The sequence below is a fragment of the Strigops habroptila genome, chromosome 7, assembly GCF_004027225.2.
Source record: "Strigops habroptila isolate Jane chromosome 7, bStrHab1.2.pri, whole genome shotgun sequence".
NCBI classification, from domain to species: domain Eukaryota; kingdom Metazoa; phylum Chordata; class Aves; order Psittaciformes; family Psittacidae; genus Strigops; species Strigops habroptila.
Genome location: NC_044283.2, coordinates 66432308 through 66504396, shown reverse-complemented (window position 1 = coordinate 66504396; position 72089 = coordinate 66432308).

Below are 72089 nucleotides of genomic sequence, written 5' to 3'. Positions count from 1 at the left end.
TTGTTTAAAAGTGTGATGTAAGCTAGAGTGTAAGTAGCATTATATCTTGTGGGGTCTTTGTATTCCTTCCCCTCCTCCCTAAGCATATGGTATGTTAAATAAGCAAAACAATTTAGTTTGCCATAGTTATGCCATTTTATGGAAAACTGAGCTAGACAGGTTTTTTTTTTAAAGAGCCTTTTCTGCAAATATTCACAAACTTGAATTAAAATAGCGTGATTATAATCAAAGAAAGTAGAAGGAGAATATAAAAAGTGAGAATGAAACATTAACAGCTGAAAGTCAGCGTTAAAAACTAATGCAACAAAGTAAATCCAATTCTGAAAAATCTTATGTCTGCATGTCACTTTATGAGTGCGTAACTACTATTATGGCTATTCTGAAAAGTATCAAGTTGGTTAGCTACAAATAATAGAGACTGTTAAAAACAGAGTAAATCAAAATTTTAACTTTGAGGTTTGAGGTGTTGGTGTGAGGGGAAAAAGAGTAATCAAATCACATCAGTAATTCTTTATTCAAGAGAGACAGAGGTTTTGACTAAATCTATGTTAGGTTGTTTATTTTGAATATGCTGAACTTCCATTTTATGTGTCTCCCTCCCCCAACAGTGACACTAGTCTTTAATATCTAACACTATCTTGAAAAATGTCTTCATGGAGAGATCAACTCAGGCTTCTAGACTACTTGAAGACGGATGGGAAAAAGAATAGATAGGAAGAAGAATAGATAGGAAGAAAACAAAAGGCTCAAAAGCTCATTCCCTCCTAGGAAAGTAATTAATTTACTGAAGATGATTAAGTAAAATGAAAGTACACTTGGGTCTACAGAAGAGACATTTATATACAAACTTTGTATAAAATCTAGCTGTTGCTAGTTTGGGGTTTATTTTTAACTTTTGGTAGCTTTTGTAACATGAAGAGATCTGTTTGGCTTCTGAAGGTAGTACTCCGAAGTTTATTTAAAAATAAAAATGCATTACACCTCTTAATTTAAAAAAGCTTCCCTTGTTCAACAGGCACTTCGCCAAAAGGGCATCTTATACTCGTTTTCTCCCTGATTAAGCAACATTGATAGCTTCTGTAGAACTACTACTGTTATAAATATTTTGCCAAAAAGTTAATTGTATATCACCATGAAAAAGAAAAAAAATTGCAACCTGACCTTCCCTCAGAATAAAAGGGTCATTCTTCACCTTGGATACCCTAACTCCATGGGTAAAACACTCCTGAAGGGGGCTTGTTAACAGTAGACTGCCAGAAACCTGAAACCAAAAAATGTGCCTTGCAAGCAGTAGAAAGCAGGAGGGAGCAGCATTTCTCCTCCCAGCTACCCTATATAAACTTCTCCGTTTCTGACACGTTTTCAGATGAAAAACTGGTGAAGCTGTGTGTATTCAGTCATGTCCAAAAATTTTCTGAAATATATCTTCAAATGTTTCAGTAGAGAAAATTTTCTTATTCTAGTGTTCTCTATAGAACAACTTTCCTTCTTGAAATAGCCTAGCCCCTATCCAACAGGCTGACAGTATTCTTTTACATCTACCCTCCTATTTTGACAAAACTTATTCTATGTCTTGAATAATGTATCAGAGTTTCTGGAAAAAAAAAAAAAAAAAAAAAATCTACATTCAAGCCATATGTTGTCATATTCCATTTCACAGCTTCTTTCACACATTCTTTTCCTATTGCAATACTACAAACTGAATAGTTTTCCTCTCATTTCCCATTTCCTCTCCTTTTCTCCCTTGCTTGCTCAGAGTTGCCAGCACCCTTTTTGGCAGGGTTCTCATTTTTGTCTCTATTTCCCTTTTTGCTCTCTGCATGACACTTCACATATTAACTTTATTACTGAATCCTAGAAAACTTTCAGTATTGTACCAGTAACGATAATGCTTGAAATAGATTTCTATTCTGCTGCTTTCAAAAACATAGCTATCTGAACAACAGCACTAAAAGCCAGTGAACAGACTATTATTGATGTAATAATTTCAACAAACTGCAGCCACTGCAGGTAACTTCAGTATTAGATTTTATATCGTATGCAGGTATCCTATGTTCTTCCTTAAATATATATGAAAATTTCTGTTTATCTCCAATATTTTGCTGATTCATATGTAATTATCCTTATGACAAGGCAGTACAAGTCAAGATACCTTTGATTTGATAAAAGCCAATGTGGGCTTCAGGCAGCCCAAAGCTTCCACACAAGCTTTACAAAGCAGAGAATTGACCCTCCATAACCAGACAAAACCTCTTCCTCAGCCAGGCCCACCTGGCTACACTCAGAAGCGACTGGTCAGAAGCAGCAGGAGAAAGTACAGATTTAATCTAAATATCTTTGGATGTAGTATTTCCATTGACTTGAAAGATGTTTGTACAAATTTTTCCTTAGAAAGGATGTTGCTGTATAGCTTCGTTTTTTGATATTCTGGGAAGAGTATTTCAAATAAAAACTGCTCAGTTTCTTTTGAGTTTGTCAATTTCCTAGTGAAAATTATTTTTTTATATCTGATTAGTCTGAAAGCCCCTCTACATTACAAACAAAAGATTTTACTATTTTAGGGGCAGAAAAATGGCAGTAATATGGCAGTAATAAGTCTTCCTTTTGCAAATGTTCTTTCTATAGTACATAAATTACATAAAAATAAGTTTATATAGTTTATCCATTTATTATATTTTATAATATATAGTAATAATTTATGTATATGAAAAATTAATCTACTTAATGTATTTTTATTGACGGTTACTACATGATATAAGTTGTTAAGAAAATCCTTAAAATTAAAAAAAAAAAAAATTAGTTTTCAATATATTGTTCATTTATTCCTTTTAAAAAAGGTCTGATTTTTCACTCAAGTCTGTGGATTTAGAGAAGTAAATCTTTTTTAAACAGAAGGGACATATGCAGATGACAGAATTGTGCATAAGCAAAATGAGCAAGAAAGAAGCAGAAAGGAAGCGGGGATTTGTATTAGTCATTTTATATCAAAATCTGACAGCAGATAATTTTTAATATCTGTTTCTTACACGAAACATCATGAAGCGACAACGATTAAAGAGACTTTCTACCTTTAAGAATATCCAAATTAAAACTGTAGGGAAGCATACCATTTTATGAGGGAAAATTCGTGATGAAAGGCCACTCAATGACAAAAGGCCCTTTTGCAATGTACTTACCTGCACACACACAATTCACCACTATGCAAGAAATTCCGTACTGGAAGCAATGATCAAAAAATTCAATTTTCAGAGGATTAACTCTATGTAAGAAAATCTGGAGGCTTAATGCTACAAAACAATGGGAGGAAATATGTGCTTAATTCAATGAATTTGACAGGACAAGAAGCTTATGATTGCTTGAAACATAAAGATAAAGATTAAAAGCAACGTGCATTTTGGAAAACAAAGCTATCAAAATACTCTCCATGACAAAGACGGATTCCGTGTCTACTCTATCCCCTCCCCATTTTCAGAGGGGGAAGAAATCAGCTGACTGGCTCCTCAGGCAGTACTTTGACTTCAGCAGCTGATCTAGACCTTCATTAGTTATTTTCCCTAAAGTAGTTCTCATAATTCCTCCTTAAAGAAAAAAGGTATTGGCTTATTTTACAGTTAACTTCTACTTATTGCACTGGTCATTTCCATAATCATAGTACAGCCTGATCACTGTATTTTGTGACATTGCAATAATGTGGGAGAATTTTAAGGCCACCTTGGGCACCAATCTGGGGATATTAGCATGTATCAGGTGCCCTGGGCTCACCACTTTAGAAGTATGCAGTAATATCAGGTGAAGACAAAGCAATAGGCAGTTATGAGATAACTTGTCCCCAGGGAAAGTTTTATTCCAGCTTTCAATAAAATACTGGTTTGTGCCCTGGAAGAAAAGAATTATATTCCTTCTAAAAATCCATAGATATTGTTTTCTTATAATATATATATTGTGTTATATTTTTTACATATTTATATATTGTTTTCTTTATAGTTTTTGTTTAATACTATAACTTTATGCTTTTGTTATTCAAATAAATGGACGGGTCTGTTGCAAAAAAGCTAAGGTGCTAGTAATAATGAGCTAGTTGAGTGGCTTTCAGATTTATACTATGATAATGTGATGATAGCAGCTAAGTTTCCCTAACCCTTTTTTGGAACTTACTACATTTCATAAGAAAAGATAAGACTACGAGAGTGTCCAGTCATCCTCATTGAAATGCTGAAAACACAAAGCCATAAAATACTGGAAGTCCAATATTCTAATCATTAATTAAATATTAGCACTGCAGAATTACCACAGGTGGTGTTATGACAGCTGAAAGAAACGTATGTGTCACATTCTAATAGATGATAAGATAAATCCCTGAAATATGTAAAGTAGGGAAATAATAGGTACTGTTAATATAGCATTAAGGGTCAGGAAGGTAAAATACATTACTGCATCATTTCAATTGGTTTCATAAATTGCCCTGTAAAAAGTTAATCCTTTAGCTTTCTGAGACTGTGGAGATATAGAAATTCAGACTACAACCCACAAGAAGTATGCAGTTTTATCTCATATTAATTTTATCTTATATTTTGTATTATATTAGTACTACTGGGAAGGGAATAACATCATTAAGAACAGCTCAAAAGTTGGAACTCTATTCACACAATCCAGACTTTATTCTTTCTTTTGCAACTCATACTGTATTTTACTTCAGTACTTCACTGCGGATTTTCCTCTTCTGGCCACTCACTGACACATTTGTATATCTTAACAGTAAAGATATGTGGAATGTAACGTTACATACATATCTCATTTATGACTATAGAAACCAAAGGCAAGGAACAGGACAACTAATAAGTCAGATAGACATACAAATCCCAGAAATAGAAAGGTGATGAAGACTATAACCAAGACTACCACTGATGGCTGCTTGCTGAAGGAACCAGACAGAGCTTTGTAACTGACAGGAAGGTGGGGAGCAAAATTAAATTAGGCATCTCATGGGAATGAACAAACTAATGTTTGAGTAGTTTGTGGAACGATGAGATGTTTTAAGGGAGTTGTGAGAATGTATACAACTTACTATGGGCGTTTAGGAGAAGGGCCAGAGACAGGAAAAGAAGAAATGATGGTGAATGAGTAAGGAACAAGCGTAGGGAAATAGAGAGAAGGAAGATGAAGGAGAAATGTGTACACCTAAAGAAGTGTGTGGTCAGCACAGCTACCTGGCTAAACTCTACACCTGAACAACTCATTCTATGCCAGCAGTTGAGCTTTAATCCTAGCCAATTTCTGCAACAGCTACCTCTGTTCTGTGTGCAGGTGCATGTGAGTCACTTGGACTGGACTAGCCGGGAGACCAGCATCTGAAAAGACCCAAGGTTTAAGCTAGAGACTGGATAAGCAGGGCCAGCATCTGTTTATGGATTCTGGATAACCTGAAGGTCCAAGAAATCACAGGAGAGTGGTTGTCAGGGACGTATGTGTGTGTGCTTGCATATGTGCTCATCTCCTGGTGAGCTTCAGCCCTCATCATCCAGTGAGAAGGAGCAGGATGGGATGTGCTGTTCCTGTGATGTCAGTGTTTTTCTGTGGGTATCAAGAAAAGTTGTGTTGCTTTGTGAAGCCACAATACGTGCTTGTGCTTAGCAGGTATTATACATCCATGGACACAGTCCTGCTCCTGCCTGGACCTGGAGATGACGAAGCACAGCAGGCTGGCTGTGTCAATGAGTAGCACTGACTCCCTAGCAGTCAAAGAAAGCCCACATGATCCAAGTACCATCAAAATTAACTGTTTTCAGTATTCTACATATTTACATACTATTTCCTTCCTTCAGCTCTGACACCTAGATAGTGGAGGCAGTGGCTATCCTTTGTCAGGTGAGAGTGCTATCTTAGTCCCCTCGCAAATACAGTGAGGCAGAGACAACTCTGAGAGGGATCAGGTTTTCCAAGGCATTATTTCTTAACACTGCCATTCAGTGTTTCTCTTGTTGTGAAGGAAGGACCTTTTGGCTATGACTACCAAGGGTAAAAGGAATGTCCTCACAGAAACCAAGCACCCACCTATCATTATTAAAACTACTGGAAGCATAATATTCCAGTCTGATACAGTGCATTAAATTTCTTCTAACATCCATGTTAATCCAATGTTATTCCTTTGGTCTGTTGAATTATGAGAAAAGCTGTATCATATCAAGCTGGAGTATGACAATTATTCAGAATAGATTTTTAAATTATTGTTCAAAAGAACATGCCAAGCAACAAGATCAGTCCTCTAATATCATTGTGATGTTATATACACTGCAGGTGTTAGGGTGGCAATAAAAAACACTGCTGAACCTCCTCTCTTGCACATTAATGTGCATGCGAAAAACCCCAAATGGGTTATTTTATGGCAGTATTTGTGCAAATTATACACTGAAATAATAAAAAAAATTAAAAGCCAAGAACTCTTCTCACACTTTGTTGCATGTAGTGGAAAATACCAAAAATAGAAGTTGTCTTACTTGTGTCTGTCAGTTTACATGTAACTCTGTACATCAATGCATGACTTCTTTAGTAGCCACTGTCTTAGATCTGTTCTAACAACATGTATCAATACACTAAAGAAAAGTGTGGTGTGTTGACCCTGGCTGGACATCAGGTGCCCACCAATGCTGACGGACAGAGAGAAAATATAATGAAAGCTCATGGGTCAAGATGATGACAAGGAGAAATCACACGCTAATTACCATCATGGTCAAAACAGACTCGACTAGTGAAAATTAATTAAATTTGTTACCACTCGAGTCAGAGTACGGTAACGAGAGAATAAAAACTAAATCTTAAAACACCTTCCTCCACTCCTCCTTTCTCTCTAAGCTCAACTTTTCTCCTGAATTCTTTACCTCCTCCCCCACTCACTGGCGCAGGGGGACAGGGATTGGGGATTGTGGTCAAGTCATCACAAGTTTTCTCTGCCACTCCTTCCTCCTCAGGAAAGGACTCTTCACACTCTTCACCTGCTCCAGCATGGGGTCCCTCTCCCACAGGAGACAGTCCTCCATGAATTTCTCCAGTGTGAGTCTTTCCTGAGGTCCTCCATAGACTGCAGGTGGATATCTGCTCCACTGTGGACCTCCATGTGCTGCAGGGGAACAGCGTGCCTCACCATGGTCTGCACCACAGGCTGCAGGGGAATCTCTGCAGGAGGTGCGCCTGGAGCACCTCCTTCGCCTTCCTCACTGACCTTGGTGTCCGCAGGGCTGTTTTTTTCTCATATATTCTCACTTCTCTCCATGGTTGCAGTTGCACAGGTTTTGTTTTTACCATTAACTCTGTTCTTCCAGAGGCACTACCACTATCTATGATGGAGTCAGCAGTCAGCCTTGGCGAGCAGTGGGTCCATCTTGGAGCTAGCTGGAATGGATTCTATTGGACATGGGGTAAGCTTCTATCATCTTCTCACAGAAGCCACCCCTGTGGACCCCCACCAATAAAACGTTGCCACACAAACCGAATACAATAAGCTTAAGTTTCTGAGGATAATATTTGTTGAGGACATCATTTATTTCCTTACCCTCTACAGAAATACTTCCAAAACAAAAAACAAAAAACAAAAAAAAAAAAAAAACCCCAAAAAAACCAAACCAAAACAAAACCTCAGCAAGCATTTTCAACTTTGAATCACTTAACATTTCATGACACTTCCATGCAAGACAATTATTCTCTGGATTGTACAGTACGCACAGCCCTTGGCTGTTCTGTGAGTTTCTTTTACACAAGTAAAATTACTTCAGGGGGATTGAGTACATGGAACTAATTGATGTTTAACATTTAAGAAATGTAACACAATTTTATGCCTGTGTAAAAATGTCAAAAGTAATTCATAGGATTTGAAGAAATTTCACTATTGACAGAATCAATAGCTACACATGGGAAATTATCCTAAATGAGAGTGCCACATCTAATGTAAAACTCTTACTGAAAAAGTAAACTTTGTGGGCGATACTGATACAGCTACCTGGTGACAACCAAGATATAGACAAAAGCCCCTACATTTAAAGAATACATACACATGCCTATTGAGAAGTTAAAATTATTCTTGCTTCTCTTTGTTCTTTTCAGTAGGGAAATCGCTTTGAACATTAGCAGATAAGTATGTAAATAATGCAGGTGTAATGTCAACCCAAGAAGAAACGTGAACTTCAATCAACAAGTTCATTCACGATATGCATCGCAATCTGGAGTTGAAAGTTCATAACACAAAATGGGATATAATTCAGATTCTGTAGTTATTTGCTAATAGTCAGTCCTTATGAACAGCCTTGTAAAATAAAGCAGCACAGATTTTGGTGCTTCTAGGGGAAATAGTCACTGGCTTAAAATTAAGGATAGCACCATGATTATTCCAATACTTGAAACTGTCTTGTAAGACTGGATTCAGAGATCTCAGCAGCTTGCAAAAATCAAACTCAGTGGGGCACAGTGAATAATAGAACATAGATAAAAAATATGGATCTTTTTATCTGCTTTTACTCTAGGCCAAGTTGTGTTTACACAAATAAAAAACTTTGATTTATTATTTGTAAACATAAGAAATCTACATTTACATCAGTTGCTGCTAATTTTGGCTTCAATAGGCAGAAGAACATAGGTAGTGAATGAGACAGGAAACCAGAGTTTCCCAGGCCTATTCACCATGATCTTTGAGACTGCAGCAAATGAGTGAGGGAACTAATCACTCATTAAACTGCGAAAATAAGAATACTGAACAACTGCATCATTAATTGTGTGCAGTTCAATCTGTATGCTAAATGAGACAAAGATCCCATGAAAATCACACCATGTCATGTAACTAATAACTGTATTGTAATGTTCATGCACACGTATTAGAGATAGTATGGCACAGGTGATTCTATCCTTGACTTTTTTTGGTTTAGTTCTACATTCATTTTCAGGAGTGGTCCTATACAGATATCGTAAGAAATAGTACTGAAGGACATAAAGGTATAAAGTTTTTATTAAGATGAGGCTGGGATGAATAAACTGCTTACATTAAGCAACATAATCATATAGGATGAAATAACAAGTAGTTAAAATTTTAACTGTCATGGTAGACTGAAGATAGTTTGAAAAATCATTTCTGAAGTGCTATGATTCTGAAATGGTATGTATATTTTACACCAGTATTATCATGATTAAGTTTCCTCATGAAATGATATCATTCCTAATTACATTTTAAGTAATAGCAAGTATGATGTGTTGTGCACGTACAGATTTTTTTAAGAGCATAGAGATTTATTATGAATTTTATAAATACTTTGAGTGATAAAACCAGGACAATTTAGACATGCAAATGACTAACATTCCTGGGACTTCAAAATATCTGGCCAGTGCTAGTTTGTGACTAATGTTAGCATCATAAGAAAACTTCGTTCTGAAAAAATCAATTTTTATGGTGTCTTGTTTTAAGTGGGACTTATCCATTCCTTCTTGTGTAATTTCGCCAAAACATCCCAGGGATTATTATAATGAGAAAATCACTGATTATTAGAATGCAGTTTTGGTGAATAAATACGTATATGTCCTGAATAAGACTACCATCATCCTGTTCCATGAGAGATATCTCTGCTTCCCTGTCCTGATTACTGACATGGTTACTACAGAATCCATTGCTAAAAAAAAAAAAAAAAAAAAAAAGGAAAAAAAAGAAAGGAAAAAGGAATTACAATTAGATTAAAATCTCTGAACAACACAGCAACGCAAATATGCAGCATATGATTACAGACCTGGTAAAGAATCACTATACAATTCAACACATACTTTGGCTGGTATGGAAGACAAAGACAAAGCCGGTAAGAGAGAACACTGGATTTCAAGAAGGAAAAGTTAAATATAAGCAAAATGGAGTAAGGTAAATGGAAATGAATTACACAGGAGATGGGCAGGACTTTTGGACATGTGAGTCGAAAAAGCTCAAGGTATCTATTACACAGACTTTTCTTCTTCTGCCCTTTATCCAGCTATAGTATTATACGCATATACAAGACTCTACTGTTTTTGAAAATTAATGTATTAACTTCTATGGTTTCTCCAATGGGTAAGTAACACTGAAGTGGCTATGGAAGAACTCTGTCCACTGCAAGACTCCTGGGCCCAGGGGTTGCAATTATTATTGCAGCTGATTTCAGAAGACCTGCAACAATCTGCAAGGAAAAAAAAAAAACCAAACCAAAAAAAACCCCCAAAAAACCCAAACAAACTAACTTGAGGGAATCATGGAAATTGACTTTAGGCATACGTTATATTGAAGAAATATTTTGAATAAGGGTAGAAAGTTTTGTTAGTGTTACTTTCAATTGAAGGCAGCTTTTAGCAGGCTGTTAGCAGCTATATATAAAATCTTGCTTAAATTAGTACCTGTGGGTTTTGCGGTTTTTTTTTGGTTTTTTTTTTCAGTTGTTTGGGGGTTTTGTGGGTTTTACTTTGGGATGGTTTATTTGGGGTTTTTGTTAAGCCTAGCATAGTCTGGAGGGAAAGCTGAAATAAGTCATATGTCTGCAGTTTCAATGTAAAATTAAAAGATTCAAAGAGTGTGTTCACAGAAATATATGTCTTGAGCCGAAATAAGTAATGAAAGTTTTATTGGACAGCTCTGACTACAGATCTCACCTTTATCAGCAGACAATTTCTGAATGTATTTCAAAAAATACATGGACTGTCATGACTTGTTTTTAGGCCCATAAATGATCTCAAGTGATTCATTGGCTAATATCTAGTTATCTCTGCTAATAGTTTCTGAAAGACATATTCAAACATATATTCAGAAAATAAGATCCAGTGATCCTGAATCAACCAGTGTGAACAGTAGTCCAAAAGCAACAGCAGCAGCTTTTCTACTAGTGCCTAGCAGAAAACACCAACATATCTATATCAAAACTAGAAATTCCTTAAAAATCTAACCTTCAGCTCATAAAGCTGTGCAGCTGGGAACTTGTCTTGCTAGAATAGTTGAAATTTTCTCTATGTTGTAATAACACTTTTGAAAATTATTTCAAAAGCAAAGACAGACCCACCAATCCTTACCTTTTCCTCTACACCCTTCTAATTTGTCAGGACTTCAGTATTCCCTTTAATCCCTTTTAACTGAAGACAATTTCTGTCTGAAAGAGCCTGAAAATTGTAAAAGGACTGACAACCTTCCTCTCCTAATTTCCAGTTTTAAAAAGTCCCATGAGGGATGAAGAAATACCACCCATCCTATGCCAGTTTGACAACTTAAAAGAAATGAATTTCATAGATTCATACCTTGTCAACAAGTAGTCACATCATGAAAGTTGTATCATCATAATCAGTATTCAAGCTTAGCAGGCTGCTTAAGGCTTTAAGATGTGGCATAACAGACAGCTTACCTTCAAGTTCCTACAGCAATCAGTCAATATCAGGCTTTATGGATTTCCATAAAAGTCACTAAGAAAGTTCGTACCATTAGTAAGAAACATTACTTTTTCCTGACTGAGCAGGAGTCTGTTTTTTGAAAAATTGACTGCACCCAATTGACAACAATTTCCCCATCTCGCAACATGTTTTGGGACAGTGAAAAAAAATCTTCTGCCATAGCTATTATTGATGTGAAATAAGAGAGAAGTTTCCATCAAAGTAGTGCCAGCTAGCAAATAATACAGACTTGTACCATTGTGAGCTAAAGCCGTTAGCTGTTTAATCTAAAAGTTCTTCCAAGAATAAGCGCAAAGGCACTTAAATATAGAAGAAATGGTAAAATACAAAATGAAAGAAATAGCAAAAACACCAACCCCACCTGAAAAGCTTCATATCCCAAAGTAAAATAGCCTTCAATATTTGTCATATAAATGCTATACTGGCATTTAAATTGACATAAAGTTCAGAGTTCCTCATTTTTGCACTGTAAGAGCATCATTTGTTTTCACAACAAATAAAGGGGTATGGTGTTACAATCTGCTTTTCTAAGAAGGAAATAGCACAAGAATGTGAAGCTATTTTTCAAAGTGCAGGTAGCAGTTTGAAACACTCCGTTGTACAAAAGAAAATGGGAATGAACCCATAATCCATTTTATACCAGGTTATAACAAAATGTCTTTCATTAAAGGCAATGACCTAGCTTCCTTCCCTCATGTATAGCTACAGACTGCAGGTTTTGACAATTGAGTGTGGGAGCTGTTTGTTTTGTTTTTAAGAAAATTTTTTTGACCACAGATTAAAACCAGAGAGCCTAATCACTACTGCCAAGGATAAAACACATTTTTTATATAAGAGCTTGAACCAAAACCTTGCAAGTAAAACCCATCTATAACTGCTAACACTGGGACATAACATTAAGTTCTTACGATATGGGCTTTGCAGAACAATACATCTATCAATGGCAGCAAGCAAAAAAAACTTCTGAAACATCACTGATGGCAAACTTCCTTGCAAAGTGTTTTGTCTGAAGTAGCAGGACCTTTAAGTATGATCGCCACAAAAAATTTCAAGGCAGCCTGATATCTCTGCTCCTTTCCCACTAAGTTTCCAATACATTACACAAAGCAGTAGGAGAAAAAAAAAAAAAAAAAAAAAAAAAAGGAATCTAAAACCATCACCATTTAGGCTGTCATTTTTATGCCAGACCTGGAACTTGTTAACCAAAGAGATTGCAGCAATGTTTATTGACTCGATGAAATAATCAATATCTTCTAAAGCCTCCCTTATGCATCAAGAAAGCTTTATGGTTTTTCTCAAATACTCTGAAGCAGCAAGTGTGTGTTATTTGTCTTGAGCAGCTAACTATATAGCCAAATAACTTTTCCAAAGTAAAATTTAGGGGTAAAGGGGGAAGCACTGCAGTTTTGAGGAGGTTCAGGTGAATTAAAGGAAAATAATAATAAAGTAAAAAAAAAAAAAAAAAAAAAATCACAAAAACTGCAAGCAGCAAAATGAAGAATCTTGTCATGTTTAAGAGAGTAAATCTTCCTACAGGTTTTTGCAGTAACTCTCAGGATCACAAACAAGATGTTTCTCTCATGTTCTAGTCTTCTGTAGCTGAAATTATTGCTAATTTATACTAGTAGTCAAAGGTTTATGTAGGTGAAAGACAAATAAAAAATTGTTTAATAGAACTTGTTAAACAGATTAAGTTGAAAACTTAAGATGTTTAACCCTATGTATGTGGAACCTGCATAGATCAAAAATGTGGATTTCATAAAAATCTTGAAGCAAACCTACTTGAAGAAATTATTGTAGAGATCTAAACCATCAGCCATCACTAACAATCTTTTACCATCATTCAAATCAAGACAAGAGAAACATTGTTAATTCAAGTTAACAATGTCACATTACATGGGAGGCCACAGAAAGTTTTAGGTCTTTTGGGATGCAATTATGTTTTGCAAATAAATGACTAGGATTATTTTGAAGAAAACATATGTAGGATGTATTTTTGACTTGATTTTACAGAATTTTGAGGCTAATTAAGAAGCCACTAATGGGGAAAAAAAAGTTTCTTACATCTTGAAATGCATAACCCACAGGCATAAAAACACTTTGTGTATAAGGTTTTTTATTGTGTTGGGTTTTGGTTTGGGTTGTTGTGGGGTTTCTAGTGCGTTAAATTAGACAGTTTATTTTTTTGTACAAGGTGACATTTGCCAAATTAAAAGCAAACTTTCAAGTCCCTTGGTAACGAAAGAATTGTTAATCATTTCACGCCCAGTCCTGCTAAAACCTTCTACAATAACTTTAAAAATCAAAGAAGAAAAATTTATGGACATTATTACAGACAGCAGTCTAATGCCTGCAGTTCCAGTGAACAAAAAACCAGAAGTATAAACAGAAACAATGTTTAGCAGAAAATAATTAATGGTTTTGACCTTTTAATTATTTTTTTTTTCCTCAACAGAACAGACACAGATTTTATGTTGTTTTCCTCATGAACAACCTCAACATATGAATACATTTCTACACCTGAATTTCCATTACAGGCATGATAATGGAAATAGAGGTAATTTGTGCAGATTATAACACCACCACTGCAGGTCATTTACAGCACCAGCCAGACACTTGTTAGTGCTTGCTAAGCCTGAACGCTTTACCACTTTCCCTTCTTTACTTTTCTTCATTTTTATTGTTTAAGAAGGTTTCATGGAGGGCTTTTTTTTTCCTTAAAAAGAATCGCCGTAATTTATGACCTCAATAAATCTGTGTTTTTTCACCTAAAAATGATTTTCAGTGAAAGTAGCTGATCATTGTACATCTTTTGCATGTCCATAGCATATTACTTGCACTCATCTGTAACAGTACATAACAGAAACTGGAGGGAAGGGGAAGAGGAAGGCATTATAAGATCAATTGAAAAAGCTAATCTAATGTATTTAAGTTAAATCCTATGCAAAAATTGAATTAAAAATGCCATGTTTTACTGCCATTTGACATACATACCATTGCTGCACAAGCAATTGGTTTTATCACTTATCTTATGTTTTGATTAATTTGTGAACACATACTAGACCATGAGCTTTTTTGCTTATAGAAGATATTCAGAAGATATTTTTTAGCTCTTTTACTCCTTGTTTGTGCGCAGTATGAGACTAACTACTTTTAAACAGTTTTAAAAATTGTTGACAAGTATCCAGAATGTATAAAACTAAGCAGAAAGCAATGCTATAAATACATAGGTTTATGGACAATTGGTAGGAGTAAAATATGTTTCCTACTCTAAACTATGTTTATTAGACAAAACAGAATGTGATGCCCAGTATTTAAAAGGAACCTATACTTACAGATATCAGACAGAAATCCTGATACAGACATCAGAATTTGTTTTGCAATTGAAAAGCTATTTCAACACATTTGACTAGAAAATCAGAGGTACATAAATAATTAGATGTATTTGTACAATTAAAATAAAGTAGAAAAAAAACCCCAATCGGTTTTCAATCAGTGAGAACTGCTGTATCATCCTACGTTTTAGCTAAGAAGAATTGAACAGATTTATTCCTGTGGAACTTTGATGCTACAGATAGCAAGTTCATTTGGTTTTAAAGTAAATTTGATATCATTAGTTATTATTAAGCGACTCTCAGAAGGAGGTTAAAGTTTCTGATTTTACTTACTAAGTTCTTCAGGAAGTTAAAGTCTTCTTTTCTAATAAAAAAACCCCTGAAAATTACAAGTGTCTTGGGAAGGTATTAATAAGTATACAGGAAATATTGTCAGAAAAAGCATGGAAAAGCATGTCAATTCAGCTGAAATGGAAGCGTTGGCTTTTTAGGTCAATTTATTATATCAGATTTTAAAAGTTAGTGTTATGTAAAGTAACTGTGGCACTTTCTTTTTTATATATATATAAGCAGTGAATAAAGTCCATTTAAAAAAATCTATTTTAAAATCCATATTTGAACATCATTTGACCTTGAAAAAGCATGGCCTTAGGGTTCTAGCCTGAGTCACTCAATCCATTGCCCTAAACCTATATAATACCCTGATTAAGTCTTGTAACTCTTTGAATGCCAGGGTATGAGAACAGCAGTCTTGCAAGTAGGACAGAAACAGTGGTTTGGAAAGTAAAACAAAGAGTAGCAAGAGGGAAAAATAATTCAAGTAGTAAAAAACAAGGGAAGTTTCAAGCCTGAGCTTTCTGGTTGCCTACTCAGCCTTTTTTGGCTTCTGATAGCCTTCTGGGTCAGGCTTCATTTATGCTCAGTTTTTACCTTTTTTCCTCTTATGTTCATTTTTTGTCTGAAGCTAACAGCTAATAAAACAATATAGCTACTTCTATTACTTTCCCTCCTTTCATTTTGAAGGCAGGATTTTGGTCATCCAGAACAATTGTTTCTTTAACCAATTTTTATAGCTACAGAAGTTACCAAATTTAGACAGATTAGATGCCTTTAAAAGTTATCCAAAAGTACCGATATCTCCATGTTCATGCCTTTTTTCTTTTGTTTCAGTTTTTAACATTTACTTCATACTGAGCATAAATGGATTGAGTGACTCAGGCTAGAACCCTAAGGCCATGTTTTTTCAAGGTCAGATGATGGTCAAATATGGAAATGATTGATGCGCAAATACATTTCATTCAGTCGAATATGCACATTTAGCTTGCAGTTTGTTTTTCCTTATCATTCACAATTAAAACCACTTCATAGCTTAAAGAGAAATAAAGGACTGTTATGGAGTTTTATACAGAGACAAAATGTAGATCTCAATTATTAACATGTTCATAGTTTTTGTTTGTGTGTTGTTTAAGTAAAACAAAATACTTCTGTTTTGCTAGTTAGCACCTGAATAAAAAAAACAAAGCCACAATTAAAAAACCCAAACAAGAAACAGCACCTCTATGGGTGTAAAGATAATTCCCATTGAGCTACTGAAATTTGAAACATGAACCTGTTGTCCATTTATACAGTTTTTCATACAATTAAGACATGTAAACAAAAAGCACACTGCAATTTGTGCAACAAAGCAAGTCCTAAAGTACGTCTAAACATATTTGCAAACCCTTAAGCATAAATACTCTAAGAGACAAAACTGTTTTGCTCATTTAAAGTCTTTGTTTCAGATTTACTAAGCATCAGTAAAGAGAATCATAACATTGTACTAATCTAGTGAAGCAAGCCCAAGCCAGCTCCAGAAATGCCACCTATTCCAGCATAGGTAAATCATGCAAACGACTGACTCTTATGAACTTCCATCTATTCCATGCTGCTCTGGAAGTGGCCAACCAGCAACAATGTACCTCCACGCACAAAGTAACACCCAGTAAGGAGCAGTGGAGCCATGCAGGACTTCTAGTCTTGTCTGGAAGAAAAAGTGTTTGGAAAGCAATTAGCTTAGTCTTACTCTCCTGTATATTCAAGGAAGCCAAGGCACTCACTGAAGGTTGTCTCCATTCCCTGTGGGAGGATTCTTGGAATTCACCAGCCCCCTGAGCCCCTCTGGATGGCTCTGGCACCACTGACAGGTACTATTGCAGACTGACAGCAGAGTAGAGAAGGGGACAAACACTACCCACTGACACTCTAAGTTAATTGAAATTTTCTAGTTCCTTAGTTTTGAATATGTAGTTCACCAATTGTGAAATATTGGAAGTTTACCCCTTCTGAAGGGTAAATTAGAACAGATGACTAACTTCTGCAATGCTCAGCTTCAGAGCATCCATAATACCACACTTCATGAATGTAAAGTGCTGCTTTAAAGCTATTTGTTCTAGTGTACTATATACATGTTTTAGAACATCACAAAACAGACAAAAAATGCTCTGAAGATATACCTATAGTCAGGATGTAGTTCTTTCTAGACAGGTTCATTACAAAGGAATAAAAAAGTTAAAAATCAAGGCAATAAAGCACTTGATTTGAGATACTAAGTAGGTTACAAGAATCATAGAATGGTTTGGGTTGGAAAAGACCTTAGGATCATCTAGTTCCAACTCCCCCTGCCACAGACAAGGATGCTTCACACTAGACCATGTCACCCAAGAGACTGTCTAACCTGGCCTTGAACACTGGGGCTACACATCTTAGTGTCGTTGGCAAACTTGCTGAGGGTGCACTCAATCTCATGTCCATGTTGCCGACAAAGAATGTTATGTAAGATTTATGTGGGGGTTTTTAGTGATAATAAAATTATTCTTAATTGGGACAAAACATAGGAGGAAGACAAACTCACTCAAATCCCTTCATAAATTATTTTCTGCAGCTGTGCTCTGTTTAGTACCAAAATCTGTTTTTAAGTAAACTCAAGAGTAATCCAAGATGCTGTCAAATTTAAGAATACTGCAATGACCTACTGAAAAAAAGTATATGGTCTCATACAGAACTTCATTTCTCTTTTTGTAAAAGCTTCTCTGGATCAGTATCTGGGAACCTATGACCCTCTTCAGTCATTCACTGGAAGAAAACCTCAAAACTGACAGGTGAACTTTGCATTCACGTCATGATTTAGGATTCAAAGTTAAGCTTAAGCATGAAAGGCAACTAACATGGCCAAATCAACAGATAAGTATGCTTCCGTATTGAAAAGAGACATATTATACTTCATGTTAAATTAAATTCCATTATGAAGCCAAGTAGGGTTGTTTATCCTACAGGTGATAAAGGATATAGTCAAAAGAGTGCCCCCTGTTCAAATATATTTATCTTGCACACAACGTAACAAATCCCTGTACTTTTTTTAATATGTTGACCTTTTATCCCTCAAAAGATTGCAGCTATCAAATAGCTCAGATCGAAATAAGTAATTTCTACCTCTATAATATTATAGCCAGAGAGTTGGGGGATTTTGGTTTTGTTGGGGTTGGAGGGGAGAGGAGGGGGTGTTGTTTGGGGGTTTTCTTTGGTTTTTGTTTGTTTGCTTGGTTGCATTTTTTTCCTTTTTTCATGAGAAAAAAACCATGACTTATTATTGGAAGTTACCATAACCAGGAAATTATCCTTAAAAATTTAAGGTACCTAAACTGAAATTTAAAGAACAAGATAGGTTTTTGTATTATTTACTACTTTATAATTTTTCAAGAAGCAATGAAAAAGGAAGGAAAGAAGGATTTTTTTTTTTTTTTAAATTTTTTTTTTTGGTGGGAGTTTTTGGTTTGGTTAAGCAACTAGATTGTGTGCTAGTGGCTCACCTGTGTGTAGTCATATAAATAAGTTCTCAATAACTTTTTTTAAAAAAGTTATGGAGTAATGTCTTAAAATTTAATGATAGTTGTAACAGCTATTTAAAGAATAATTCAGAGCTAAGAGCACAGGAAGAAATAAATGGCTTTTAAGGACTGCTAAGCAAAGTGAAACTCCAGTGTTTCATAACTCCAAAAGCTTTCTCCTGTAACTATATTCAACGTCAATAAGATTATTATTATGGACACCTTGAAATGATATTCTGTGTTTCCCCTTGTAATTTCTGTTTCGGCATCTGTGAAAGATGTTGGTATAAAAAAAGCCTCTATTTAGTATTTATGGATATTCCACCAGTGGGTGATGGCAAGAAAACATTTTATTTTCTCTGAATTTATACTCTTGTGTGTAATACAGCACGTTACATGGAAAATCATATTTACCATGCTTTAGTAAGGCTTTTAAATATGCTAAAAAATGATCTAGTCCTATAACAGCAGAATTACAATAAAAAGCTTAGAAATAAAGATTTCATGTTAGTATTAATCTTTTTGAAATTTTTAATGCAACTTTCAACCTCAAAATAATGATTCGAGTTAACCTGAGTATAACTAATTCTTTAAGTGCAAGTTGTTCTTATTTACCTGTATGATTTCCAGAATTTAACCAGGTGTGGCTTCCTAATTTTGAAGTAATTTTTGCTATTTCGAGGCTTTTGACTTGTTTTACACTCAGATTACAGAAGATAACATTCAATGTAAGAAAAAAAGAAAATTCCCAAAGGAACATTTACTATCAAGGATGGGAGAAAATCTATTTCAGTGATGTAACCTGCATATAGTCACAATCATAATTTAAAGTCATAATGCGAAACAGGCAAGGCACAAACATTTTAGAATCAATAGTATGAGAAATTGCCTACATGCGAACTTTCTCTTTCAGTCCTTGCTCTAAGTAGTACTTTATTTCTCAATACATCTGTATCCACAAAGATACTTTGTTGCTTCATTTGATCCAAAACCACCTTCCAATATTCAGAAATTAAAATGAAATACAGAATTCCCATACGTCTCATTTCTTGATTATCTTTTTAAATAAAACTTTGAAATAAATATTGCAAGATAAATGTTATACTTTTCTTCAGAGAAAAGGAAAAAATACAACTATTATTTTCTGCTTTTCAGAACAACTAGTATGTACGTGATGGAGATTCCTGTATGTAGCAGACAGTACCATGAACACAAATTACCCAGTTTTTTTTTCACTCCACAAAGAGTGAATCATAACCTGCATTTTGGAAGACGTTATGGTCTAAGCCTACAACTCAAACTCAGTAATCAAGTAATATCAAACTATCTCAATAGTATTTTACAACAAGACCACATCTGAGCTTTACAGATGTGCTGCAGGGCTTGAACAAAATCTCCAAGTAATTTATGTTGCTTTGAATTCTGAAGTTTCTTTACATACGAGTGTGGCACACAGGACATTAAAAGTTCCATTGACTTTCTGTAAGATTAAAGTTCCTAAATATCCAAATGTCTGGCTCTCACTTTCCCAAAATCTGTAGATAAAGGCCCATTACAGGGGTGACCTAAATTATAGGTCACCTCTTTCATTTTTTAAAAGGCAAATCATTTAGGGTAGGTTCTCAAAGAACCTACAATGGAGCAAAGTTATCTTCACCACAATTATGATCACCATAAAGCCTGTATTTATAAAACCCAAGCATTATTAAACATTCACCATTCTTTGCAGTAATGATGAGGACATTACAAGTGCCACTATAACAGAGTCAGCTTAAGCTACTGTTAAAGTCCATGTTCTATTTGACTCTTTCCAGACATATTGTCTGACTTGCTGTGGGAGCTTCTCATTCAGCCAATATTCTTACTTAAAATATAAACTTTAACAAGGAAACATAAAGAACACTGGTTTATCTGCCCTTCCCCCCCCAAAAAAGAAAGGTGGTTGTGTCCATTAAAGAGCAAATATTCCTCAGAGATACTGGCTTGATTGCATGTTTAACATTGAGGTCGCTTGTAAACACTTGCTAACACTCTCTACTAGAACACAAAGCAAAGCAAACAACCCTCAAAGCAAACAACTTCAAAGCCAAACAACAGAAGAGGGAATATCAACATACTGAGGTGTGCAAACTTGCTTGTTTAAATCTGTTTCACTATACTGTTAAATGCCTAGTTTTGCCCCAGTGAGAAATTAGCAAAGCCTAGGTTCATGTCAAATATCCCACAAGATTCTATCATAATCTTAGCACCAGAATAAAAATGAATTTTCTGTGAAGAGGCAAATTTTGACACAGCCAAGATATTTCAGATGCTTAAGAGACAATGAAAAACGTAAAATTTAGTTAGATTGCTCATCAAATGTTAAAGAAAATATTTTATATTAACCAGAGAACAACGGTTTTAAGAAAGCTGAGAGTAAGTCATATTTGGTCAAAACAAAATTGTTTATTGCAGAAACAATAAATTACAGAGGAAAGCTGTGGCTACAAAGCATATAAATTAGCTCAAGAGCTATTTGGATGTATTTCTGGAGGGAATGATTGAAGGAATAGTAAGAAAGCTGACACATTGATTGAGATCAGCAACAACAACAACAACAAAAAGAGGCATGCTGTGTAGATAATATTTTCATGTTCTTAAAATTTCTGATATTCTTATCTTGGCACAGCAGGATTATGTTGTACTTAATTGAATTCTGAAGACTTACCAAAAAGGTGTGTGCAAAAAATTTGCGTTAAATTTCTGTTAAGCTAGTGAAAATAAAACAGTTGAGTTGCAAGGAACCTACAAGGATCACCTAGTCCAAACACTAGCTGAAACACCTTTCCCCTCTTATTTCTTTTCACGACAGTATATTTAAAAGTATTTTTCTCCTTTGAGGGTTTAATTTGGCAGCATTATTTTTCTTTTAAAACATTTTTGTTTCTCCTGAACCCAGGACAAACATGCACTCTGTTTAAAGGTTGTTCGCACTGGCATTGCGCTAATGTCATTACCATAGTGTCAATGTCCCATTGCATTTGTCTCATACCTGTCAGGACTATCTAGAACAGATATCTGTTCAGATACTGAAGACAGCTCCTGAACTGGCAGACTAGCCAGAACTTTAATCTGTCAGGTCATTCTTGCACCTCTCCTGTGTTGCACTTTATTACTTACATGGATTTAAGGTAGTAGTTTGAGAGTTTTGGTTTTTTCCTGGCAAAATGGAGCAATAAGGGAATACTTGAATTCAGAAGGCGAAGCAGAAAAGACTCAGAATGTCACTGAATCTCTATAGAAATATGGGAAGAATGGGAGGATGGTTTGAGCAAGTAACTAATCTATGCATGGTTTAAATATTAAAAAACAAAACAAAACTAACCTGAACAACTAGGAGGAGCCTAATACAATGCAATTCCAAAGCTTATGTAGCTGCTCCTCAAGGTTTAAGTTAAGGCAGAAAGTAGCACTGTGTAAGTTTAAACATGTGATCTCCCATTCCAGAAGACTACTAGTACACTGCTTGTGGTAGTCTCTAACTACTTACAAAAGACTTGAGTGTTAGTTTTGAAGCACTATAGCTAATACACACAACATGCTTCCATTTGTGTCCTCCACCCTGAGTTAGCCTGAACTGCACTATTAGCAATAAAGCTATTTCAAGCCCTCAATTTCCTTCAGCAAAAAAACCCCTTAGTATGGTTCTTTCAAAAAGTTGGATCTGTAACAGGTTTTCATCTTTGTTTCTATGCAACAGCGACAGCACTGAGGAGCTTGTATAAGTGCTGTTATGATGTCACTTGAGTAAGTATGTTGGAAAGGAGATCTAGCCATAGACACTTGTTACAGGCCAGCAATCTTTTTCATTTGCTCTTATAATTGAGTAATTATTTCATTGTATATCTTTCCACTCACTTTTTAAGAGCAGTAGCGATCAGACTTTGCAGCTCTATTATGAAGCCCTCAGTCAGGAGGAAGCAGCAAATCCACAGTGAAAAAATGCTGCACAGATTTTTATGAGGAAGATGCATAACTCAATGAGAACCAGCTATTGCTCAAAAGTAAGAGAACGCAACTGCCATTTCAGCAGGGAATCCTGTATGGTCTGCAATTGAAAATGTATGAAAAGCTTGCTTCACAATATTTTTCCTCAAAAAAGGTCTGTAGTATCCATCTTGGTAAAAACTGCAGGAAGAAGAGGTGGAGACGGGCGTCCCCAAGTCTTAACCACAAGATGATCAACAAAGCCAACAAAACCAGCTTGTTTTAACCTTTCAGATAAGGATGGTTAGAAAATTTGCTGGGGGGGGGGGGGGGGAAACATGTCCAAAGGCAAGGCATTAAAATATCATATTTAGTTGTACACTAAAAGAAAAAGAACCTCAGAATCTCAGAAAGTGGTAATAAAAATACACAGATGTCTTGTTTATGGTGGCAATACACCTGAGGTTCAAACACTACTTTTACTACCAGAATGGCAAATTCAGTTATAAACACTAATCACAGTTACACATGAGAAAAGTCATACTAAACGAGGTCCAGAGTTTTTGCTTTGCACCACAGAAACTGAAGAGTAATAGCATCTTACTGAGATTCTAATTCACAGATTCCTTTGGGTCTGGTGGCCTCCAGATCAGTATTGAACAAGATCTATCACAGCTATTATGATGCATGCTAGACAAAGTTTTTTTTAATCTTCCTAATAAAAAGCCAGGATATAGTTGTGGTATACACAGCTCTGCTTCAGTTTTTGTGTTCTCATCTGGGATCAAACTTCTATAAGTAAATGGAATTAAATATTAGCTATTTTTGCCAAGAAAAATTGCTTTTGTTCAGATTAAAAAGACAGCAGTGTGGGTTTATTCATGCTCCATCTGTTATTCTATTTTCTCCAATGGCAGCTTCAAAGCACTTCAGAATTATCCACTGTTTGCGAAAGAATGGCAGCACAATAGTCCTCCCCAGGGGAAGGGGGGGGGGGGGGGGGGGGGGGGCGCGAAATCAGAAGAGTTCAAAAGTGAAAGAAACTCTTAGTCACTCAGTTGGCTGTTTAATCCACTATTTAATTGTATATGTATTTATTTCTATTGATTTTTTTTTTTTTTAAAGACTGATGAAGAGAAAATAACTCTCAGCCTTCTTAACACAGGAACAATTACAGCAGGAGCTCACATCTTTTACCAAATGAACAGTGCTATTCATAAATGATGAAAATTTCAAAGGCTTGTTTCCTGCTGCTAATTTTGCTAGCGAGCTGAATTAGCCGGGCACTGCTGGGAACAACAGGAGATCTTTATGATACTTTTTCAGAAAGGGAAAGATCTGATGACTAGTGTTAATCATTAAAAAGCAGTCATTGTAGGTGTCAAAAAAAAAAAAAAAAAAAAATCCAAAATGAGATTCTCTTTCCCTTCCAGCCTTCCCTCCCTACCTTTGTAACAATTCAGCTGTAGGTAACTAAAAATCATTGGGTGATTTAAAACATGGTCTTGTATATTGATTAAATTTTCCCTTTAAAATTACATTGCGCAATTCTTGAACAAAACAAGACAAGCACATTCCCCCCCCCCCCCATCTGCACCCTGGCTTTTCAGCCATCTCAGTCCTCTCTCTTCTGGTTTCTTGAATCTGTCTGATTATACGCATTAATAAACAAATCTGCAGATTTCATTCTACTGGAGGAAAATGTTTAATCTTGCTTGATGCTTTACACAAGTCCTCACCCAGAAGCTGTTAAGGAACTTAGTTTGGAACTCTATTTCACAGCTCTTCTGGAATGTTTTGAAGTGACCTCATTTCCAACCTGGCAGTATCATTGTCTTCCTTCACAATCAGGTTTTAATTCAGGTTTGTTGTATAACTGATTTTTTTTTTTTTTTTGACATAACACTTTCGAACTGTATAATACTCCTAAGGTTGTTTTACTGTTGCTGAGCAGTGAAGATTGCCAACGACTTTCCTGTCCTGACCACTCACCCTGTCCCTACAGTTGTGCGATACAACTATGTGTAAGAACGTGCTATAAACCAAGTCACCAGAAATAATCATGCAGCGGAGAAAGAAGTTTTCGAACACACTGTCATAAAATATCATTGATGTGCTGTGAAAAAGTGGTGTTTCATAAGCAGAGTAACAGGAAAAACTAACCAATAACGATACCCTTTTAATGATGGTTTTAAACTGAAAAACCCCAAACATATCACAGTCTATACCTTAAACACATCTGTGTGTACTGGGAAGTTCATCTACACATCTTCACGTGCTCACAGAATTAAGAAACCATAAGCAAAACACCCACTACCTCCATATAGTAAAAGTACTGTTTATACCATGCATGGGTTAGGATTTTAGGGAGAATGCAGAATGACAAGGTTGGCTTGGGATTGTTTGTTGGATTTGCTTCTAGTGTTGTTTGTTTGGCCTTTTTTTTAACCCAAAAGCCAACAACAGAAACACACAACCAGAACAAATAAAAAAACCCACAAAAAAACAAAAAAAACCCCACAACAACAAAAAACCAATGCACCAAAAAGCCCCCACCAAAACCATCAACACCCAGCCTTGTGGGAAAGTATTAAAACACTCATAGTCACTCCTTAGGGTAGACTAAGGCTCCCCGCACTAGAGAGATACACCTGCCAAAGGCAGTCGAGATACCAGATATCAGAGGGAGGATCAAGAGGAAACTGTGCTGTGACCTGACCAGCTCTGGGTTAATGACAAACTCACATGCAAAACTGAACAGGAAAGGGTTTGGCTATTAAGCCAAACTGAAACACCCCATCATGACACCACCTCAAACACCCCCTGTGATGGTTTCATTTCAATACTAAATGGAGTACTACAATACAAAGCCTCTTTCTCTCTCAGTGTGGGGGGAAGAAAGTGGCAAAATAAAAATCAGTGTTTCTTTCAATCATGAACAACCATGTGGCGTATGTTATGTACCAATTCATTCATGCCAGCCAAGTATCCTGGAATTAGGAACTACAAGGTTGATATAAGTCGAGATTACTTCAGTAGTAAACATGTTTTTAGACCTGCAGCCATGAAAATTCTGACTAGTTTTCCTTCAATCCCAGTTTTGATAGTGATATCTGTACCCCTCAGGCTATTTTCAGTGTGTTAGGGTTTAACAAGTCTGACTGCTGACCCACTCCTATATTCTAATTAGTTCTGACAGAGAAAATCATGATGCAATTATACTACTTCGTAACTTTTTAAATAAAATAATAATAATGCTAATAATAATAATAATAAACGCAGCTTGAAACTCTAATCTACACAACACATTGCCACAAACAGCTGCTGATTCTCAATTGCCAGAAAGTGGTTGTGGCGTTTTAACGTACTATGATAAGAGAAGTCAGAACCCCCTCAAGAAAGAGTAAGAGGTAACACACCAAAGGTCTTAATAGCCCTTTTTAGGAGCCAGACAGTAAAAATGAAAACATATTTGTGTTGAAATCTCCCTCTTTCAGGATGTATTTTTGGTTTTAACCAGTAAGACAGCCTTAAGTAGCAATATTGAGTCAGCATATGGAGACTAGTTTTATTGTCACAAACAGATTACTGCAACAGGGAAGAGCACCTTTGCCAGACCACTCCACCGTACACCTTCTGCTCAGTAAATACATTTCACCTTCATCTTATGTACATACTGCATGAAATGCCTGGATGCCTTGTCTGAGGTCAAAGAAGGCATGTGCAATTGGCATTACCCACAAAATAAATGGTGGCCCTTGTTTCAGAAAGATTTCAATCAAGTAACTATTTTCCCCCACATGGCCCATAGTTTAACCAAAGCTAAAACACACATGAAAAAACCCTTTCATCTGGCTGTATGAATTATATAGAATCATAGAATGGTTAGGCTTGGAAAGGACCTTAGGATCATCTAGTTCCAACCCTCCAAACTGTTCAATTCTTTGGTTGTTACTGCTTAATTCAGTTGTCAAGTTATTACATATGCACAACAGCTTTGAAAGTCAAAACTGAATGTAACTGAGCACTTAACATTTCTCTAGTTTTCTTGCCCTCTACATTTGTTTTCTGTAGGGCAAGGTAACCCATTCTCGCAAGAGGTGGGGAGCTGCAGTGGGGTACTGGCAGACTGATGTTCAGCAGTCTCTGCCAAAAAAGAAAAAAAAAAAAAAAAAAAGCATCCCTGGGGCAAGGTCTTCCAGGATCATCAAGTTAATCAACCAATCAGTGCCATAGGACATCACACTCCTGCTCTTTCTTCTTCACTCCCAGCTGCACAGCTTTGCTTCCTCCCTGGAAAGCAGTGTGACACTTACTGCTCAAATGACTCAGGTCACTTCTGCCAGAGAGTGATACACTTTATTTTTCTTTTTCACTCCCAGGTTAGCGTGCTTAATCAGCTCACAATGCTCTGGTGAATGCCAGGCCTGATGCTGGGTAAATTGTGAGAGCACCCAGCCAAAGCAGAAAGCAAGCCGACATATCAACACAAGCTTAACTCATCCTCAGGGACTGTAATCTGAAATAGCACAGCTGTGGACATAGATTATTTTGTTTTCAAAACAAGAAAAATAAAATAGGTAGAGGTTACACGTCTATAGGAGATCATCACAGTAGTATAAATCATCTATCTTTGGAGCTTATAATACAAGAAAAACCAGCTGTCTAGAGAAAATACTAATTTCTTCAAAATACTTTGATTGTTTACCTTTGTACCACTGAGACTTTTGCAGACCTTCCTCCCGTGTTAAACAAATTGCACAGAAGTACTCTAAAATCCGTAGAAGTGTGTGATTTATCAGAGATGGAATTACAAAGCTGATCTGCTGACTACAGCCTCATCAGCAGAAGATTTATACCTCTAAAGTCCCTAAACTGAGGTCAGCCTGTCAGAACCTATTGTGATTATTCCTGGTCACTGACAAAACTTAATTTCTGCAGAAAGAAAATGGGGGGGGGGGGGGGATGAAATGGATATATCCATATTATTCAGCACACTTGGTATACCTTCATCTTTATGTCAGGCAGTTTGTGCAATGTTTGGAGTCATATTTGCATTCAAGATTTGTCTAGCTTACAAGGTTTTTGAACATATTTTTCATTAAGCCTGGGTTCTGAAAACCTACCCTATCCATGCTTCTTTTTGTTACAGCTCAATTACAGGTTGACTTTCGTTCAAGAAAGCGTGTTCTTTATTCCTAGACACTCGTGACTTTTTAGGCACTGCCATTCTGTTGAACAAATAATTAAGGAAAAGAGACATGACGGTCTCTGCACTGACTTCAGACACACTTAACTAGATTATCTGGTTCTTCTACTGACTCTATTAGGGCCAACATGCTGCACACAGAACCTATCAGCAAACCACTCATCAGAGTATCGATCGACACTCAGCACTTAATTGACATCTGTTTCTGACTTTGAAACAATAAGGGCTGAAAACATATTTTAAAGGATTTTGCAACTCTTTCATAAGTTATTCCAGGGAAAAAGAATTTCTTTCATGCACTGTGTATGTGAATTCATATAAAAGGAGGAAAAATTACATCGCCTTTGCCACTCTTCTCTTATGCTACCTCATTCAGGGGTAGACCTTGAATATAGGAAAAGGACTTCTTAGGGTCATCTTCTTGTTCACGAGGCCCCAGAAGGGTCTGGATCCTTAACGTTAATGGTTATATTTCATCTCAGCTATTTCTAGTTTAATGTTAACAAAGTCTTTTATATTTCAAAAAATTGCTTTCTTTAAGCATATCTCCTTGTTTCTCCCTTTATTTTCATAAGCATAAATCCTGATACACTTTTCATGAAACATAAAATAGAAGGGATATCACCCCATTAGATCAGTATTATTCCAGCTAGTCTCATAATAAAATGGCAGTGATGCTATTTTTATACTCAACTTTAAATATTTACAATTTTTGTTCTTGCAGTATCATTTGTCAATGCTTGCAGAATATAATTAATTTTATATAGCTTTATAAAGACAAATTTGCACTAAAATTCTGAAATATTCTGATAAGAATAAGCATTTCTCCAGAAGTTTGTGTATCATGCTTATCATTTACCATAGCAAGCATTACTAGGCATTGGAAGCTATAACAAATCCCCAAAACTTGTCCACCAATCTTTATTCTGAAACAGGTCACATGCCAAGCCTAAGTTATTTGGGGCTTCGACTACAGTACTAAAGCTTCACAACTTCAGTATATGTGCTATAAATAGGCAGGTACTATTCGTTTTCTGAAAAAGAACAAACCCCCAATTTTGTCATTAGCCCTTTGACAGAACTATCCACAAATGTGAAAATTACGTATAAATCCATGAGATTTAAAAATACTGTGCCATCTCAAACAAGAAAGGAGTCTCCATTTGTGATACTGAATGATACTTTCATAAATTTAACAAAATAAATGTGAAAAAGGCTACATTTGTTGTACACAGAGTAAGGAAGTATCCCAGTTCTACTACAATAAAGAGAAACTGCACACATGAAGAAGGAATTCAGCAAGTGTTAGTCTGCAGCAGACAACCAACTAGTTGTCAGGGACCTTAAAAAGCATAATTCTTTCCTTAGAAAGGCATTCTTTTGGTTTAGGTTTTTAATTTCATGCACTGCAACCATACTATTTTCCCCTCCTCATCCTATAATTCTGCTTCTTTTCTCTAATCTCTATTGCATTACTAGTGAAATAACTGTTTCCTCTCTCATATACTACTGGAGTGGCAATACAGAAAGTTCCAATTTCCAAAGCAGTTGTAGTTCTGTGAATAAAAAACCAAACAGAAATAATTATCTAGTACAGGATATCTGAATATTCCTATCATGCACTCAACTTCCCAAAGCTTCCTAGACATTGAGCAATTGTTAATCCCAAGGCAAAACTTAACTCTGATCACAGTTCAGTGGTTTCCTACCAATTGTGAAAGAAATGCTGATTATTTCCCACCGGTTCTTGTGTTTATTACCAATTCTTTAAGCTTCCATTATATGCCAGAGAGGCTTTTACCTTGCAGAACCAAGCCACAACAGACCTTCAGTTCCTATAAACATGACTAACTCTGAAGTATAGGTCTGGGTAAAAAGACTTCAGTCTTTGCTTGCAGAAGGCATTTGGAAATGCAGTAGACATGCAAGCCTTGAGTTTTAATGCAAATTGTGCATGTAGGTTCTACAGAGTTTAATCTCCTGTTGAGCTTGTGAGATTCAGAGCACTCAAGCCTAGACTTCTGCAAGGTAAAAGCCAAAGGGTTAATTTGCACTTTCTACTGAACTCCTAAATGGAATTCAGGTTGACCAAGAGGCTTGATTGGATTGAATTCAATATTATAATTTGCAGCTACACGAGGAAAACTAGGAACTATGGTGGGTCTATATATAAGGATCATAGCTGTACAAAATAGATTGTTTCATATGTATAATGAAATATACGGCATACTGTATGTTGGAAACAGTGGGCACAAAAGATTCAAAAATGGTGTTATTATCTTCCCTCTACTGTCAGAGATTGCACATTTGTGCAAATGAGGCCAGACTGGAAATTCTGGCTGAATATAGTCATGGGTGCAGCACATTCACCTGCATCATTTAGAGACCAAGTGAAGTAGTATCTGCCCTTTAGCAAGCACCTACTTTTCTCAATATTTAACACTGAAAATGGACACAAGTATCATTCCCAATCTACTGCTTCACTTCAAAAAGTCTGTCAACCTTTCTTATTGTTATTTCCTGCACCTGGAAAACTAGAAATATGGCCTCTAGATTAAATGCAGCCATACTGCATATAAGATATTAAGAAGTACATACTACTATAAAATTTTAGTTACACAGTTGTTATTTATGAAGCAATATACTTGAACCTTTGATTACATAAATGAGTCTATTACCACCTGCTCTTCCAAATAAAAACCTACAAATACTGAAGAAAACCAGTAGATCTATTTAAACATGTGGTATCAGTACATTTAAAAGTCATGCTGTTCTTCTGTACCTCTATCTCTATGTTACAAACTCATGTTGATTCTAAGACTAAATGTCTTTGTATTAAGGTTAATATACAAAAATCAACTTACTTTCTAGATCCCTCAACAATCAGAATCCCAGGAAAGTATAATGAAAAACAAAAGCAAACCCAAAAAAAAGAGCTATAGCAGCAGATTTTTAAGCACACAGGAGATATACTGGCCAACTGTAAGGTAGTTAACTAGAAATAAGCAGGACAGAAATTAAAAAGTATATTCTGTACACTTATTTCTCTCTGCCTCCACTTAGACCTGTGAAACATTATCTTTAGGCCTCCATATAAAGATGATCTTTTTGTCATTAAGTACAGTTTAATTCAAATAATTTACGGCTTTAAAACATAATATCATGTGTTTTCTATCAGATAATCCATATGAAGTGAATATTTTGTTGGTTTTGATGTATTTGTCAACTATACATAAAAAAAGTGGGCATGGGCTAGGAAATTGTATCATAAAATACCCATTCTCACCAATAAACTGCTAAGAAAAAGCTGGTTTACAAGCTAAGAAGATCGCAATGCCAGAGCACAATTTAAAGCTAATGGTTTTATAGGCCAAAGCCACTAGGAGGGCATCCTTATCCTGCCGTGTGAATAGGATTATCCCTGCAAACATTCCCCTAACATAGAATTAAGCTGTCAAGTTTACTTTGCTGCTGCATGGACATATGCACAAAATTAATGCAAGTTCAGGTCAAGTGTAATACAGTTCTACTATTACACGTTGCTCATAAGGCAAGAAAAACAGAAGGAGGAGAAATAAGTCAAGAATTGAATTGCTGCTTAGCATATTTTAGGACATAATCATTATTAGTCTTATACAGAATTACTGGATCATGCTGAAAAGATAGTGTCAACCATTTAACTTTAAAAACATATATATTTTATACTTTAAGCTTCTCAAGTATCCTTGATTCCAAATTCTTCTGATTTTACTCCCAGAATTACTGTCACACGGACATGTTTGCTTCTTTACTTAATTACGGAAAACTATTAATGTTAGTCTAAAAATACATCAAGTTACAACTGGAAGAAGTTGAATATTCATGAATTCTGTTACAATTCCACAAAACCCGTCAACCAGGTAGGTTATTTTTTTTCCCCTACATGCACAGTAGTTACACACATGCACATCAGCAGCCCAAAGGGATTCCCCCCTCCCAACTGCAGTCTATCACTGTTTGCCTGATGGAATGAAAAAAGGACTGTTATCACTTTGTTAACCAGAGTACAATATTGAAACAGGGAAAGAATCATTCTCGTATAATAATGTCTGTAGTCACAAGCAGCACAGAGGTTCACCAAGCATGAGTTATTTACTCTCTTTTCCAATAAGTGTAAGGCACCAAAACGGGAAATAGTACCAGGAGCACTAAAACAGTTCATGCAATGCATAATTAATCCAAGGAGATATTTGTCCTGTCCATGCCAAAAGGCAAGTCTGTCTTAAACCCTATGTAAACATGTTGGAGGCAGAGAGAGCAGCTGAAGTTATTGAAAACACTGAAATCTGTCAATCTGCTACCCTGAGCCGCTAGTAGCTCTAGACTAGAAGGATACTAGGGAGAAAGCATCCTGTACGTTTTGCCTTATTCCTGTTTTCTTTTACGTAGTTGATTTTCCTAGTCTCTAGGCAATTGGAAGAGAGTTAAAACTAACTTAAATTAATTTTGTGTTCTTTTTGATGTGAAAAACCAAAGCAAACTGCATTATGTACCAAAGAAAGTGTTTTCTCTGTTAAATTTTAGGATTTGGGGGTTGGGTGTTATTTCCAACAGTTATTCTCCGAGGATTTCCAAAATGCAAATATGAACAGGAATAATTTAAACAAAAACATCCACCATAAATGATTACATAAGGGGAAAAAAAAAAAAAGAACAACTAAAAACTATCTCACAATATATTCTTGTACAAAAATGAAGCCAGTTCTAATTATCACCAAACTTGAAGTTTAAAAAAATTATATATCAGTAATATTTGACAAAGGAACATTATGGGAGCGTATGCTAGATCAGTTACATAAATGAAGATTTCTAACTACATATAAAAAGCAAGAAAAGAATGCATTCAAATGTTTATGAAAGTTTGGTAACACTATTTGGGAGGCAAGGTAATCTTGTCCGATCACCAGAGATTTATTAATGCTTTCATAAAGGTTACCCATCAGATGAGAAAAAATTGTAACATCAAAGAATTACTGCTTTAAAATACATATTTTACTTACAGAAAACTGTTACCAAGTGTGTTTTTCCGTTTGTTCCCTGCTTTTAAGTATCTTGCATGATTAAAAAATGTTTTCTAATTTGAAGATTTTTGTCTCTTCTTTGCTAAGTACTAATATGCTCTAGAATGTTTTATCTTTCAAAACAAAATGAAACCCACTGATTTTACATGCTCATATTGCTTTTGAGAATTACCGAATGTTACTAAAATAAGAGTTTGGAAGTTATGTTGCAGCTCATGTTTTACAGGTACTTTTGACATCAAAGCATGTAACTAACAGCTAAGTACAAATGACTTCGATACAGCAGAAAAATATAAATAAATAAAAGATGTAAAGTGGACACGAGTAACTTCCATGTGAAGCAAACACCTATCAGTGTATCAAGTTATAATATCAGAATATAATAGACTAGTCAAACTACATTCAAAGTTGGAGGAAGAAAAAGAAAAAAAAAAAAAAAAGAGGGATAAATTTTGTTTAAATTCATATTAGCCTGAAGGTGTCTGCTTCAGTTTTAATGCCTTGGTCCAACAACTTCCATTTTTAATCAATTACAAACGTAAATGAGCAAGACTAAAGAAAAGCAGTAGACTTGTTCACAACTTTATACTGAAAGTTGTTTGCACAGTCATACCAGTAAAACTACTAAAAACCATGCAACCAGAATTTTGAATAAAGCAAATTATAACTATGTGCAATATTCGTTCTATCAACTACATTGAAGCAACAAGATAAACTTTTTCTATGCACACACACATCCCTTTTGTTTAACAAAAGTTATAATTTGGGTATTTATTTTCACCATTTTCAAATTCGTTCCATGCTTACCCCATTCAATGTATGCAAGGGTTAAAAAAAAAAAAAAAAAAAAGTATCTGTTGCTCAGCACATATCCAGCATTAATAATCATGTTTCAGTAGATAGCAATGGATCCGATCTGGGATCCAATTAGCAGGTCAGCAAATAGGCAAGATCTCAGCACTGAAACCCTTGTAGTCTCCAAAACTTAAAGACACATGTTATTGAACACGTTTAAAGAAAAAAAATCCGAACTGACTTCTTATTTCAGCTGATCAAATTTGTCTTGAAGATCACTTTGACTTTTCAGAAAGCAAGTGGGTTTAACTATACAGACCCCCAGAAATGACAACTTTAAATAGGTATTGCATGAAAACTTTTGTGATGTGAGACTCCTGACTGCTTGAATTTTATGGGTCATCTATCAAAATTGTTCTTAAAAAAACAGGCTGCATCAGCTGTTTTGGCAGAAGTTATTGTCAGAAAGATTTTTTGGTGTTTCCAAAGTACAGTGTGAGAGTACACAAGATGCTGTGTGTACTTTTGGACACAGCATTTGTGGTACTGCCTACAAATACATCAGACCTGGAAGCCTTTACATCCCTAGTCACCTGACAGAAGCTATAAGAAGTGGCAAAGCCCATTCTGGACAACAGGACTTGCCCATAAGCTCAAAACCACCACCATGTAGCCATGCCACCCTAGCAGCTTCTCATAGTGAGAATTTCTACTTAGATGAGAGAATAAGGTATAAGATATTCACTGAATTGTCGGTAGTTCTAAAATTACTCCAGAGCCTTTCAACAAGGCAAACTTGATAAACTGCTAAACAGTGATACCCTGGCCAAGAAATATAAGTTAAGTCCTTTAACCTTCCTGGTCCTTTCCTCAAGCAGAGCAGTCCTGTTCAATGGAATAATTTCTACTAATGAATATATGCTGTAACTCTGTCACAACTGAAGATCCTGCTAAAACAAGGTAAAGCTTTTTTTTTGTAGGTCTGTGTAATCAGTGGCTGATTTTTTAATAAATATTCTGACTTCTTCCAACATATTTTATCAGTAATGAGCTCCTAGTGACAGAGCAAGTGGATTTTTGTAGTGACCAGTGTTTGAATTGACAACTTATGCAATATTGACTTCCACTTACAAGACATTTTAAGCTGACATAGTGAGACAATGAAGCATTCAGTAGCTGAGAGTCTTTCCACTGCTACCATCTTAGAACACACAGTCACTCTATTTGACAACCTTTCCAGATCTACGCAATAATAAACTAACTTTATTAATTAATTTTTATTGTTGTCCTTGTTTCCTGGAATATTAGTTAGCCTGATGCAGATGTATGCAGCAAAGGACAATCCAGTGGAATGTACCTCTATATCGCCATGCTCAGTATATGATGATCACACATCTACTACTAAGATGCATCAACTTTAAAGCAGTAGAGCAGGTAAGAATCACATTGATTCTCCTTTCACAGTTTTTTTGATATTTTATCCTAACACCAAAGATATTCTTGCTAAATGGTTGTCTGTACTAAATTATGATTTCCATTTGCACTCTGAGCACACTGACACTGGCTATACACTTCCTTGTCAAAGGCTCTACAATTTAGCAATCAAGTTCTATTTACTTCTTTTGCCTCTGGTCTTCCTGGAACTGTTATTACTAGTCGAAATGCAGAATGAATTTCCGGAAAAGTCTGAACTACTGATTATGACTCATTTGTTAAGTCAGACTGGTTGAGGGTGTAAGAATGCACAATTTTGAATGCCATAGCTTGATAAAATATTTAAATATTAATACAATTATTCAATAACTCTTATACTGCTTAATTTAATATCAAGTATTTTACTTTTTATTATGATTTGTTCTTTTGTATTAGCTAATCACAGTAATACTAATAGATGAGAAAAATGCCTCAGAAAAAGCTGATTACTGTTCTAACGCATATAATCATTGATCATTTTGCACCTTGAATTACACTTAAAATGTAACTCTCAGCATGGCCATCTTGTAATGTGCCCCTAAAAAAAATATCCTTGAAGATGAAATTGACTGTTTTTCAGAATAAGGGTCAGCTTTTTTTTTTAGTTCCTAGATGATTAATCACACATTCATTATAATGAAGTACATATTTGCACTTTAACAGTTTCAATCAAAACCTATGTATGTATGATATGTAAGATTCTCTCCATGCCAAGCTGCTCAAAAATTATGAATCTTTGCTCAATGTGGATACCTAATTCTACAAACAGTTCCTCAATATCAAAACAAAGCATCCCATCACATGTATTTTCCATTATATTTGTTCTCAATTATATAATATTATTAAATTCAACGTTTTCAGAGAAAACATTTTAAATAGCTTCTTTATTAAAATCTACTTGGTTTCCTATTTCAATGTCATATAAATGTAATATTATGTACAGCAGAGTGCTTAGGATAAAGGTGTCCACAATGAAATCAAAGCATACGGCATTCTATGAATAGTAAAATTCAGCCCTGATGTAACTAGTTTTCCAACAAAGTTTCGTCATCTACAATTAGTTTTAGGCATTTATTCTATAACGCACTTACTTAAGAGAAAGTTGTTTTGTGTTCACAGAAGGTAACTAACAGAAGACAAACCTTCATTTTGATCGGTTCTGTCAAAGGCTTGTCTTTGTGAAAGGAAAAAAGAAAAAAAAAAAATGCGTGTGGCACTTAGAAACAATATTTGTTAAGAGATCTGCAGCGTAGACTTCAGCTTAAATCAAATTTCACACCATGAAAGGGATTCGCAATAGCATTAAAAAAATAATCAATTTTTTCAACTGCCAGTGATTCCAAAAAGTCAATAACATGATGTTGGATAGCAGAAGCATTATTTTATTTAAATGGAATATAGACCCAAAATTGAGGGATTCATAAAACAAAAACCTCCTAAAAAGATTTCTTAGAGGCATTTCATTAGAACTGTTCAAAGCAACAAGTTTAAGTAGCTAAGATCAATAATAAGCTTAAAATATTACCCAAGTTCTCTGAAGAAATAAGCCCATGCTCTCTAAAAAGCCCAGTGCTAGCTATAGGTACATACATAAACAAAGGACTTGTCCAAAACGGATGAATGAAGACAAACAAAAGAGGGGAGGTGAATGAAGATAAAAAAAAGAAAGATTAAAAATGCTGAAAACCATAAGAAACTGTGTTGTTTAGAAAGGAAAAACTAAAGGTAAAGGTTAAGAGGAAGCTGTTAAAGAGCAAGGAGTAGTTCATAACAGTACAGAAAAACTTTGAAGCCTCTAGTTTTTCTAAAGACCTTTCACGTACACTCGTGGTCAGCTTTCTGTTATGCAACATTTTTAATGAGACTTTTAGCAGGTAATTAGGAAGTCAAATTACTTGCTTTTGATGCCATGCTTCATACTATTGACAATATGCTTCACCATAGTATTACACATGCGTACACTGATAATTTACAGTGAGACTGCCTCCAAGTTCCTGTGTGACTGAAATGTAAACTAGTAAAGTTCAGTTTTTTGATTTTTGCTGTGCACCTCTGGCATACTTTTGCATCCAGGCAGTACTGACAGGTAGAACATGGCAACTGTTAATCTAGAGCCCCAAACGTTTGTTTCTTTATTAGAGGATTTCATAACATTTTAATCCTTGCATATTTGACTTCTTTCTAGCATGCATGGTATTATAACATAGTAAAATGTTACTCAGCACACTTAAGTGGGTGACCATTTGTCACCAGACTATTTTGTAATAACCTAGAAACTACTGCGCTCTTATTTTACAGAATCTGAAGTACTTAAAAACATCTTATTTTAATAATTGGAGGCTTCTTAAATCCAGGATTATATTGAATAATTTATATGATATTATTATAACATCCTTATGAATTAAAAAATGTATTCAGCTATAGGGTTTCAGGATGTGAAGACAGATTTATAAATTAAGTTTGAAATTAATTCCTCTCAAAAATATTTAATTCCCCACCTTGCCTTCAAGGAAAGATTTTTTCAAACACTTCAGAAGATCATAAACCTTTTTAATGGATTAGAACTTGCATTACTGCTTTACTGAAAGTGTTTTGCCTTCATCTTTCCAGCAGAAACATTAAAATTGAGCATTTCTGTTTTTCCCAAAGTTGCCAACATGTTTTACAAAGAAGCAGGCCCACAACAGTCTAACAATAAACAACTTCCATAGATCAACACCAGTACCTTCAGCTGACACCAAAACCAACAGGACACTAAAAGTTGCAGCAGTGCAAGAGCCAGAGTTTGTTTCAGTAAGATTATTAGACAAGGCATCACTCATTACCAATGCACAGTTTAGTCCTTAGAAATAATTTTTGGAAGCTTTAGAGAGCTGTTTAAAGCACCAAATGCAGTTCTAAAATCCAGAAGTAACCACAGAAAAGTCTATAAAAAAGTGAGCTAAAATATTCAACAGGCTTTCCTCCCCGCCCAGTCATTGCTTTCAATAGAACAACAGTAGCTTTTTTTTTTTTTAGTCCAGCATCAATTAAGCTGCTTCCCCTTGCAACTGGTATATAAATTCAATTCATATTTAGGTTTTGGTACATTGCACACAGGGAAATCATTAATTGAGCATCAGAACTTCACAGCAAAACAAACACACCCCCTTTCCTCCCCAGTGTCAAGATCTAAGATAAAAGCAGAACATTTTTTTCCTTATAATTCCTGGAAAAGAAGAAGGGCATGAAATTCTAACCATGACAATTAAGGAAAATCACTTTGATGTTTGTTTGGTTTGAGGAAAGATGACTGCAGAAATCAAATTATATCTCAGAAAGACACAAAGATATTACCCTGTGAGTCCACAACTGCTGTTTCAGTGACTCTTCTGTGATAGCAGTAACAGCAGATGCTATGCTGAAGAATATTAAGAGTTAATGTATTTTTTTTAATCCAGTACCACGGTTAACAACTGTGTCTACTGAACAGAACTGAACAAGCATTTTGAAGGAATGTGTTTTATCCATCCAAAAGATAAGCAGATTTTGTTTCACCCTTTTCTGTCTTTTCTCAGAGGATAGGTAAGAACAAAACCAAAAGTATTTAAAGTAAGAGTGGATAATGTTCGCATACTTTTCTCATCACCTTTACAGTGTTAGTTTATCATATCTAACTGGAAATTTGTTTTCATTTTTAAATCAATTAACTATATTTTACCAAATAGCTGAGTTTAATTTTACTCAATTTTATTAAAATACCATGAGCATAGGAGGTCTAAAATGCATTAGATGCTTCCCACATATTTACATCCTCCAAAATAAAACCAGTTTCACTGACCAAAAGTGACACTTATCTTCAGATTCACTGGAAATTATATGCCTTCCTCAAAAAAGACCTGGGTTCAGTGAGGCACAGCAATATTTTTCACATCTCCCTCCTCCACGTTGCTTCCCTCCAACAGTACAGGGTGAAGGTTGTAGGTTGTTCCATCTCTCCTACCAATACTGTCCTACTTTCAGCGAAGACTTTGAACACTGGAGTAAGGCTGGGACCTAGGTGTTGTCTCTTCCCCTGGTATCACATCCTGGTGTTCAGAGTCATTTGCTTTCAGACCCATGAGAGTCTCAGGCCTTTTCCAGCATGTCTCACTTTATGTAAAGCAGTGTAAGCAGTCCATCGGAAGTATCACTTCCCAAATGTTATTGTAGGCCTCAACGCAACCCAGGCAGATATTTGCCAAGCAAGAAATTGAGAAAAAGCACCTTAGAATGAAGAAGATAGTGTAACCTGAATATAACGTAGCTCAGCAACAAGTTGAAATCCATTAGGCAAGTAAAGTAACTTCAACCTGGAACAACAGAATAAGTATTAACCATTCCTAGCGTGCAATGAAACCTCTGACTCCACATAAGAAATTGCAACTACGTAGCAGCTTGAAGGCTGAAAGAGTCTGACAGATGGGGGTCAGGGTAGAAGAGAAAATGGGAAGTCCTGCCTGAACAAAATCTTTAAACACAGGTGTGCCAAAAGCCACACAAAGTTTGATCAATCTCACTGAACTGCAGTTTTGTGTAGCAGCAGTAACTATCTCAGCACATTGTGTAACTGTTGGTACTAAAGGCACACACAGCACGACCAGTAAGAAGGTGTCAATCATGTTGTGCTTTAGCACCTTGCAACTCACTGAGGAGCTGTCTGCCCTTCCTGGGGAACAGGGGTTTTGCCTTATTCTGCTGGGTTGGCTGGTGAGTGGCAGTGACATTCAGGTGGCATTTAACAGGAACATAAGTACAGTGAACAGAGGTGTCAGCAGGGCAGAACTTCTCCATGTCACATCCAACCTAGTGATGAGCTGCTGATCTGATAAGCAAAACAAGAAAGGGTAGTCTCAGATGTTTTGGATAAGCATTGGGCTACTGAGAGACTTAGGAAGGATATTCTTCTGTCATTCCTGACACTGTCTCTTCTGCAAACTACAAAGAAGGCTTGATACACAGTTTTCAGACCCAGTTTGGAACCTCTGCGTTTAAATAGTAGTCAGCCAAAAAAACACCAACTTTTTTTTTCAAATAAGCTTGTGACTTCAAAAGAAGTCTGTCATTGCTTTACACTTGCAAGGCTCTTTGCCTTGAACATCGGTATGGTACTCTCTCTACAGTGAGTCAGTTCTCAATAGATCAGTTTGAAATAAAGCCTGCCAATGCTCTTCAAATTGAATACTTTGCTAGTAATCAAAATGTTCATATAAAAGTTGATTTATTAACCACTGTCTAAGACAAGACTGGTCAGTTACTCAAAAGATGCATGAAGCAAATTTGACCTTTCAATTATTAAAATCCACAGCCCAAAAAACTTTTTTTTTTGGTTGGTTGGTCCCCACCCCCAATAGACACCACTTCAAATGCTGGAGCCCTCTCCCCTTCTTTTGTTTTGTTTTTTGTCAGTTTTCCAAGATGCACAGCATACCCAAGGGGCACACTGAACAGAATCAGAATGACCCCTCTGAAACACTTCTAGGTGAAAGCAATTCCCCAATTAATTTTATCCTTTTACGTTAAGATAAGCACATTTGATCTTTGCTTTTCTTCCCATGTCCTTTTATTAAACACCTTGTTCAGAGAGAGGAGTTAAAATTCTGGTGAAGTTTCTCCTCTCCTTCCCCACTCCTTCAGCTGTGTTGATTATGAATTTTGGTTTGATACAGTTGTTTTTGGCAAACTGTGTAAGCTTTCTTTCATTTCTGGAAAGAAATAGAACCACTCTAGAGCCATTCTTGAATTACATTTTAGTGAAACAATATTACTAGCTTTTTTAACTTGATTATAATCTAAAGCATATTTTGTTTGTTTTATTACAAGAGCAGCTTTTATGTAAATATTAGAACAATTAGAACAATGTAAATATTAGAACAATTCAGAATACTGAAAAAATGTTTTCAGTATGCATGTTTTTCAACCTTCTATTTTTTTATTTTATAAGTAAATGGAAATACTGATGTTGCTTTTCTCGTCTTTGCTCTATTTTTGAACTGTATTATGCAAGTGAAAGATTCAGAAATGTTGCATTCTTCTACTACTCCACTAAGATATAGAATACACCTCTTTCTGAGCATAACTTAATGATGTATTAGTTACTTTGGCTTATTCATCTGCTATCCTTACACACCCATTGTAATAGCATAGTTAGTTCACAAGAATCCAACACAATTGTGCACAGACAACCAGAATTTCACTGCCCTAGTATTTTAAAATGAATGCTTAAGGAGTCTTTGTGTATTGAGCTCCTGTATTCACTGCATTTTCACAGGTAATTAATTTTGAATAACAGAAACTGAGAGTATTTAAGTAAGTCCTTATTTTGTGCAAGTTTTCCATTGTTCCTTTCTAAGCTCAAATACATCAGTTCTATCCAGGGAAAACAGCATATTTCTTTTTCTCCAATGATTTTAGGGTTTGAGTCAAGCTTTCTAGATGTCTAACAAAGTATTTTTACTGGATTTTTAAAATAAAATACATCCTAAGACAAAAATATTTACCCTATTATATGGTACCACTTAAATGAGAGTCTGAGACATTATTCATAAGCATTTTAAAAAATGTACAAAAGAATTTGATAAACAGCATTTCAAAGCTATTTCTATGATATTTCAGTAAGTTTAAAGACTAGATATTTCAGAAAGGCTTTTCTTAATACAACCTCAAGTATGAAATATTTATTACAAAGATGAAAAAATAAATACTAGAGGTCTTAGTTTCCACTACTTGTCAAAAGTGAGTGATCCATATAACTTCATCTTTGAGTTCTTCGCAAGTTTTCTTTATGATTGTTTTCTATTATTACCAAGTTAATTTCAGATTTTATTCAGGACCTCATAAAAAACAAAACCATTTTTAAAAACCAACTTAAATGTTAATTTAGAGGATAAGAAAAAAAAAGAGTAAATACTGAGATATTGTCTGAACAATCGATGTGAAGCGATTGTTTCTGAACGTTTCTTCTTTACATAAGCTTATCTTCATTGTCATTATTGCATTAATCAATTCACAAAAATCAGACAGTATTAATGCAACTCTTTAATCATATTTTTCACTAGTCAACTAGATCACACTTGCAAGCCACTGCAAAGGAAAAAAAAAAAAAAAAAAAAAAAAAAAATGAGGCTCCAAAACCAGCTTCTCCCACTTCTACTATTTCTAGATTACAGAAGCAACAGATATTTCTTTCTGTGTTGGCATGGAAAATTGGCTTCATAAAGCCATGATTTTGTTGTTTAAGATACCAGGAGGGGGGTTTATACTGAAGCTAGAAGTATAGTTTTCAATTTGTATTGTCAGGAAATACCTATAAATTTGAGCTTTGAGAAAGCTTTTAGGAATCTGCTGAGCTATAAATTATGTAGACCCAAGTATTACTATGCTTTATAGACTTCTCTGACTCAGGAAAGGGAAAAGCTGAATTTTTCAGCTATTAATCTCTGAAGAAAAAGTTTATCAATTTCCACACAACCTCCCTTCTAAACTCATACTAAATAAAAACAAGCAGAAAATTACTCCTGGCCCATTCCTTAGGAGATTTGACATTAAGTTAATCCTAGTAAGGACAGTGAACTACCAGCTACAAAGGAATTAGTAATTTGGCCCAAGTATCTTACAAATACATGAGCGTAATCAAAGCAGAGGTCAAATTCCTGGTAACAGAGCTTCTTATGCCTCTTAATAGCACATAATACCTATTAATCACTTTGGCATTCCAGTGCCACACTCTCACAGATTGCTTTACTGAATTTCTTAATTTCATCTGTTTTGTTTTTCAAAACAGATTATAGTGACAATCATTTTAGGTACAGCCTGCAGTAACACTATTACAAATTACCATTTATATATGACTATTAAAAATACTGTTACTACTTCAAACCATTCCAAAACTTTAAAAAAGCTCCCTTCAATGTTAACCAAGTCACCTACAGTTATAAAATGGCGATGCTACTGTACTTGTCACCCTGAACCAAGCTTCCCAATTTACTAGTTTCCTCAAATTTTGGTAACTTGGAGAGCATCTCAAAGAGGATACCATTTGTCAGCCTTTTACATATAGAAAATAACACCACATGAAAGAAAAATAAGACTAGTTTCTTGGTTAAATCTTTTAACTGGTGTTGAATGCCAAAAGGCTTAAATTCTACTTTCATGACATAATCCCTGAGTTATCTCAGCAGGTTAATTCTCTCCATGAGATAGAGAAAAGTAGTTACTACAGTAAAAAAGAAAGGGGTGTTGTCAGTGCAGTGGTACTGATCCTGTTTGTATGGCATTGTTACTGTAAGACAAAATCAGCAGACAGCAGAAGAGATGATTTGATATGCCAACAACATGCAACCATTGCTGCTTTCACTCAAGTGAGAGATGCACCACTCGTCGCTGGAATACCTTAATATACCCTGTTCTTGAAACAGGGTAACACAAAAATTATAGTGGAAATTTAATTTCTATTTCACATGACCTGTCTTTCATGATCTATGAATGTGTAAGGAGAAGCTGAATGTATATATTCAGCATATCCTTCCATGGTAAACAACATCTTGAGAGTAGCTTAGAGATATAGAAAAATGTCAGAGGAGCACATCTATCGCTAAGTACCTCATAAAACTGCTCATAAGCTATTTCTCACCTACTTCTTCCCCAGTTATTCACCATCTATAAAGTTTTCCAGTGACCAAACTAGCAGTACCGCCTTGGGGACCGGGGGCCAGTAGAAAATCGGTTACTGCCATGAAGCCTAAAGTGGCCTCGCCATCTAGAGGAAAATTGACTGCATGGCTTCAGAAAAGAATTGCTTCCTCAGAGGGACATTCGGCAGCACTGGGGCAGGCGAGGAAGAAAAGCCCAAGTTCCTTTGAAGGCATTTTTTTCACGAAATTTTAAAATTTAGTTGATACCTATCGATCAAGAATTTACCATGGTCTGATTTCCCATTGTAACTTTGACAGATAACAAACATTAAACAAAAAAGCCTGCCTTTGAAGCCGTTAGTAATAAACTAGAACATCTACAATTACTGTTGCCAAATATGTTTCCACATCACCTGTCTCCTATATTTACAAGGTATTACATCTATTTACACAAAGTAAAGAGATTTAGGTGGAATTCATTTCATCTCTAGATTCTGGAAAGTCACAGGGAGTGCAGAGTAGGCAAGACTGACTCAGCAGGCAGTGGGGACTTGAAACTTTCTTGGAAAAACATGATATAGAAATGTAATGCAACCAAGCCTAGCTCTTATTTGCTCTTTCAACTGTCTTTGCAAACTGCCCCATCAGGTAAAAGACCTGAGACTCTCGTTCTGTTGAACTCATGCTGCAAGGAAACAGTAAAATCAGGAGAAGAGAGGAAAAACTAAGAAAATCTGGTGTGTACTTCAACAACTGCTGGAGCATTTATTAATTTCAGTGTAATAGATCGATTAATAGTTTAAGAGAATAAAAAATCCGGGGGGGGGGGGAGGAAGTGATTTTATATTATAAAGAGGTCACAGGTCTGTATGTCCTTATGGCTGGTACTGTATTCAAAAGTTGGAAACCGGGCATCTTTTTTCAGTTTTAGCCACAGAATGGGTAAAAAAAAAAAAGTGACATTTACAGCTATTACAGTTGCACAGGATGGAAGACAGCATTTACAGATCAATCAATTTATTATTTGTGGGTGGTAAGGTGTACATGCAGATGCAACCCTATATATATATATATATATATTAAGTACCTAGTCTAAGTTTCAAGACACATGAAACCTTGTAATATTAAATAGAATATATATATATAATCCTTGCAAATCAGGCTGTCGAGAGACTTTTGTTTAATACATTATTAGCCCAGTCTTGCAACTGAACTGACATTACCCATCCTGGAGTGCAGTGCTGCACTGCAGTTGCCCTCCGGCTGTGGAGATACAGGAAGTCAGCTATAAGGCGCTATTCTGAAATGCTGGTAGTGCTGGGTTTCTGGCAGGCAAGTAGAAGCCACACTCTATAGCTTCTTCGCAACAGAAGCCCAGTGCCCTGATGCCCACTATCATGACAGCACTATTGTTTTTTTAAAAGTCGGTGTCTTCCATCATCATTGCAGTGGCCCGCAGCAGCTTCTACACAGCTGAAATACACTAGATCCAAATCCAAGGTACACTGGTTTAGCACTAGGCTGGAAGCCATCTCTTTCCCCACCCATGTCCACAATCAGTCATTCCTCAACATCCTGGGTGTAACTGCCCAGCTGAGTCTGGAGAAACCATATTACTTAAGGTCCTTTGAAGAAAAAGGATCATTCACATTAGTATTCCCCAAGTATATAGTACACAGGAATGTGAAACACTTTTCATCTATAAACTGCTCTCATAATAATAACTGAGAACCTTTCTTACTGTGTAAATTCTAAATTGAGCATTTCAAAAGGCCACTTGGATCTCTGCTTCCTTAGATAATCCTCAATCAAGGTAACTGGCTTTGAATTTGCTTCTCTCATTCTTAGGTATAAAGATTATCTTATACTAAAATAGGTGTTGATTTTACCAAGATAGCATTGATTTGCCTGTTCCAAATATTTTTTTCCCCCTCTTGAAATATCAGTTGACAAGTTTCATATATACTGTTCACCTTAATACTACTTCTGCATAATAATAATAATTAAAAAAAAAAAAAATCGTTCTCCTTTTAATCCTTCCACTTAAAAAAATAATCAGGCTTGTTGTCAGGTTTGAGAGGTTTAAGTAAACAGAAAAAAACCAAACATTTTCTCTGCTGCAGCTTCTCCCAGTGGGAAGGGCCTTACTATTCAAAAATATGCTGCTGTCAGGACTGACAGTCACATGCAACCCACTACCTCTGTGGAATCAGATGATAGGAATCAAACAACAAAATAGCACCTCCAATTTTGGGGGCTGAGCAATAGGCTCAGCCTCCTCAGTGTCACAACCTCAAGGAAACCACACCAGATTTCCCCTACCCCAGAGCAAGGTCCTTTTTATCAGCCTTGCCAGGCTTTGCACAGCCCTGGAGTCCCCTGCATGCAACTCCTAGAGCTGAAAGCAGTATTGTGCAGTGTGTATGCAACATGTTCTTACAAGCAATTCGCTTCGCTTCTTCGCTTGCACAACAGGGTAACACTTCTTTGGAGCCTAAATCCATGAGAAAATTTGCAGCAAAGAAAGCCAACAGGATGCTGGGTTACATCAACAAGAGCATCACCAGCAGAGATGAAGATGTAATTGTCCCACTCAGCACTTGTCAGGTCATACCTGGAATACTGTGTTCAGTGTTGGTCCCCACTCTACAGAAAAGATGTGGACAGGCTGGAGAGGGTCCAGAGAAGGGCCACAAAAATGGTCAAAGGACTGGAAGGCTGCTGTAGGGGGAAAGGCTGAGAGAACTAGTTTGTTCAGCCTACAGAAAAGAAGGTTCAGAGGAGACCTTATCACCATGTTCCAGTAATTAAAGTGTGGCTACAAAGAAGATGAAGACTCCCTTTTTACAAGGAGTCACACAGAAAAGACTAGGGGTGAATGGGCACAAGTTACTCTTGGGGAGATTCCAACTAGACGCATGAGAAAAAACTATACATGAGAACTGTCAGCCATTGCAATGATACCTCCAAGGAAGTGGTGGACTCCCCAACATTGGACACTTAAGATTCAACTGGACAGGGTGCTGTGGCACCTGGTCTAGGTTATGCTTTGCCTAGAAAGGTTGAACTGGGTGATTCTTCAGGTCCCTTCCAACCTGGTATTCTGAGATTCTCCAGGATTACTTCTACTGTTGAATTACAGCTTTTCATTTTCTAATTTTGTTTTCTGTGCATGTTGCATTCATTGTTTCTGTACAAAATCAAGAGCAAAATCCCTGCAGACTGGCTCATAGAGCAACAAAAAGTAAGAAAAATCCATTTCAAAAAGCTTAGAAAAAAACCCCCAAAGCCCCAAGCAAAGCACCCTGAATTTATAAAAAAAAAAAAAAACCTGAAAGAAAACAAAAAACCCAACCAAAAAAAAAAAAAAAACCAACCAAAAAAAAAAAAAAAAAAGCCCACACAAAAAACCAAAAGAAATCAGCTTTTAACTATAAAATATACTACAAAAGTATGGTTCCTGAGTGTGAATAGTGTGTGTAAGAGTAAAGGCCTGTCAGTGACAGAGGGGATGTGTACCATCCGGAGCACTCAGCTGCTCTGAGCAAGCACAGAGCGATGCTACCACCTTCTGGAGAAACAGCGGCAGCCGCTGCTCCACTCCAACGCAAGTCCCTGCTTGAATTACAACAGCGAGAGAGCAAGAAGATACACCGAACATGACAGAAGATATTATTAAACCTTCTATACAAGACAATATGCTCTGATTGTATTGCATTAGCAGACAAAATTATTGTAACGCGTCTGTCTCATTTCAGCGAGCTTAAAGGGGTTCTTCTTTTGCCATGCATTATCAATTAATTTGTCATGCTAAGTTACAAAGAAAGCGCATTTACAGGTTAGTTCTGCAGGAATCCCTGCTTGGGAGTTTACACGATTCTCCAAAATGCTGTGTATACCCATTTTTAGACACCTGCAATTTTGTGCAGTGATGAGGCTACCACATTAGCTGCTCACTGTAGTGGATCACTGCCCTTCTGCAAGCACATTGTAACTTAGCAGCCTAATACAGCACCATGGAATTTCAAAGCATCTGTTGCTAAGCAATCTGCAGAGACATGAAGGAGTTAGTTTTTCAAAGTAGTTATCCTTTACTTCTAAAAAAAAAAAAAAATTGAAAAGAAAAAATAGACAAATGGAAAGGAACCTATACAAGTATTCCATGCCATGAAGTAGTAGCAATGAAGGAGACACAACCCTGCAGTAATTTTTCCTGTTTACAATATTGCTGTCCCTTGACAATGTATTGGTTGTGCAAAGCAAAACAAACATAAAAAAAGGAAATACTACAGACTTTAACAAAAATATTTTCTAACTTCTCAATACAGGGCAAAAACAAAAGAGCAAAAGCTAAATTTTAATTTCCGTAAGCTTACCAGGACTGCTTTATAACGAATATGCACTTCCAGTTATGGACTGCAAAAAGCTTAATGTCAAACCACATAACAAGCTTTGATTACGTTGAACTATATCAAAAAGAAAAAAGATAGATAAGTATTTACCCCTTAGAAAGAAGCTATTCTCCACACAAGAAGTGCATTCAGGACATAACTCTGAGTGAGCTATTCATACATATCAACAGAGGAATATAACCCTCAGCACATGTGATGGCTGGCATAAATTGAATTCGATCTAAACTTCCAACAAACAAATCTAATTCTTCTGTTCCAAAGTTTGAGGTCTGTGTGTAGATTCTGAATGACTTGCAGATCACAGAAGTGAGGTTTTGGCATCTTGTTTTTTGGTCTATTTTTAACCCTTGTACTTTTTCGGTGGCATTTTAGGCCACTTATGAGCATTTTTATCCAGCCAAAAAAAATAGAGGAATGGCACTGGAAAGCAGTGTTACATGTTTCTCCCACATAAGGGGGGGGAGGAAAGGGGAGGTGGAGGGTGAAGAATGCTACACCAGGAATAGTGGTCCTTAAAATTTTTAAGTTAGGAATAAAACCAATGTTGAACTGCATCTTCATGCTGAGCATTTCTAGTATTTTTTCTCTATGTATTTATTCTGCTTTTCTTCCCATTTCTTGAATTCCTTCCCTCATCTTTATTGTCTTCCAATAGCTTACGTGCAATTGCCCTTTGTTCCTTCTTTCTCATCTGCATCTCCTTATCCCCATCACATTCAAACTCCCCCAAAGCCTACTGGCCTCTGTCCAAAAATACCAAAAGTTACAGATTTCCAAAAGAATACAAGTCTGTTCTTACAAAGATCCTACGTGAAGAGATTCTCATCAGGACACAAAGTATTTAGGGTAGCAAATTCTTTAATCTGCTAGTATTTGGCACGTCATATACTCATTGCATACAGCATAATCTAGTATGTGAATCACCATAAAGAAAAAATAAAAATCTATAGCAGGAGCTAGAAACAAGCAGGAAACACTTCTCAGAGGGGACAGTAAACCAGTCAATATCTCATATACAAATGCAAGGCATTTGTGTAGTCAAATTTCAGAAATCACATACTATAAAATATTTACAAAGATAATAATTAAATCATCTGGAGAGGAGCATGAAAGGAATCCAGGTTACCTATGCTAGTCAGGAACCAGGAAGGGAGGGAACTATCTGAAGTTTGGTGTCAGATCTAAAGAGACAAGCTTTTAGGTTTTGTTTTTAACTAGTCTGACAAGTTACCTTTCTAGAGAATTACTATGAAAAACTAAATTTTGTTATTAAAATTCTTGGAATAGAGCCAAATATGCATATCATGAAGCAGCCTTATTAAACAAAAAGTAGTAAGAGCTCTGAAAAGGCTGTTTGTCATGTTTGAAACTTATCCATAAAGGTTATTAGATAATAAAAGAAACACAGAAATCTTACAACAGAAGATCAGAAGATTTCAAAACAAAAAGACTGACATATTTAGCCTCTCTAAATTCCTTAGAAAAATAAAATCTAGGAAGTGGAAAGTCTCGGAAAGCAGGAAAAGCCTTTAGGAATTGGAAAGTAGTAAATTAAGATAGGAAATTAGAAGGTGGCTTCTAACTGTCCTAGGAGGGAGGATCTAGAACAGTGAGACAATCTGTATCAAAGCATGCTGGTTTACATTAAGTACAAAGGTAAGTTTTGTTAACACAACATCACTTTCTGTGACAGAAGAGATCTAGACTTGTTACCCAGAAAGTCTCTCCCTATAAGCTCACTTACTCTAATTAGGGAGATGTTACAGTGCCAAATTACAATCTCAGCCTTTTAAGCACTGACAAGTATTTGGAGAAGTGAGGTCTTTTTTCCAGACATCCTGTAGTCTTAAGAGGCAAAAAGCCTAAGCATTGCAAGTAACATTTAGAGTGAAGGCTACTCATGAGAAGTGAATCACTGCGTTTTTATCTTAAGCCCACAGCTCCTCTCTAAAGGGTTAAGTAAATATAGGAAAGAACTATCATAGGGATACATGATACATTCTGTCAGCTGGAAGAGTAACCCATTAACCTACTTTCTGCATATTTGTCACTGTTCTTCTGAAATGAGATAATTGCATCCAGCGTGTACTACGTTTTCACCTATTAACTGAGATTAACACCTAACTTCTCATGAGAGAACTTCTTTACCTTTTTCAACTTTCTGTCACAAAACTTTGGGTAAATCAAAAGCATGTGCCAGAAAGAGTGCAGAGGTAGGAACTGCTTGATCTAAAGACACAGTTAAAATTCAGTTTGACAAAGAAAAGTTATTATATAATGCAGTCAGAACCTTGGTTTAGGTCTGATTTAGTAACTTGAGGTCAGTTCTAAGCATCCGCAGCAACAGTGCTCAAATTCACCACAAATGTAATTTTGAAATATTTAAAATTCAGTGCAAAACATGTAGAAGCCTGGGAATAACTATGCTTAATTAAATCAGCATGAAACATGTAAACATTCCATTTGGTCATACATTTAACTTCAATAGGAATTAAATGCACACTTATCATTTTCTAATAAAGAAATTCAAGATATTATTGGGTATAAGTGTTACTTGTTAGACAGTAGACTCATTATAAGGCATTGACTGAACTTTAATTCCACAGCAGGGAACATGTTCAAAGATTCAGCATTGCATTCAGAAGTAATAATAGATTTGCAAGAAATCCAATAAGATTAAATGCTCTGTTGAATCCTAAAATACAAAGATGAAGTCACCACACACACTTATTTTTAATCATCATATTACATTTCAACTTTATTTAAACTACAGTAAGAAATTTAAGTAATATTTGGCACACAGGACTGATGACATTGCTAGGGTCATGAAGGAATACATTCTCCTTCAGTCTTGTTCCATCAAATTTCAAATAGCCATGTGAACTTCAATTGTTTTCAGGCTGCATTTAATTCTAAAGCTGCTCAATACAAAATTAGATAGCCGTTGTTTTTAAGAAAAGCTTTTCTTCTTTCTATTCATCCATAGCATCCTCATTCATAAGCTAAACTGAGAAAGGTCAAGGGTAAAGAGAATTTCTGTGATCAATTTAAGACTTAAAAGACAGAGCAGAATGGGGGGGGGGGGGGGGGGTGGATAATCTAATATCCTAGTTTACAAGCAGGTACCAAAATGAAAATACACTCCTAGAAATCAGAGGTGTATGGACTTCATGCTCATTGAGCCAAGATTTTACACAGGATTGATACTCTGGGTATAATTACACAAAGCTCTAAACCACTTGGTTTCTATTTTGCTGTAGAATAAGGAAAAGATTTAGAAGCCTTAAAACTGAGGCAACTTAAAATCTTTAGGCTAGAGTGCTCTTTTCCACATCTCAATCACTTAAGAATTAGGCACTTCCATGTATTTTACTGCTGGTTCATGAAATTAAACTAAAACAAAATGGAGGAAAAAACTTGGGAAGGGAGAAAACTTCAGAAACCTGAAACTCAGTAATTTGAAACACTGTGCCTCACAATTTCAGTACTGCTCATCTAGCCTTACATTTATCTGGAAAAGATTTCAAGCAACAAGTTCATCTTAGAGCTGCAAGCTGAATCAGAAGAGATATTGGCAGCTTTAACTAGAAGATTTGAGCTAAAACTTTCCTAGCAGGTGCTTATAAAAAAATTGTTCTATAGCTTTCTGATACCATTTTTGGCTCTAAATCATGAAAGCATGTAAGCATAAAACCACAAATTTCCTTGATTTAATTTTTAAAACAGCAAAGGCTGTAGAACTTGAAGTATTTCCTCATTTTAATCAACCTTCTAATTCAATGAAAACAAATCAGATTTGAAGATGGATTTCTTTAACATAGATAATTGGATGATGTTTTTTAATATTTTTTTTAACAGTGTTTTTAGTTTACTTCTGAATGAAACTGAACTATTTTTCTCAACACACTTTTTAAATCTTTAACCAGGTCAATATACCAAACCAGAAAAAAATAATATTCACTAATCACTACTATTAATTACATGAACATTAAAAGCAAGAAAACTGGAAGAGAAATGCTTTTATTTAGTAATCGCATTGCTTCTTGATGCGGAACTGTTATAAATTATAGAGGCAGTGTGGCTCTAGAAGTTACAAATATAAATATGTAGGTATATGGTAACACTGTCAAAATTATATCCTTATATATAAAGATCTATTTTTTTTCTTGAGAACTTTGTTATATCTGCAGAGCAAACAAAAAATAAACTGTAAATTAAATAGCCTCATTGAAGCTGTGATCTTTTTAAATTAGCACATTCATTAGTCACACTGTCATTCTAGGATTTTTTTCCTCAGATTAGTAATGGGTAGTTTAACTGTTACGTTTCTTTTCTTTCACTTTACACACAGACATATGCTTCACTAAGTCTAACAATTGAAGGCTTCATTTTGCATGTGTAGTCCTTTTGGTTTGGGGTTGGGTTTTTTTGGTTTGGTTTCAGTTTTTGTGTGTGTGTGTTAGGTTATGCATGTGGGTGGGTGCATTTCATTATTATTTCTTTAAAATATCAATAAATTGAAAACAGGTCCAGAAAATCTCATAAAAGTTGAAGGACAGGTTAACATTATTTCTATTCACCTTTCCAATGATCTTGAGCTACGTAAGTCACACAAGAAATACTTAAAGAATCTATCATTACATACATTTCAATTAAATAGATGCCCCTTAAAAAGAGGATAAATCCAATAAAAGATTTTGCTATTTAATACTCTGGGAGATACTGAAATCCAGTGGCTCTTATGTCTAGTGAAGGCATGTTACTAAAATATATGCATACTTGTCAGAAATTGTTACTCAAACATACTGGTCATACTGGAGCTTATAAAAAAAAAAAAAAAAAATGACATTTGAGTTTACATAATGTTTTTGTCAAATGGACTTTTGACTAGTTTAGAGCCTTATCCCCACTACAATGTAAGTAAACTTACTAGTTCCACTCAAGTCAGTGTAGATTTTGCCATCAGCTTCAGAGTTGGAATGTCATCCTAGAGTGACAGTCTTTATGCCAAGTTTTTCAAAGCCACTTAAGCAATTTAAAGTTAGTGGAAAATGGGTATTCAGAATGCTTAGGCAGTTTTTGAAATTTCAGACCTGTGCCTAAGTGATTAAGAACAGGAAGGAAAAAGAAAAAAAAAAACCCCACAAAAGAATGTAAAATTAATCTCAGAAGTTTGATAGCAACTTTTGGGGGGGGGGGGGGGGGGAAGCATGGGTATAAATTACACAAATGCATTTTATTATTTTTCTACCCAATAGTATCCCATCTGTAGGTAGTTAAGGTATGGCGGCCGGAAGATATCGCGATGTACGGAAAGAGAGAGCCCCCCCCTAGGTACTCTCACAAGCCCCATAGCATGGAGAGGGGAATTGTGGGGCTAGGCTGGACAATACCATAAAAGGTAAAATTTGTTAACCTGCCCTTCTGATTGGGTCAGAACAGGTACTTCCGTGTGGCCGAAAGGTATAAAGCACCTGCTGTTGTTTAATAAAACGCTATTTGGTCATCCTCCATATTGGTGTCTGTGATCTTCTAGCCCTAAGCCAGGGGTTGGCTTAGTTCTGCAAGTCTTGGCTGAAGCAACAAAGCAACACCATCATTAAAGTATAATACCAGAACCCTGCATTTTCTACTGAAGAAAGTCTATGGTTGACCTGACTGGAAATAATAATCGACTAGAAAACAACACAGAGAATAGTTCTAAGAAGCAGATTGACTTAGAACTGTCTCAGTACTAGTACAATCACATAGAGCCTTTTGGCATGCATAGTGTTGTGTTGTGAGCACTTGTGAGAAAGAAAACATGTTTTGTAAGCTGGTTTTAATTTCAGAGTTGAGCACAGTACTGAAAGTTATGTGAAGACATGAAGACAAATGCGGTGGCCATACAACACATCTCTTCATTATCAAAAGAATGAAGGGAGGGAAAGGAAAACCCCTTCCTTATATTTATCCAGTGCTAACTTGTTGGAAAAGAAATAGGCTGGAGAGTATGGAACTCTGTCTGGGGACAGGTGATGAGTTAACAGAGTGTTTGTGGGTCAGGATCAAAGGGACAACAGCAATGGGGGACATTATGGTGGGGATATGTTACAGGCCGCCTGATCAAGAGGACTCTGTGGATGAAGCACTCTACAGACAGATAGGAGCAGCCTCACGCTCGCAGGCCCTTGTCCTCATGGGGGACTTCAACCACCCTGACATCTCCTGGAGGGACAGTACGGCCCGGCAGAAGCAAATCCAGGAGGTTCCTCGATAGTGTGGAAAATGACTTCTTTCAAGCAATAAAGGAGCCGACAAGGAGAGGTGCCATGCTGGACCTCGTGCTTACCAACGGGGAGGGACTGGTTGGAAACGTGACGCTCCAGGGCAGCCTTGGCTGTAGTGATTACGAGATGGTTGAGTTTGAGATCCTCAGGACAGTGAGAAGAGCATGCAGCAAGCTCACTGCCCTGGACTTCAAGAAAGCAGACTTTGGCCTCTTCAGGAACCTGCTTAGTAAGGTTCCATGGGATATAGTCCTAGAGGGCAGGGGGGCCCAAGACTGCTGGTAGATATTCAAGGATCACCTGCTACGTGCTCAGGAGTATTGCATCCCGACTAGAAGGAAGTGCAGCAGGAGGGCCAGGCGACCTCCATGGATGGACAAGGAGCTGCTGAGGAAACTTAGACAGAAAAAAGCAGCTTATAGAAGGTGGAAGCAAGGACAGGCGGCCTGGGAAGAATATAGAAGCGTTGCCAGGGAAGTTAGGGACCAGGTTAGGAAAGCTTAGGCCCAGCTAGAATTAAGTTTGGCAAGGGATGTGAAAGATAACAGGAAAGGATTCTATAGATACGTAGCAAATAAAAGACAGACTAGGCCCCTCTCCGGAAGCTATCGAGAGAACTGGCTACCTTGGATTTGGAGAAAGCTAAGGTTCTTAATGACTTCTTTGCCTCAGTCTTCACTAGCAAATGCTCTGACCACACCACAAAAATCTTGGAAAGCAGATGCAGGGACTGTGAAAACGAAGACCTTAGGCCCACTGTAGGAGAGGATCAGGTTCGAGACCATCTTAAGAACCTGAATGTGCACAAGTCCATGGGACCTGATGAAATCCATCCACGGGTCCTGAAGGAGCTGGCAAATGAAGTTGCTAAGCCACTGTCCATCATATTCGAAAAATCCTGGCAGTCAGGTGAAGTTCCCGATGACTGGAAGAAGGGTAATATAACCCCCATTTTCAAGAAGGGGAAGGTGGAAGACCCAGGGAACTACAGACCAGTCAGCCTCACCTCTGTGCCTGGCAAAATCTTGGAACGGTTTCTCCTGGAAAGCATGCTAAGGCACATAAAAAACAATGAGGTGGTTGGTGACAGCCAACATGGCTTCACTAAGGGGAAATCCTGCCTGACCAATTTGGTGGCCTTCTATGATGGAGCCACGGAACTGATGGGCAGGGGCAGAGCAGTTGACATCATCTACCTGGACTTGTGCAAAGCATTCGACACTGCCCCGCACAACATCCTGGTCTCTAAATTGGAGAGGCATCAATTTGATGGATGGACTACTCAGTGGATAAAGAACTGGCTCGATGGCCGCACGCAAAGAGTTGTGGTAAATGGCTCGATGTCTAGTTGGAAACCTGTAACGAGTGGTGTCCCCCAGGGATCAGTGTTGGGACCGGTCCTGTTCAACATCTTTGTCAGCGACATGGACAGTGGGATTGAGTGCGCCCTCAGCAAGTTTGCCGATGACACCAAGCTGTGCAGTTCGGTTGACATGCTGAAGGGAAGGGATGCCATCCAGAGGGACCTGGACACACTTGTGAGGTGGGCCTATGCCAACCTTATGAAGTTTAATCAACCCAAGTGCAAGGTCCTACACCTGCAATCCCAGGCACTGCTACAGGTGGGGCAGAGAAGAGATTCAGAGCAGCCCTGCAGAGAAGGACTTGGGGGTGTTGGTTGATGAGAAGCTTAACATGAGCTGGTTTCAGTGTGCACTTGCAGCCCAGAAAGCCAACTGTATCCTGGGCTGCACCAAAAGAAGCGTGACCAGCAGGTCAAAGGAGGTGGTCCTGCCCCTCTACTCTGCTCTTGTGAGACCTCACTTGGAGTACTGCGTATGGTTCTGGTGTCCTCAACATAAAAAGGACATGGACCTGTTGGAGCGAGTCCAGAGGAGGGCCACGAGTATAAGGGGGCTGGAGCACCTCCCATATGAAGACAGGCTGAGAGAGTTGGAGCTGTTCAGCCTGGAGAAGAGAAGGCGGAGTGGAGACCTCATAGGAGCCTTCCAGTATCTGAAGGGGGTCTATAAGGATGCTGGGGAGGGACTCTTCCTTAGGGACTGTAGTGGTAGGACAAGGGGTAATGGCTTCAAACTTGAACAGGGGAAGTTTAGATTAGATATAAGGAAGAAGTTCTTTACAGTGAGGGTGGTGAAGCACTGGAATGGGTTGCCCAGGGAGGTTGTGGATGCTCCATCCCTGGCAGTGTTCAAGGCCAGGTTGGACAGAGCCTTGGGCCACCTGTTTTAGTGCGAGGTGTCCCTGCCCATGGCAGGGGGGTTGGAACTAGATGATCTTAAGGTCCTTTCCAACCCTTACTATTCTATGATTCTATGAAATATTAGACAAATAAAGAACTAGAGCTTCAGGCCTTCACAGAGGTCTAAATCCACACATTATCTCAACTTCATACACAAAGTGCTCCGTATCAGGACATTGAACAGATCTCCAAAGAAAACATTAAAGATTGTTGAAAAGAAACTTGAACCCAAAACATACACAAAAACTTTACAGAGATGAAATGATCCATTCATCCCTCATTAAAAGGTTTAACAGTAAATACAAAGTTCTGCATTGAAAGATCTTAAGACAAAGAAATACACTTTTCTAACACAACCAAACAGCTAATGTACCCTGTACGTGCAGTTACTAAGTCACATCTGTAAAATACACTCAAGTCTAAGTACTGTTACCCAAAATCATCCAACTGCTTTGTTCAATGGAGAATCCTTCCCATGAAATCAGAGTACCAATATTCTTCACACAAAGAGATGAACTGTGGAAAAACCAGTTGCTTTGTTGGCAACAACCTCTAAGAAAAAGTGGTTCTAAGACACTGATAGAGACAGCAACACAGACACTGAAAAAGATGTGAGGATCTACACTACCCCTCTTCAACCAAAAGCAAAACTACACTTCAAATTAAGAAAGGCTTAGCAAAGGCTTAAAGACAAAAGAGAGAAGCAGCTGTGCTGACTGGAATTTAGCCAGAGCAGCTAGAGCATCTCAAACTTTTAAAGACCTGGCTACAAAACTGAGAACTCAACCAGTAGTTAGCAGGAGAAGCATCTTAATTGAACATTGGATCTCTGCCATCATATTTATGTGAAAAGCTGAATTAGACACTGGACTTCTGAAGGGATAATCAAAAGATGAAGTAAGCGTGTCTTAGCAGTAGTAATTAATTCAGGTACTGCAGGACACAAGGCAGAACACTGGCTGACTAACAAGGAGTGGGTGCACATTTTGCACCTGTGGCAGTAAGTGCTAGATCTTATTATAAAGCAATACTCTATGGATAATTTTCAGCAGGAAAAACAAAAATACCAACCAAAACCCTAGTAATTTGGTGCAGTTCTGTCTCATTGGCACTTTCCAGTCACAAAAAAATAGCAATAGAGAAGAAGGTTATTCCAGGCCAGCACTGAATTATAAGAGAGTGATCTCTGAAACCTTGCTGTTAATTTCTTGCCTTTTTGACCACTAAGTTTAGTTACCAAAAAGCTTCAAAAAAAGCACACCTGTCCTCTAAATTAGTATTAAAAAGTATTAAAATTACATTTATATAGCCTCCCAAGTCAAAACTACAACATACTCAGGACTGAAACATACTTCATAGTTCTCAATATCAATATTTTGCTTTCTCCCTTCTTGTGTAGTCTCTTTAGAAAGCAATTAGTAGTTCATTTCATTCTATCTATTACAACAGAAATTCCAGCTTTTTCGGCATTCAATTCAGATGGTCTATTTGCTTGCTGCCAAAACAACCCCTCAAAACTCTTCTTGACTGGAACTTAAACCAGAAACTTGAGAAATCTGTGGGCTGTACTGCCTGAAGCTCCAAAAGGAGTAAAGTTACAATTAAGGGCAGGGAAGACACCAAAAATACTCTCACAAGTTTATCTAAATAATTTAAGCACTTGGTTTACAAAAATTCTGGCTTCATGAGCTATCTGGCCTTGGTTTTTCACAAGTTGCTCTGTGGGATTCCATTCCAGTTTAGAAGTAGAACCATACCAGGAACAAACAGAGGAAACAACTTCATTATCATTAGGGAAAACATGTTTGAAAACAATTAAAAAAAAATTCCTAGAATTTCCACAGAAAGCCACAAGTCTTAATCAATTTACACGACGATTGTCATGCATAACATCCTTTCAAGCTTTTACAGTTCCGACAGACAAGCAGCCAGCTAAGAAACAGAGGGCAAGTACAGAAGTCATCTTGAAATAGAGATAAGGAATGGCAGATCACCACAACCAGCAGTGGGAATTGGTCTTGCAAAAATAAATACTTTTACTGTCATTCTCATAAAGCCAGATAAATTCAAAAGAGTGAACTCTTACTGTATTCCTAGGTGTACCAGTCAAACACAAGTATGATGCATTCCCAAATGGGCATCTTGAAGATGTTCAGTGTTTGATAATGCTAGTTTGTTATTCTGAGAATAAAGTCTAGTAGTCCTTCATCCTTGGAACCTAGACTGCTTATTTTATGTGTACTACATAAAAAGTAGTTTAGAGGAATTTTGCTAGGAAAAACGTCAAGCATGTTATCCATGTTACTTCTTCTTTCTAAAGATCTATTCTTTCCACGGTTTCCCACTACCTGTTCAAGAATTTTATTCAGTCTGTAGATCACCATGAGAAAATCCGGCCCTTAGTGGTACTGTACCAAGCTATACTTGTCTCAAAGAAGTCAAAGAGAAAGGAACATAACTGAAGCATTTCAGAGAATCAGACAAAATTAGAATCAGCTCTTTTAAAATTCCTGGCATCATCTTCAAGCACAGTCAGTAATAAGCCTTTAGAAGGGCACATCTGAATTACAATGAACAATTTTAACAGATTTTGCTAGTGGCCAGTGCTCTTAGCCATTCGATATGAATGGCTGAAATAGCAGCTGCAGCAAGAGAAGGTTGTGATCAAAATTAATAATGATGCACATATATTAATTTCTTTCCTTAGACATTGGAGTCAGTTATAATTGTTAGTTGCAGCAAAACACTAGCATAGTCACATGCATTATTTACACACATGTACAGTTAGTTATGTGTATAAGCTTGTGCAGTCATTTCATTGACCTACAGAAGTGTATCAGTTATATGTATATTGAGACAGGAAAATAATAACTCCTTGTATATATGTATGCACATATTAGTTATGTAAGATACTGTAAAACTACATTACAGCAGCTCACAACAATCTTAGTGACATTTAGACAAAAAGAATCCTAAGATACATGAAAAACAAATATGCAAAATGCAAATAAATGTCAAATTATGCCCTGAACAGCCCACCATCTAAACTGGTGACATGGAAACCCCAAAATTGTGACCGTTATTAACTGTCACAGTAATAACAAAGAACAAGTTTATCCATGAAGGCATCATTGCTGCCTTCTATTATCCAAGAAACTGACTGAGCTAGACACAAGACATTTAAGATGAAAGCAAAAGTCTATTAAATCAACATGTCTTTCATAAAGACAATTTTGTATTTTATGGAAGTGTAGATTCATACATTATTTCTCCTGCAAATAGGAGCGCAACAAAAGGCATAGAGAAAAAGGGAACATTCAAGGGGTAGAAGCTAACAAACTGTCAGTCTAGATCAAAGTCTAGGACTTTAACAGGAAAAGCACGTTCTAATAATACACACTATAAAAATGTGTAAAAACAGAGAGATGGGGTTCTTAAAAAACCCCAACTACTCATTAAGAACTTCACTGCAGTGTATTCAGGATTAGAAGAAAGCCCAAATTTAGTACTCCTACATATCAAATGCAACTTTCAGAAATTTAGTTTCAGCCTTATAGAAACATTCTTCTAGTATCACATAATCCTGCCTATTCCCATAGTGAAACAAGTCTGATACACAAATATATCCAGATTTTCCATTTACCTTTACAGCAAAGGGACAAGAATCAAAACCATTTATTTTTTCTTTTGAAATAAAATTACTATTATCTCACAGTCCTACCCCACCTGCAGTCAAATCCCATCAGAAGCATGAACTAAGGAACAGTTCAGAGGTGTATATTAGATCTACACTACACTAGCTGAGCCAGGACAAAGATTAAACACCTTTCCTGTAACTGTTCCACAGATTAAATATTTCGTACACAGTTTGAAAGCCCCAGCAAATTGAAGAAAGCACAACAATGCCTAAGACCCAAGAAAATTATAAAGTTATAATTTTTACTTATTGTGTTCATCATTCGTAAGAATTTCCTATAAAACAAAATAAGTTTGCCTAAAAAAAAAAAAAAAACCCAAAAGAAAAACAACACACAATAACAAAAAAACCCCAAAACAAAAAAATCCCCAACACTCCAGGCAGTTTAGAGTTTACATTAGTCTGCCGACATATTATGTCAAAGCACAGCATTTTCTAATCTGAAACAATGCTTTAAACAAAGAATTACTGCAATCTTCACTTACACCAGAAATGCATATAAGCATTCTGCAGAAACACGTCCAGCATATTATCAATGAAAATGTAAGAAACAGGAGGAAAGCTACCATGGGAGACAAAATTCTTCTAAACAAAGCACAGATGTTGTCCTCTCAGAATTTTGAAGCTACTTAGGAATTTAAATACTGTGGAAGCATTTAATATTCTTTCAAAAATAAAATAGGAATATTTTGCTTGGATTTTTCTGTTATATGTGCTGTTACCTTTTTTTTTTTAAATCTGATTTCTGACCAAGTAGATATCAAGAGTTTTCCAGTAAGAACCTAGATCAAAATATAGCCCTATTTCTGTAGTGGGATACGCAAAACAAAATCAGAGGGTAACAGAACAAACAAAAACACAACCCAAGCAAACAAGCAAAACAAACCAACCAACCAACCAAAAAAAACCTACAAGAAAAACCAACCAACCAACCAACCAACCAACAAACCTCCCCCCCAACACAACCACAACAACTAAGACAACTAAGAGAGAGAAAAGGAAAGAGAAATACCTTTTCTCTCAGACTATTATTTGAGTATTAGGAAACATATTTTTTCATTTTACCAATCTTGGGTGAATTTCAACAGAAAACAATGAATACATTTACCTCCAGTGTTCTATAACAAGCAAACAAGCTTTATGCAATAAAATTGCAGATCATTATGAAACAGTGTCACAGTTTTGTAACAGTTTTCTAGGGAAAAGGCTGACTGTCACCTCTATGTTCTTGAGTTCCACACATTCTGTTATCAAATAACATGCTGTTTTAATTTATTTTTGAAAAAATGAAGATTCTGCCTCAACAATAGGGACAAAAATAGCAAGCATATGATCAACTGCTGAGATTAGTTTAATCCAAAAAGTCAATGCATAATTTCCATATAAGGTCAATGGGCAAGTATAAAAGTTAAACCTCATTCTTACCAGCTTTCAAAATGAGCTCTAGAAAAAATGAACTCTAGAAATCAAGTCACATCGTTTTGGGTTTGCTTGGGTTTCTTCCTGCCTGAATAGTTTTGGCCAGAGAAGTGTCATCATGGTGACAGTCAAAAGAACAATTTACAAGTCTTTAAGAAGTTAGCTGAAATATGTACAACTTTGTAATACTGAAGTGTTCAGTTTTAATATGGTAGAAATCTATGTCTACTACTACTTTTGAGTTATATCTAGTCTTGTTTGTGTATGCCTACAATGAGATCACCCTTTCATAACATTAACATGTATAATGCCCAAAGAAAAAACAGTACCATGAAGAATGGCTGTTAAAGGAAAAGCACAATACATTTTTATAGCCCTTACTAGCAAAAATGCAAATAAGGGAGCCAAACCCACACCAGCTGGCTGGTAAGCAGGTTAGCATAATGCATATAAGTAGATAGATATTGTAAGTGTTCTTCCGAAACTACTCACAATGCTGTGGCCCACAAATAGTTAGAAACCTTATAGTAAAGTTTGGAGCTTTCCTTAAATGTGCACAGCTGAACAACAATAATTAAAGTAGTGAAGACAGAACCAGAAAGTAATAATAAACACATTGCTTTCATGTATGCCTTTTGAAACAGTTTAAGATTTTTTCCTAGATCTCTAGTGTATGAAATATGAAGTTTATCTAGGGACTCCGTAACCCTGTAATTCCTCTTAGTAGGAGTACCACTGTTGAGAACAGCTACAAAGCTTCTGTAAAGTAAGTTTTTAACAACATACTATAAAGAATGAACAACAAATATGTTTGAATGCACTGGACAGCAGGGGAATCTTATTTTTACTCATTATTAAAACTATAGGGAAATGCTCGTGTATTTAATAACCATATAACAAATTAATGAAATACACATACTTGCATATATTTGATCAGATACATAACTTTCTATTTAGTCATAGAATAGCTTTCCAGTTGTTATTTTGCTGACCGAGTACTTACAGTAATGATAAATAACACAGTATTTAATATCTTAAAAGTCATTCTTAGTCAGAAAGTAAAAAATCATTGTGTTTTTCATGCTTTTGTAACAGCATAATGAATACCCAGGAAAATAATTACTTATTTTATATTCTAATTTATATCACATATAACTCAAGAAAGCAAATACCAAGTTGTAGCTTCAACAATCTGTCAGCAAGTAACACCATGAGACAGAAGGGTGCAGTCAGCTTGACAAATTAACTGTGTTTACAGGAACTGCTCTTGAATGCCACTTTACATAGGCTTATAATCCAAGAGTTTACTGAAACCCAATGAATCTCCACATTAATGCAGGGTATAAAACATGTACCTTGACAGCAGAGTTAGCTATTCAGGTTAGTTGCTTCTACTCTTTACTTCTTCCCTTATGGTGTAAATTATTCTTAAAAGGACTATGATGAGTTTCATAAAAACTATACATAGTTGATATGCTATAGCTGTTACAATCTTCCCCACACTATAATATTCAATATTAGCACAAACTAGATAATCCTAAGGTCCTTTCCAACCCTAACCATTCTATGATAAAAATATTCTTGTGGTGGGAAAAGGATGAACACATTGAATGTTTTTACATTGTCTGGAAAAATCACTATTAATCTACTACTATTCCCAAAACCATAAGCCCTCAATATGGATAAAAGAGAATTAAGATAGAAACTTTGAACTGATTATTCATCAAAATATCTGAGAGAAGAGTAAGATATCTCAAAAGTAACAAAGGTAGCTGAGGAGAATTGCTGATTAGAGATTTGAGGGATAAAGACAGGGTTGAGGAGGGAAGGAAAAGAAATTTGTGAATAGGAATCCACACTCCCTACCACCTCCTATATTATCTGGGATAAATCTGGCAGTGCTTTGGTGATTGTTTTCTGAATTTTCCTGAAGAAAAAATTCTAGACCGATTTTTAGAATTACACTTGTGCTGTCAAAATTCTAATAACCACAAGTAAAGCTCTTTTTACAAGCAAAAAAAAACCTACAAAATTCAGATGCAACTTTGATGTGCTGATGGTGCCACATAGTGGCCATGGACGGGAGGCGGCCACCTTTGCTGTGTTTTCCTTGTCGTTCTCTGTCCCCTGTTGACAAAGTTTAATGTTCATATCCTATTTCCAATAGTAGTCTTAACCACAGCTTACAACCCCATACATTATAAGCCATCACATTCCAAAGGTCCATTCTTAATACAATTATACAACATTCTAATGGGACAGACCAATCAATGTATGCTTTTATTATGCAAGCAGATATTGTTCTTAAAAGAAGACTATACCAAAATAAACAAGAACATGCAAAAAAAGTCAATAGATACAGTGGCACCTTTCAAATACCCATCTTCTTGCATTTTTAAGCCACCCTGATTCCCCCCCGACTCTTTGCCCAGAGTAGTAAAAGCACAGAGCTAAAAAAAGAATGGTTTCTGTGTAAATGTGGCTATATTGCAAGTCTCTCACATGAAAGGAAAATTCAAAATAAGTTTACCATTCTTTGAAAACAGATTACCTGTGCAATACTAGGATATGTAACATGAAATGTCTGCATCAGTAGTATGGGACCATTTTTCTTCCTCCTCTTGCCCCCTCCATGATATTACAGTATCTCTAGCCCTTTGTTATAAATCTCACATGAGCTGAAGTCATCCTCTACCAACTGTTAAACCTGCACAGATTACTAAATACTTCCAATACATCTGGAGAGTCTAAACAAGTTGTTTTCAGTTATTAGCATTGCAAAAGCCAGCTTCTCAAAGCTCCTCAGCTCATCAAGCACACAAAATTAGCTAAAAAAGCTTAGGTGACAGAGGCTAGAAAGTGAAAATGTTTTCAGTTTAAAATAGAATCCTCTTCAGCTAAGAAATAATGTTTTTTCCTCTTGGGTTTCTAGATTCTACTGAAATATCAGTCTGCCAAGACCCAGGACTCAGTAATGCCAGCTTGCTGCTTTAACTTGCTTCTTTTGACTGAATTATAGGAAGAAGAGAAGTGGCACTACCATTCTAATACACTTGGTTACCAAATAGGTCTGTCCAGCCTCCAAACCAACCGAGTTTGCGTCAAGTTTTTGTTTAAAGTGCCTGTTGCAAAGATCAAAAGAACCCGCTCTGTAAGTTTAACAAGCATCGCCATCCTCCTCCTCCTCTTCCCTGATTTTAAGTTGGCTTCTCCCAGCACTACTACAACCCTTTTATCCCACTTATACCAGACCTATTTCAGTAATGTAGTAGTATTGATTTCAGAATATTTCCACTCAGAATGCTGTTTTAGCATTTTGCAGAGCTGGGGTCCAAAATACCTAGACAGAAATTGTTCTGTATGACAGGACAGGGCACTACACATCACATTTATTCGTTCCTCTGCCAGCTCTGAAGTAATGAAATCAGAACCCAGAGCAGATGATTCTTTATGCGCACAGACCATCATTCACACTACCCTTCCCCCCCCCTTTGTTCATCAAAACAGACACATATATGCACATCCTCACATATGCAGCACATATAGAAAAAGCTTACTCTGCCATAGTGTTATTCCCTTTGGCAAACAACTAATCAGTTGATTTAAATGATTGCTACAGAGTTAAGTCACTAGGGACACACCCCCCCCAAAAAAAAAAAAAAAAAACCAAAAACCAAACACCAAAAAACAAACCAGGAACAACTTTAACTACATGAGGAATGTGCCAAGAAATGTTTGTAACCACAAGTACTGTCCTTTTTTCTTGAAAGAAACATTTGTCTCATTTAGTCTAAAGGCAAGCTGCAGGCTATGAAAAACATAAACATGAAGATTCAAGAATGAGCAGAAAGAATTGAAGCAGTGATTGAAGCTTAGCAAACAATTTAGGCATCTAATTCAGCCACATTTTAAAAGCCCATAAAAATAATCGTTTTCTAATACATTAGCATTCAGTGATAACATTATTTCAATGTTTTGGTATTAAAAAGCATGAATAACTATTCATATTAGAAATTCAAATATGGAGTCTACTGCAATTGGTTGAATAAGCTTCAAAATGTTTCTCAAATGTTCTCAGATCAAATTAGGACACAAGCATTCCCAGGACTAAAGTTGTAGGTGAACTGCATTACTGTGTCACTTCCATACAGCCCTGAAAAATCCTCTTCTCGATGCTTGGGCAGTATAACTTGAAAAAAACAAAACGACACCAAAAAAAAAAAAAAAGAAACAAAACCCCCCTAAAAAAACCAACACAAACCACACAACAAAACACCTTAGTGAACAACATAGGTAAAAGATTAACTTGTGCTGATGCTTAGAAATGAAGGGGTTTTGTGCAGTTTTCCAAAAAGTCAGGATGACTAAAGCAGGGCAATCACAGACTGAATTAGCACCCTCCATCTGATTTTGGGCAAAATCCCTATATCCAACACTAGCAACTCAGTTGACAGACAAACAACAAACTTATTCTCACATGGCAATATTTATCCTATATTTTATTCCACTCAGAACAGATGGTTTGTTACATCACTGAGAACCTCCAATACATCTACTTTTTCAGAGAGTTCCAGGGGAAAAAACTCCACAATGCAGGATGGCATAATATTGTGCCTTTTATGGGAGAAAGGGAAATTCATTCTTCTATTCATTTGTAAGGCTCCTATCACTCAGCAGTCCAGCAGGTAAATTCCTACTCTCACAACCACTTGTCTTAGAAAAGGGCTTAGAGTGCAGGCTGACCTGGGAAAACTTAAGGCCAATAGACATGACTCCAAGGCATTTTCCTCAGTGTCATCACATGCAGGCGTTTCACTTATTAGTTTTCTGTGAAAAAGGCTGTCGTTAATGATTTTTGTTGAGCTGTCATCCTGATGCTTACTTTTTAATGCCCTCTATCTATTCCATCAAGCTCTACCTCAATAGCCCTGAAGGCTTTGGACCTGTACCTAATCCCCGACTGTACACGTGGTTCAGCAAGAACTTTATTTTAGCAAGAACAGCTGTCACTGAATCACTAAATTTAAGACCTTCTGATTTTTTTTTTTTTTTCCCCACATTTCACAGGATTTAAGGAGATAAGAAGAAAGGAAAGAAACAGCCTTGTCTATGTGTTTAGCAATGACAAAAGACAGCAGGTTAGTCATCATTCTGATAAATACAAAATTAATTAGAGCAGAAGTTAATGAGTTCAAGGTAGAGCGCAGCTTAAAGCTATGGCACTTCATACAATACATAAGAAAGTGAAAGAAAGCTTGTCAATGTTGAAATCAATGTATTAATATTAAGTTTTATGCTACCTTTTAGCTTTAATATCACCAAGTCAGACAGCAGATATAATTTTATCAAAATGTTTTTGTCATTTAGATAATATATTCAAATAATTGCTTGCTGAGAAGCTTAAAATTATCAAAGCCTAGAGAACATTTACAAAATATTTGTAATTATCTTTTTAGTTAGGAAAAATTGTTTTAGAGAAAGCTAAGGTCTGTTCTAACAAATTTGTGAACAGCCAAATTCAAGGACACAATCTGGTTTGACTACCCTGAACTCAGGGTACTGCAATCTACCTGACAGTTCTTTCCTTCTCTTCACCCCCTTTTAACTTTTAAATACAGGAAACTTAGATAGAGTCATGCGCTATAAGAGTCATGATCTAGTTTGAATACAGAAGAATCACTAGTATATCCCCAGTTTTCGTATTAGGCCAAAACCAGTAATATTACTTTAGTCACTTTTAAATGGAGTTTTGTATTAAACCTGTAGATATTTCAAGTATATTGAAATCAAGCCCCTTGATTTTTTCACTGCTAATTCAACGCATAGCTTCAATGTATTTTTTTCTTCCATATTTTAAACACAGACTCAAGAAATGTGAAAGCTTTACAATTTAAAAGCATTCAGTTAGTGTAAAAAAAAAAAAAAAAAAAAAAAGAAAAAAAAAAAAAAAGGAAAGAAAACAGACCAGAGGTGAAGTTTTGTATCATGACAGAAGTTCCACCTACAACCATGAGTCTCTAAAATGTTGATCATTTGGAAAATCTACCACTAGTTTTATTAAAAAGTCAATCATTTGAGTAAAAGTCAGTGATTTAGTGTCTAATTTCAGAGGTCCCTCCAGGTAAGCATCAACTAAATCACAGCCCTTCATACTGAAGTATGACTTCAGTAGATGTTTGATGATAATGCAGAGAATGTTGTAAGTTACCAGATGAAGCAAACTTTTATTTTGCTTATGATTTCAGTAAACATAAATTTTCTTGTTTATATTGGAACTTTCTTACTTTATACACTTGGACAAGAGAGAGACTATGCTTTATAGCCCTGGTCAGTGTCTACATGTCTTAGCATCCAAGCTGCATTTAGTTACTTAAGGTAATGGAAATATGTTTTAAATAGGCATAGTTCTGATACAGTTAACTATCAGAAAGCAGATGCCATGATGCTGCTTTTCATTTTAATAAGTCATCTAATTACCAGACTATTTCACAGAGAAAAACATTTAAGAGAGAAGGATTGAAAATTGTACATGTATGAATTATACTCTCCACATCTTCCATAAAAAAAAGGAAGACCTTTCTTTTTATTTAACCAGCACTGGGGGCTGAGAACAATTCAGCCTACTTGAGTCTGGCTGGTTTGGACATATTGAGAATACTGAACATATTGAAAGCAACTGATTTCTCTTATTGTTCCAAATTTTTTGAATATTCAAGGTGGTCATATTCTATTAACAAATAGAAAATTGCTGCCATTTACCTATTTTATGCTTCAATCACCATCTTCTACTAACCAGATATATGCAAGTAAGGGAAAAGAAACAAATGCACACAAAGCCCCAAATAATTTACAGTATTCTTGTTTTCCATAAAAAGTAATGTGCATAATTTCAACTGTTCTTCAAGTATTTAGTATCACCTGCACACCCCTTGGCAACTATGCCAAAGTAGTTGTGAATTAATTTGTTCTTAGTCAGAATGGCCTTCCAGGGACTACTTTATGAAGCTACTCAGAGGGAGACAGTTTTAAAAATTGGGGTTTCATTGTCATCACATGCAATGTGAAATTGTATTCATTTTAAGTATGTGCCTATTGTGTAGCTACTTCTGAGTACTATTTACACCAGCTACAGCTGAACTAAAAATCCAGTAAAAATAATCTATATGGAGACTTTTCCAGGGTGAGAGGTGTAAGCTCCCCTTTCCTCTGTAAATTACAACTACTTCAGTCTCACCTTTAGCTGTGCTTTCCATCTTTGTACAAATACATTAGTCAGAATGCCAATTGGTTAGCCACAGGGGCGAACCTTCAACAGCCAAGTAGTTTCATGGGTTATATATCACATCTCTCCTCAGGTATGCAAAAAATCCCAAAATCCTCTGCCCAGCTGAGAAATGGTCACTCCCCATAGCGTTTTTAGAAGAAAGGAATTTGTTGGTCCCTGAAGCAGCACAAACTACCAAAATGTTGACTGCAGGGATTCATCCAGCAACACATTCTCAACTGTACTAAATGTATTACTAAATATCATGCACTGCAAGTGTAACAACAACTCTTCACTGCTTCTATCTAATGATGTGGGGTTTTCTTTGATTTTATTCTGCTTTTTTCATTGTAGTGTCGTGCTATGATGAGTGCATGCTTCCCTATAAAAAAAAAGCAAAACCACTGACAAATCCAGATGTCAGGTTATTCTTGATATATCAGAGTAAATATTGGTTTCCATGGCACCAGTATGTGCTAGGAACTCTCTCTTGTTTTAAATACTCCAGGGATTTTATACATCATCTTCAGTGTCAAATGAAGATTGCTACTAATACTTGACTATTATAAGAAAAAAGCAGTGATAACCAATGGCAATCAAAGTATTAAAATAAACCATGATCTTGGGTTATTTTTAATTGAAATAATTTTGATAGCCACTGTTTAAGTAATGTCTCTGTTTTAATTAAACTAACACTCAAAATAACTTATTAAGGGATGGAGAAAAAGATATAGTCCCTCCTGAGGAGACTGAAAAAATTATTTTTCTTTTAAATGCATGTTAAGTGACATCATCACAGTGCAGAGCATACTTCCAGAACTCTTCTGGGAATATCGACATCCCTCCAGTTGTAAATAATGTCACAATTTTAACCTTGAGTTGAATACTGAAGGTTAGTAAGCATGTACGTGTTAAGGAATGAGAAAAGAGCTTCACAGACTCAATATTAATTCACCAGTTTGTTCCTGATTATATTATCAGATACATTTTAGAACATCTCTCTTTACAGACTTCCACTGAAAAAAAAAAAAATTGCTATAGTTATTACAGTAAACTCAGCATCAGAGGTTATAACTTCTGTGTTTGTCAAGTTTTTTCTTCCCCAGCGCTTCTCTGCTTTCATATTTTCCAGTAATATGAAAACACAGATTTTTAGTTAATTAGACACAATCAATCAATGATGCCATATTGAACTGCAACAGAAACAGATTTACCTTGCATCCAGCTAGTACTGCAACAAGCATGGCATTCAAATTCTTCACTTCAGTTTTCATCATAAATCCAGTACAGTGTAAAGATGAAAGATGTGCACAAAATTAATATTTTATGTGGGATTAAAGGAAATTAGTTATATTTCTGTATGAATACCATAAAGATACATCAAAAGCTACCAAATTCAGCTAAGGCATAAATCTAATTCCTAGTGGAAGAAAAACTCTCCCTCAAGAAAGTAACTCAATTATCCTGTCTCCTTCAGTGATCCCTGATGCAATACATCAGCTAGAAAACTTCAAATGAGGCAGAGCAACAGATAAAAATAAAAATAAACCCAAACAAGTTGCAAAAAACCATAGCATTCCAATTCTTTTAAGTGAAGGAATAACAAAATATTTTCCCCCCACTTATACTGTTCAGTACATTATATTCATGTATTATATTACAAAAACAGTATTGTTATTACCACAGAAACATATATGTATTACCTAAGATCTTGCAAAAAGACCACTTTGGATATTCAACCAGCTTTTGAGTTATGGCCGCTATATTACCCTGGGATTTTTGAGGATCCCATATTCAGATACTGAATATGGATACTACATTTATAAGTTAGAAAGACACAGATAGATACATATGCAACCATGTTAGCATAGAAGCTGAAAAGTAACTACCAAAGAAAAAAAATCTCTTCAATAGACATCTTTTTCTCACTTCACCTCAACATTTTTCAAAGCTTTATCAATATCATAGGTTTTTTTACCATTTAGTCTTCAGAACCCAGTTTAATTCTTCAACTGCATCACTATTAATTGAGCCACAAGACCAACCTTATACAATGCTTTCCAATGAACCTAGAACTTCTTTGCTGTTGCTGACTAGCTGCTTGAGAAATAAATTCAAGAACCTTCTTTCTCACTAACACATCACCTACAGAGCCTTCTGAGGGTCTGTTTAAATTAGCTGCCTGATCTGCTATTTATCCTGTTCAGGTGGCCTAATGCAACACAGCTGTGCTAGATATACTGTGGGGAGGGTGGAACCACCAATTGGCTTTAGAGATGTTTCCTACCTTAGGCCCTACACTACAATAAAATCTTTCAGATACTAAATTTTTGCATGCCATGTTTCCTTCTGTAAAAAAAAAAAAAAAGGAACCAAAACAAAAAAAAAACAACCCTAAACCCAAATCTAGTTAATACTCTGTAGGTAAAATGAGCAGGGCAACAGCTGGTCTTTTTTTGTTTTGTGCCCCCAGACTTCATTCACAGGCCTTTCTAATATTGTAGTAGGAGCACCTGTGCCTAACTTCACCTCCACTACCTTTCTGTTCCATTGTGGTCCCTTTTCCCTCAAGGGGGATTTGACACACTTTATTTATATTTCTTGCTCTTATTCCGTTTTCCCTACATTTTTCTCCATGAAGGTTTTGAGAAAATAGGTAACAATAGTTTAAAAACTATATGGAGAATGGGTGAGAGAAGTTTCAGGTGGCTGCTCTACAGGTAGAAATTGAGATTCAATAGGCAGTAACTGAACAGTATTCTACAAATGAAAGAGACTGTAGACAATTTTTTGCAGTCCCAGAAGTTTGGCAATTTACCCAGAATAGCTATATCCAAACTAGTAGTGAAGTAAGAAAACTGGAAATATGTTGCCCAAAAAGAGAGTATAAATCTTATTGACAAATAACGCATCACAGTAGAGAAAACTTGAAGCACATCCTATAATAGAGCAACTAAGAATTGATGCTGCAGCCCTACACTGGTGG